Source organism: Protobothrops mucrosquamatus, unplaced genomic scaffold (assembly GCF_001527695.2).
Source record: "Protobothrops mucrosquamatus isolate PMUCROS unplaced genomic scaffold, P.Mucros_1.0 scaffold735, whole genome shotgun sequence".
Classification (NCBI taxonomy): Eukaryota; Metazoa; Chordata; class Lepidosauria; order Squamata; family Viperidae; genus Protobothrops; species Protobothrops mucrosquamatus.
Genome location: NW_015387009.1, coordinates 177,259 through 241,259, shown reverse-complemented (window position 1 = coordinate 241,259; position 64,001 = coordinate 177,259). Strand labels below are relative to the sequence as shown.

Genomic DNA, 64,001 nt, shown 5'->3' with positions numbered 1-64,001 from the left:
CCCTCGCTGTACGTGAAAAACAAACCGGGCCTCTGTTGAAGCCAGTCATTTCTGCTGAGCTAAGGCCGCGTTTACTCCATCTTATTGCCTTTGGTGCGGGTAACAGGCTGCTCTCCCCAAAGCTGCGGGAGGAACACTTTTATTCTTCCTTGTTTCCTACTCACCCCTAGCTAAATTCATAGCATAATCCGGCAGGGCAGAACCACACATGCCATATACTCCCAAATCCCAATGTGGGTTTTTGTTTACCAGTTGCTTTCTACAGTGGTCAAATCATGGTATACAGTGGCATCCTGTTAAGACAGGCCTTGGCAGATTTTTGCTTTCAGACTATGGTCTCCACTTATGATGAGAGATACCGAGAGGTGAATACACAATATACTCATTGACTTTGTGCCTGTGGTGCTCCAAAGGCTGAAAATCATTGATGGGTGCCTTATCTATAAACTGTATTCTAGCCTAGAATTCTAGAAATCTGGTAACAGGATTTCTTCACCCTTTAAGGAACAAAGTTGTTATCAGGTAGCACTGTACTGCCTATGTACTGTACTGTACCATTACTCATCTTGGTTGGTTAGAAATCGCGGAGGGAAAAAAACCTTGTATTTAATCTGTAACTCATTCTGTAGATTGGATTCTTGTATTTTCTGTTTCATATAAAAAAAGTTAGGGTTACATACAAATAAAATCTGATGGATTGGATAAGCAGTTATTTCTAGAAAGGTGAATTATTCTTGCTGTATAATGTTAGCAGTACATTCGGCAACACGTAACTCTCTACCTTAGGTTATAATGTAATGATTTGCTTATCTTTCTGTAATTCCCAAAATCAGATACAATATAATGGGTGCTGAGACTTTTTTTTTTTTGAGACATATCCCTTGTGTTTACTTGTGCAAACTACAGGTCCCTTTTGATAAAGGCCAATGTAGCTCAGGGTTGAAATGAAGGGGTCCTTGGTGTTCTCTGAGCTTTGGTTGTTTTGGTTGCAGAGGTTTCATTTCCCAAACTAGGTAACATTATCAGTGCAAGTAGGGAATGGGGTTTGCTCTCAATTTATAGAGGTCCCTTTCAACAAACTAGTAGCTCCCTCTCATTTTTCAGTTGTCCAGTTTGATTGTTTTTGTTAACACAGATGCATTCTGTAGATTGAAGGATTAGAGAACACAAACACATTACATTAAACATGTACATTCTGTTACATAGCCATAAGTTTAGGATCAGACATTATTTTCAAGCCATGCCATGACTTTTCTTTCCCAAATACATCCTCCACAGCAGCATAAGCAGGCAGGCCTGAAGAGGTCTCTTTGTTCCTGTCATATATACATTTGTAAAAAGTTTGAAAAACCAAAAATATTCTGGAGCACATTACAAACAAAACCCGTAGAATACTTATTTTAGCACAAAGGTAGTTAACAGCTTGTCAAGGAAGTCCTAGAGGTTGTAACCAAAATTGTAAAAGATGTTTTCATAAACAAATGTGTAACAAATCATGCAAGGCATTACTCCCCCACCCAAGTTATAAAATGGACATGTTACATTTCTACTGCACAAGACATTTTGAGACAGTAAAAGAAGATCCTTCAATTGCATATGTTGACACTTTATTAAAACCGATCACTTTTTATTCTTACATCTGGAATAAAAATTCAATAGGCTGCGCATTTATCCATTTCGTAAAGCTTCCTGAAAAATACGACATTGTAGTAGGTAAAATGGATTACTGTTAATAAGCTCAATATAAATGACTTAGTCTGGAAAAACTAATCTGTTTTAAACTGGAGATTGTGAACTTGACCTTAAGTCTTTGTGATTTACTACTGAAGTAGTTTCCTCTTAATTCAGAAGTAGGGAATCTCAGATGTTGCCAATTCATCTGGCCTGAAACATTTGGAAGTTGTAGTTCAACATCTAAAGGTTTCAAATTTCATCTGCCATATCACACAATTATTAGATTAGGCCTTAATATAATTCTTTCCTTGTTTTTTCTTGTTTGTGGTTTTAAGATTAGTCATAATACCAGTTAGTTTAGACTTTAGAGAAAGATGAAAATAACCTAGGCTGGAATCACTGGCCTAGTCAGTCCTCAGTTTACAAGGAAACTTGTAAACTGAGGACTGACTAGATCAGTGTTTCTCAGCCTTAGGAGCTTTAAGATGTGGACTTCAACTCCCAGAATTCCCCAACCAATACATTTTGAAGTTGCTGAGATTAAAAAACAAATACTGGACTAGACTATTAGAAACTGAATATGAACAATGTAGCAGGAGGAATCAATTAGAGGAGAAAGGAATTTTGGTTCACCTCTCATAAGCATGAACAATTGACTATATTTATGTACTTATATATGAGGTTTTATACAGAATCTGATACAGATAGTCCATGACTTACAGTATAACAATTCATTTAGTGACTGTTCAAAGTTACAATGGCACTGAAAAAAGTGACCATTTTTCACCATTGCGATTGTTGCAACATCCCCATGGTCACGTGATCAAAATGCAGATGCTTGACAACTGGTTCATATTTATGACGGTTGCAGTGTCCCAAGGTCATGTGATCACTTTTTGCAACCTGAAAAGCAAAGTCAATGGGAAGGACAGATTCACTTAGCAAGCATTTTACTAACTTAACTACAGTGATTCACTTAACTGTGGCAAAAAAGTAGTAAAATGGGACAAAATTCACTTAACAAATGTCTTGCTTAGCAACAGAAATTTTGGGCTCAATTGTGGTTGTAAGTTGAGGACAACCTGTACTTGATCCTTTTTGTTTAGTATTGTCTCGTAATGGTTCTGCATGTCTCCAGCTCTGGTAATGATGGGGACTGGCTCTTGGTGATACTGTGTGCAAAACTTGTATTTCACCTACCAAGAAACTAAAGTCTTTCCCAAATATTTAATATGTGAGTGCTATTTAGTTAAAAAAAGGGAAAAGCCTCTGGAATTGATCTGGATTCCTAGTAATTTCATAGATATGGCTATACCTCCCTTACCCAAGTACAAACCAGGTCTGACTCTGCTTTGCCTCATCTATCAGTCTAAACAAAGTCAGCATAGTGCTGGATATTTACAGTCCAATCGGGAAAAAGTTATTGCACACTGGTTTTAAATTCCCTGTATGCAACAGACTGAATTGCAGATGACAGACTCTTTCCTTCAATGGCTTTAGTTAAGCACACAGCAAGACATTAGCTGTAGGATAAGGCTGTTGCAACACAGCCATTGCCTTCTTCCTTCTTCCTGGGAGGTCCATGATTCTGTTCAAGGTTAGAAATAAGAAACTAAACACTATATCTTAGCCCAAATTGATCATGCCATACTGATTCTGAATAGCAGGTTTGTTTGTTTTTTTAATATGGAAAGTCCTAGTCTCACTGTAGTAGAGGTAAGAGTATTTGCTGTATTTAAACAGTAGCCGATTGTCACTTTCTCTTATCAAGTCAACAACATTACAAAGTTGTTCTAAATAACTTTTTTTGATTAGGAATAAAATGATATAGGGCCACAGAATAAAGCATTCATACCTGCATACATGTTCCATGCATGCTTACATGTCAATACATTTATGGTTTATTTTGATATTAATATAACAATTATAAATAGGTGAAACATGTGGGTCATTGGTTTATTACAAAAGGGGCAACATAAGAAAAGTTCATTTTAATAACATTCACAGTTAAATGCCTAATATAAGGGTCAGTGTGTACTTGCAAGCACTAACATGATAACACTTATTTCCATGTACCTCTTCCAATGTTGCATTAACTAGTCTGCCAAATGTTTAAAAAAGTATACTAATAAATAAATGTTATTTAGAAATACAAAGGATGATACACACTTATCTGTTCTATATACAAAATACGATCTCAATTTTTGTTACATTTCAGATTGGATCATAGTATTCAGCATCCCTCTTCAACTGCAGTTTTAACACAAGACATGTTGATTCAAAAAGAGTTTTGGGATATTTATTTTAGGGATTTGAATCTGATTTTAATTATATTAATGTTGGGTATGAAACTCGACAGATTGTTATAAATGCCACCTTACATTCTGAAATTTGTATATCTGTTGGGATCAAAATCAAAGACAGTATCTACAATTAAATTAAATAAAACTTGTCTGTTTTCCAGTGACGCTAAGACTTCAAGTTGAAATGAGAATTGAGATGCCTCAGAAAATCCTCCCTTGATGTAAGAGATGGTGGGAACACTTTCTGACAGAATTCACATATTCCTGACTGCCTGGGTTCCGAGTCTTCAGATGCAAGTGCCAGTAAGTCAATGTCTTGTGAGGAGTAAGACTTCCACGGAGGCTGAAAGAAGCAGGGGGGGAAAAGGAGTGAATGCTTTGTGCACAATCAGGGTTGTGTTCTAACTGACAATGGTTTAGTTTCCCTAAATATGTAGCATTTTACTAAAGAATAAGCTTTGATTTTCTCTAAAGCAATCCACATATTTTAAAAGATGCCACGGTTGAGAAATACTGGTCTAAAGCCTGAAGCATTGTAAAATATTTATTTCTTTTTAATTTTAGAACTGATTACCATTAACAAGCACATTTGGTCAGAAGATTCAGCATGATAAATATAGACATTACATTTTACTTCTGTAAAATAAGGCACTGGTATTCACATTATGTAAGAATTCTGATCATCAGCATTTCATACTTTTAAAACAACCAAATACATAAATATTAAAGTCTTAAATAAAAAGTTCATTGATTATGGCAGACAAGCCAGAATAATTTTGGTAAGCAAATATTCAGTGTTTCAAGACTTCTTTTTCAAGATAATATGTATTTTGAAAATGTGATTATGCAATAACAAGGGCACAGCAAGGGCACAAAGCCCAGGATATATTTCTAGAAGTACTTTGTGTTATTTTACTACATAAGAACATGTAATTTGAGTCAACATGTTTTCTTTGATATTCAAATACAATATACACAAATATGTATATATCTACTCCTATCCATGTCATTGAATTTTGAAATACAGTAGTTAATTTAAAAGGGATGGAGAACAGAGAAGCAGCTACTGTTTCTTAGGAGTTAATGCTTTGTCTAAACAATATTTAAGATTTGTCACAGGGCCTTTGCAGATTTCTCTTGTACATCTTGTACTGTGGTCAGTCATCAATCCTTCCAAGCTAATTAGGTATAATTACATCAAGTTCTAACAAACACTACTTTTTTGTTGGTGTAAATTGCTTTGGAAACCTGTCTAAGCATTGATGCGTGTTTTAAGTATCACTATGGAAGTGTGCTTTTAATTACTTATTTGCAACTCCACCTTCATTTAAACTGGCAGTTTTAATAACTGTAACAGGAAGCATTTCATGCTTTTTTTGTAATATTTGATCATGTACACATCAGCTCTTCTCTTGAGAATTTTTATTTACTGGCCTGGTTAACACCTGACACTAAGCCATAATGTGATTTGTTTGGTTTTTGGGTAAGTATGATGTGTGAATTCACCCATTATGTCTTAGTATTCTGTACAAAGTAGGTCACTGGAGCTTGTTTAACAAACCATAATGAAAAACAAGCTACGTGAATCCTTCAATTGAGTTTTGTGTTGCAACTTGATTCAATATGCAGTTTTATTTATTTAGGAGTAAGTTTCATTGAATACAGTCAATCTTACTTTTGACTAGACATCTAGAATTTTCTTAAAATCTCCCCTTAACATAACAACTTCACTTAACAGCTAATGAAATCAGCACTGCCCATGAAAGCATTTCTTTGGATTAACATTCCACTGTAGAAGAAACTAAGCTATCTGCGTAGGTTTTATTTTGGACCGTTGCCGATGGTGTAATTTTTATGTTACATTGTTATGAATATTTGCAATAATTTTAATACTGCAATTAATTAGTTGCCTTTTATGTGAGTAATGAAATACATTTTTTCATTTCCATAATTTCAACATGCATTCACGTTTGAAATATTAAAAAATACAATTAAAATTCAGTAACTACTACTACCACTTCACGTTAAAAGGAAAAAACTTTATTTAATGTGTTTATTTCAGTTGAAAATAAGAATCCAAAGAGAATTAACGATAAACAAATGGGATCTTAACTTGCAGCCCATTGGTTTAAAAAACACACACGAATGAGTGTTTTAATGGCTGTATCCTATTTTATGCATGCTCCTTGCTAACCTAGCTTTTAGTTAGAGAAACTGAGTGGCCTCTTGAGTGGCTCATATAGCTAAACACGATGTATTTGTGTAAGTATTGGGATATATATTTCTAAATGGTATACATCTAAGCGTATGCTAAAGTACTTTGTTTAATAGGTGCAGCATGTCCTTTATATTTATTTTCCTCCAAATGAGGGGCAATCCATTCTGAACCTAGAGCCCTAAATGAGCCACGGTACAGGGACCCACAACATTCCTAACTGTTCAATTCAGTCTACATTCTTGTTTTCATTATTACAGTTTTCAATCCAGGTGTTTAAGAAACTGCAATACACTAAGAAAGCAGACTCAAGTTTTTATATTTAGTCTGCAAGGAAGAGCTAAATTTATTACATCAACTGAGAGCCACAGTTCTAACGACTTATGGTTGCCAATTACGCTGCATTTAAGTTTCCCCTCCTCATCTTTACTTGTTAACACATGTACTAAATACATGACAGAAATTCTTGTCTGCTGAAGAAAAAAAAAAGGATGGGGGAATCAAGTGTGTAAATCAGCAATATTAGGATGTCAGCAAGGTTAATCCTGTATACAAGGATCCAAACATTTTAAATGCATTTTCATACTGTCTACGTTCACTCTGCAGGCAAGATAATGAGGTGCCCCCAAGCTATCTTCAGCTGATTCAGAGAGTGAATCTATCTACTTTTATCAGGAGAGGACAGTCTTACAGTCTCATTGAATACATCTCAAATCAGACTCTGAAATCAGGCCAACTTTATTTGTCAGTGGAGGACCCTGCCTTCACTTTAATGCCAGCTTGCCAGAGCCACGTTAACATGCTGAAGGAATTGGGGCCATTAGTATTTTTAGCAAAACTGAACTTTCACATTTTCTCCTGTTGCTAAAAAGGACCGTGCATTTAAGCTTCTTTTCCTGCCTATAATTTAGCGGGGATGTTGATCAGTTAAAAACAAATTAGGGTTTTTATATTTGAAAGGAATGCAAGAATTTAAGGATAAGAAAAGTAACAAAATATTTAAGCAAATATATGTGTCTGTATCTTTAATGAAGTCTAAAGTAGCATTGGCTTCTTATGCCTACGTTTCTGGATAAGATACATAATTTTAATCAAAGGCCTTATGTTCTACATTCCTTCCTGGATACAACTAACAAATATTGGAACTATTTTCTGTCGCCAGTTGTCTTTCCAAATGTAAACACTTAAGATATCAAGACATCCTGGCTATCACTGAATTATAGTACAGTACTGGCTATTCAGAATTTAAAAATGCATGTGCTTATTTTTCAAAAACAAAATTTTTTAGCCTAATATCTTTAACATTGTGACACTTTAACTTCTATTCGCCTGTCTGTTTTAAGCTGCATAATTCTCTATCAACTTAGAATCTCATACCAGCTATTTCACATGCTTTACTATACAATGCAGGGTGCCATCTATTGAGAAATGAATACACAGTCTAACTAGTTAAAAGAACAAGCAGGAGACATATTGGAGAAAAGGGAAAGTAAGAAGTAATAGACCGGATGCTTTGTAACGCCACAGGAATCTTCATAGTAATAGAAAAAATAGTTTAATTTGTTTTGTACCAACTCAGCTCAGGATTTGATGCAATGAAAAGCAAAAACTGGTTAGTCATCAAATAATGCGGGTGGAAAAAAAAACTTAGTGAAGGAAATAAACAGTTTGGTATGTGCATGTGTATGTATGTATGTATGTATGTATGTGTGTGTGTATAAATTATGTATAATAAAACACTTTGACAGTTTTTCACATGAATTTTGTTCTGGAAGACATGATTGTCTTTTAGATGTTTTCTTTTGATATCATTTGAAAACTAGTAAGAGGAAAGTAGACGTGGTTATTACCTGCTTTTATGATTGAAAAAAATAGATATTGCAAGACAGAGTGGACATCCATTCTCTGTCACACACCCAATTATACAAATGGAGTCATCTCAATATTAGAACAAACATTCCAGAACTTGAAGGACTCTTCAAAAATCTAGACTGCATGTATTTACATGACATTAATATGTTTTGTCTAGAACATAAATGATAAATGCTTTTATAAGCTTTTATTCTCCATAAAATAAACATGTATTGTAAAAGTTTCTTCTTATTGTATGAAAAATTTAAATACTTTAAGGATGTTATGTTGTAAAATTGTCTAATAGGTAAAGGTGTACATATCTAATCTTTAACAATTTAAAGATGAGAAGCTACTGTTCATAAAGGTGGAGATTTTATTTAAATTGCATCTAAATCCCTGCATGGTACAATCTGGTATGAATTTACTGATGGCCGCTGCATTTCTTTATGAGCATGTTTAGGTTTGCAGCCTAATAGAAGCCCAATCTGCTACCAGTATAGGAACAGGGCAGCAACAATATGGCACAGCAGTACACTAAGACAGTGTAGAGACAGAAAAGAAGTGGAGCAGCATGGGAAAAACAATCAGGGCTGAGCCAGTGGATGGAGAATCATAAGACTCATTGTGATGTTATCTGAAAGGTTTAAATATCTTGAGTCACTTTAGAAGTACAGTTGTAAATCTTCCATGCATTATAAAGAAATTACTGTATTTTTCCGTGTATAAGACACTATTTTTTCCTGCAAACACCCTATTCAAAAATCAGGTGCGTCTTATACAAGTGCAGCGTCTTATACACGGAAAAATAATGGTAACCTCCGCAGCCCAGGGCATGCCTGTGTGCGTTGCCATGGTGCAAGTGTCAAGCCCCTGTGGGCTTGCCACTAACGGGAGGGGGGAGGGGACAAGATCGTCGGCTGACCGAACTTCTGGATTTGCCGGCTCAGCTGTTCGGCGCTCCGCAGAACAGCTGATCGGCGCAGAGAAACTCACATGCCAGAGTGTCTTACACAAGGGTGCATCTTATAGATAGAAAAATACGTACTTTCCAGCATCTACCTTTAGGGTTTCCAAGGACTGAAACTGGGCTATCTGTAAGCAATATTGTGCTCTACTACTGGGCTATAGAAGGATAAAAATAGGGAGAAAGAGGGAAACCAAGATTATGTCCTGTAATCCAGATGTATTGAGCTTCACAGCCATCTTGGAAGTCCTCTACATCTGGAATACATAAAATAGAGGAAGGCTGTCCTAGGAGTGAAGAACAATAAAACATTAATAAAAATAAATGAGGTTTTCTTATTACTGACTATTTTAAGGTAAATCCATGCATATATCATGACTATATCCATAGAGAGTTGCTGAAACAGGTCAGGAGAAAGACATCTGAATTATCTGAATGCGTGCAACATGAGGCCCTTGAGTAAACTTAAGAACAACCTATAAAGGAATCACTTATTTGCAGTCATTCACACATCATGGGTAAACTTGCCTAAAATTAACTTCCATTTTAATTTAAAAACATGCATCATCATCATCATCATATGTTTTTAATGATTTTACTGTTTTAAAATAGTTTTAGTATTATTAACTGTAATAGACGTTTTGAATTGTAAGCCACCGAGAGTTATAAGACTGAGATGGTGGCTATAGAAATTGAATAAATTAGTTAAATAAATAAATACCAGAGTGGAGAACACGAGCTTCTATTCCATAGCAAAATTTTAAATACCATTACAATACTAATATATATTAGCGTGATATATATATGTATAGGTGTATAAAAATAGAAGCGTAGGCAAATTTTTGGAGATTGTGAGCACACTGTGAGCATGTGATTCTGAAAAGGCTACTATGGGAGACTTGGCTTTTCAGTAAATTGGCCAGGTCCAGGCACAAAACATGCATTATCACAAAGCAAATCAGCTCCTGGCAATGTCTTACTACTTCATTGGGATCTTTGTTCACCCAAAAGAACTTGCATAAATAAAAATTACGGTAAGGGGTGGTATTGGAGACATGCCAATTTCTGGTTTCATTTTTTTTAAAATGTAAAAATAAATCAGGTGGATAGAGTACCTGACATATACCAAGGAAGACGTTTCAGAGCTCATTGGTATCTGCAGACCCTATGTTGCTTAGCCCTGGACCAATGCAGATATTTTTGATTAGGACAGCAAGCAGTAAGTTTTGCCTTGGAAATATATATCAGAAAGAAACTGAAGCCCATACTCAATCTTACAGCTTACAAGTCAATCATAAATAAAAATAAAGGATATATTTTAAAAGATTGATACCAGCTGAGGTGCCCCAACATTTTTCTCATTAGCTTCTGAAGAGGAAAATTCTATTTATTATAGTTTCTAGTTGCAGAGTTATAAAGAAATGTGTTTTTATATAACATGGAGCATTGTTCAAAAGAGTCTGGATGAGCAGATTTGGGCGAGTTGAAGGTTGGGTAAACTTACCTTTGACCTGCTTTACATCACTGAAGTGGTACAGTCATTGCTCATACTCTGCAGTTAAAATTCATCTTATTGAAACTCACCTCCTGGTCCCCAAGATCCATGTTAAATGGCTGATTTGGGAGCACATTTTCAGTCATCAGAGTGTTTAGAATTGGAGTCGTCTCTGGAGAGCTCTCCAAGAATTCAGCATCACCATCTGTAGGTGGGAACTTAACATTAAGCTTAGAAAGGGATTCCACGGAGTTTTCTTCCTCGTCCGGTCCCATTCCTCTTGACGCAATAGATGGGAAGTGAGATACATCTCTGTTTGCCTCCTTTTTAACCCAAGGATTACAAAGGTCATCTGTTTGTTCATCAGTGCACTGGACAGGCTTGGAGAAAGGGATTTCTGATAAAAAAGACGCAGAGGAAAAGATTAAAAGATATCCCAAATACCAGATTAAAAAATATCATACAGTTATACAAATTCATGACCAATTCCAACATCCAGAGTTGCTCTGTGAGAGAAATAGGCAGCCTCCAAATTTAACATCCTTGTCAAATCATTAATTTCTTTCTTCAGAGATAACACGTTAGAATTCTTGCTTGGAACTGAAGTAAAATATTACATAATTGCTTTTATGTCTCAAAGTGTTAAAGTTTTCTTGATTAGTAGTCTAGCAATTAAACAGTCTATCAGGTCTTTTTTCCAAGAGCTCATTGCTTACATATAAATATCTCTATTTTCTATATTAAATTAAATTACCTTTCTATCTATAACTACATCTGTTCTTTCAATTCAGCTTGGCTTCATTCAAACCAGTCTCATTTTTTTTAGTGTTTTAATACAGATTTCAACTGTTTCACTCCATAGAGAAGGGGCATTCCTTCCTCCTTTCCCTCATGATTTTCCTCTTTCATTCAAGAGACCCTTTGGGGGGAGTCCTTGGGGGGAAGAATGGATTGAAAAGGGTCACTAACTATACTTTCTTCTGTGGTTTTAAATCCTAGCTCAGAGAGATACTATTGGATGAGAAATTATAAGACATCCTTTTAGCCCATATCATTGAAGCCATGTTGTAGAATTTGCTAAAACAATCACATATCTGCACTTATTAGAGACTAAGTTAAGCCCATATTTGTCTCTGGTAAAATACAGAGAATTCTGGCAGGTTAAAAGCCATTATTCAAGGAAATGACTGGCTCTGTCCAGACTTAACTTCTTCCAGTACATGTTATACTGTGAAGCACTTACATCAGCTATTCCTAAGCTGCCCAAGCTTTGGAAGTTGGCTATAAATCAGCCAAGCCTAGTAATCAGATGCAGCTATTATTAGAGAACAAAGAATGTCGAAAATTGGGTTCTAAGCACATATACTTTGCAGGAGCATCTGATAGGCCCCTGTTGGCTGTCATAGATTAGACAGATTTTGGTTTGATCTAGCAAAGATGTTTTTTACAACTGAGGTGAGGAAAGGGCTTTCAGTAGGGGGTGTGCAAATGTTTCAAATTTCAACTGTTTTAAATTCAAAACCTGAAACAAGTTTGCATTTAAAAAAGGCTCTTTCAATCACTCGGAAGTGGTCTGAGCTTGAAACTGTGTGTTTTGAACTCGAAATGGAGTTATCAGAGTGCAAAATACTTCCAAAATGATCAAAATTAGTCCATTTCGAATGCAAAACAGCTTTAAACTTGAAATAGAGTATTTATTTGCTCAAACCTGAGATGCTTTGCATGTCAGTAGCTTTTAGACATCCACATCACATTAAACGACTTATCTCTAAAAGAAAATTAAGTCATAGTTTACTGCTTTTTCAGTCTGCTCAAAATGTTATCAGCAGCCCAATCCCTAGAAATACATCCTGTTGTGCCACTCATTTTTATAAAAAAGAAATCAGGTATCTTAGATTGTGGATTAAATCCATCACATTATATTTCTGGATATACAAAAAACATACATTAAAGCAAACCTGGGCAGTATGCATCCTTTCCGTATACCATGCCACAAGCTGCAAATGCATATCTGCTTAAATAACTCAAGAGCAGCCTCACATTAGCCTCACATGAGGTTGCGCTGAGATTATCTCACCACAGTGGATATTAAAACAAACAAACCCTGATACAGTACTGCATCAAGGGGGAATAAGGACCTCACTTTCTAGCCCAACCATCTTAATTTAGAGTTCCCTCAGTCAGTGAACATGTCTGCTGCAAAAATGTAAATATATTCATTAGAATGTGGTTGCAAACCTAATTGACCAAGATTCTGAAATCTAAGTGGCGTTATACCAAATGAGGTCATAGTAGGCTTTTGCTAGCAATATATGGTGGTTAAGAAGGAGTGAGGTAACCCAGACACTGTTGCCTTTCTCCTTCTAAATAGTTTATTTTTAGAGTGACCAAAAAGTCTTTATTTTGCCAGTAAAACCATCAAGACAATCACTGCAAAATGGAATTCGTGCATTCACAGCAAACTGAGCTGTCAAATCACATGCCATAAATGAAGATGCACTGGTATTTTCCCTAAAACCTGAGGGTTATTGCCATATCAAATAAATACACTCTATTATGTGGCATTTTGCATAACAAAAAGGTATGGATAATCTTAAACTGAATCTCTACGCAGTCAATGCAAAGAGTTAGAAGGCAGTAAAGCATAGTTTTCAAAAGAAGTACTGCAATAAATTGATACCAGTTGTAGGTTCTCTCCGTAGGTTAAATTTATTCAGCTGGTCTGCCTGTGCCCTTGCCAGTGCACGTATTCGACTGAATTCTTCTTTCATGCCCCAGAAAACACTTTCCAGTTCATCCCTAAAGATTAATGATTTCAGATGTAAAGTATCATCCCATGCTTTTTCTGTTCCTTTAGCCCAACAAACATATCGTTAAAAACACCGGACCATCTGTGTTTGCAACCCAGACTTGAGGCCAGAAATTATGGGAGGGGATCCATGATCCCATCTTCAAGAAATTTTGATAAAACAGTAACTTCGTAAGGTAGCTGATGGGAAGGACAGATTCTCAAATTGAATGAAACAATACCACACAGAAATGTGATTAAACCTTTCCTCTTCTCCCTGCAAACTGATTCTTACTTATTATAGCCCCCATTAGAGAATACAAAAATATAGGCATACTACAGGGATTTTGTATCTGTCCTTCTGGCCTCCAACAAAATTAATATTGGAGCATGGGGGGGTTATACGGGGGGGGGGAAAGTGTGAGAAGTTAAAACAACTGAAGTAACTTCTGGCATAAAGATATCAGTTTTTCTTTGCTACATATGTTATTTTTTTTTTTTAAAGTAGAAAGATCCAGCATGAACCGATATAATACCTTTATTTTGGTATTCAGGATGAAAGCAAAATAAATTTGAGCATATTCCTATCATTTATCCTTGAATGGTATGTAGAAAAACAACCCTTATTGATACCACCCCATGGATAAAATGTCTCCCCTTTTGCAGTGTTTTAAGCATATTCGGATGATGGGGGTTCTCCTGGAGGAGCTTGAAATCAGAAGAGGTAGACTGAGGACCCAGAGCTATTTGGAGAGAGGAATATGCCCTAAAAGATGCAAAATAGTGAGAGTACAGTGAAAGGTGAAATAATCATTTTTTTTTCTTTTCTCTTCTTGGAGGTCATAATTCTGACTTTGGAGACAGTCTGTTCCAGCCTAATCTTTTTCCAATTCAGATTCGGAATTTTTGAAAAATGATCCAGGTTTCAGGTATCATTGAAAGACAGATTTTTTTTTCCCAGAATTTTTGAAAAATGATCCAGGCTTCAAGTATCATTATATTGATCCACTTGAAATCCAGCAAGTGAAGGTTTTACTGCCTAGGCATACCCATTTGCTGTTCTGCTTGGACCAAGCCTTTCCTTTCTGTTAATTAAGGCACCAGGTGTCCACTGGCAGCTTTTATGTTATTAATTGTTCAGTTTAGAGCACTGGATTCACACATCATCACATAAGCCTGGCTTATTTGAAGTTGCCTCTGTCCCTATATTGCCTAAGCCCTAAATCGTAAATTACAAAGCAAAAGCCAAAACCAAGCAAAATCACATTAGTTGGGATGGGTCAACCTAGCCTAAAAGTGATTCCAGACATCCATCTTAGAAGTGGGAAGGGAGAAGGCAAGAAGTAAGGGGAAAATATCCCCCATCTTTTAAAATCAGCAAGCAAGGACAAATATTGCATTATTATAGAAGGGGAGGGGGGAAAAAAAAGCCCAATTCCATACCTTTCACAGACAGATGCAGAAGAGACCCCTGATGACAATTCCTGTCTAGACGAAGGATGTTTTTCACTCCTTGCCTTTTGAAGGTGATCAGAAGTAGAAAAAAAAAAAGTTGAATTATAACGTTGTTACAAGAATCACCCCTATAAATTAACAGAACCATAAAGTACTAATATAATATCCACTTGTTAATGGCATCTTGCCTTACTTTTTATGCAAAAAAAAATAAAATTCATAAATCATTGTTTAGAAATACGTATGCTGGAGATCTATTATGGATCATATCCTCATTATTTTTAGCTGCTAGAATATGCCCGAAGTATTTTGGATAGCTGAGTTAACCAAGAAGTGCACACTGGTTCCATACTTATACCTAAGAAATAATTAATTTAGCTAAATAAGAGGGACACATTGAATGCTGACTTGCATTTCATTCTTTTTTATTAGGCTTTCCCATAATTCAGTCATTTTCATACAAAAAGAAATCATACAAATATTCTTCCACGTAGAATTCTCTCCACATAATGAAACTGGGCAGGGATTACCAAGTCCATACATATTTATGCATCAGCCTTTGTACATTAACATGCATCATAAAACTCAGGAAGAACACTTTACTCTTTATTAAAGCTGATCCAGGGCTAATATAACATGTTTTCTCAAGTAAGGAGAGAAGTTATTATATTCTACTACCATCTTGTGGATTATCCCTGTATTACATGGGCGTTTTATTTCAAAGCCTATTAGCTAAGATAGAGTCTTCTTCAAGGCCAGTTCGAACTATGGGAACTCATGGACTTATCCTTGAAGCTTTCTTGACAGTTGTAAGAAAATGTTATTCCATATTTTTTTTGAAAAAAAAAATCAGTTTACCCTACACCCCAATTTTTTTCAGAGCATTCCCATCCATGCCCTAACTGGACCCACCTTTCTTATCTTCAGAGCCCCAATAAGGTTGGTCAGGGGTTGCCACGTGCTGTTAATCCATCTTTTACATAGCTTTCAGAGTTTAGAAAAAGTCTGCCTGGGTAAATGAATCCAGTATGGTCTTTAAAGTAAAATATTAGGTATACAAAGGAATGACAGATTGAATATCTGCTTTTCATTCCAAAAGGCAGAGGAAATTAATCTGAGTATTTTTTTTAAATAGATAGACCAGTACTCAGAGTACTTTATTTACAAAAGCGTACACTGCATTTAAGTTTTGGCTTATGAAATTAGTTTCAGTCCTACAGTATCTGAATGTCTTGAGATCTCTACAATATCTCTGAATTTTCTTACCTCTTTTTCATATCTTGATACCTGTATGCAGTTTTGTGCTTCATTTATTTCTTTCAGCTGCTTTTTTAGATTCCTTATTTCATCTTCTTTGGCAGTGATAATAGATTCAAATTTCTTTTCCTTTAAATTACTATCTTCTTCAGTTTTTTTTAATTTTACACTCTCACTTTCCAATTGTTCCTTTAAAAAAAAATCACATACACACAGAGAGAGAAAGAGAGAGCACAGTTGGTTAATTTTCAAGCTCTGAGGAATGTCATTATAGAATAGATTGTTATAGGCTAAATTAAGTCTTAGCAATCTGTGAAAAAGCTGTGAAAAGGCGAATTCCATGTTAGAGATCATTAGGAAAAAGATTGAAAAATAAAACTGACAATATCATCATGCCTTTATACAAATCTATGGTGTGACCACACTTGGAATATGGCACACAGTTTTAGTAGCTGTATTTAAATATATATATAATCTGATGGAGCTGGAAAGAGGCAGAAAAGGAGCAATTAAATAACGGAAATGGTGTAGTTTTTCTATGAAGAAAATAGAAACTGTAAGTTAAGAGAGGCACAGCATTAACAGTATATGATATGCCACCATGTAAGTGGGTAATGTATAGATAAGTTTTTTTTCTTCATTCATTGGAATCATCCAGTGGAACTGAAAGATGGGATTTATATGACATTCATCATTGAACAATGGCTCCCAATATCAGAAAATCCATCAAGAATGTTGGTAGTGATAAGTGATTATTAAGATAGCTAAATATGGCCTCAGGGTCCAAGATAGTGTGGCTCTTCTCAATGGCACCTGCTCAGCAACTGAGTCCTATTGTCCTCAAAACCAGTTGTGGGCTTCTCAAAAGTCATGTGATTAAGGGACCAAATGGGCCTTTGATCTGATCAAGACTCCTTTTGTGCTCCTATATGAAATCAGACTTGAGTAAGTACCATTAGGTTAAGATGAAATAATTATAATTCATTTACTTACAACATGCAGTTAATTTTCTTGTGGACAATTATTCAAAACAATTGTGCTTTATTTTGAGTACATACATAAAAGGAGTCACACCACTTCTATGCATATTAGTGCTTAGAAATGCAAGAAATGTTGTCTTATTCCATTTATATAGTCTGTTCACTAATATTTAATTAGTTTCAGCATGTGCTAGGATGAAGATAAAATATATTTAAAGAAAGTGACAATAGTCTTCAAGGCTCTTAATTTCTGGAACAGTTAAAATGTAGCTATTTAGCACTTAGGATTTTGCAAGACTCAAGATATTAAGCTTCAAAAATAAGATATTAAGGCTTTTAAATAGTCTACTTTTCCCCTGCATCATTAGGATATAATCTATTAATTCTCTGCATATAATGACAGTCTATACAGAAAAGGGGAAACCACCAAGAAAAAAACACGAAGCTATTACCACCAGCAGCAGCAGCTTTAACAACATTGTGTTTTCCTGAAGATCAAAATCTCCAGCTCTGATGGATGCATGGCGTTTGTCAATTTACTATGAAGAACAGTAATTCAATGTAATCATATTACATGTTGCATGTGTGTGTTTTGCCTATAAAAAATGGCAGTCCAGAGTCAAAACTGGGAAACAGAATATCAGAAGTAGGAACATTGTGAAAATGATGAGTAGCTAAAGCCTAGTTGGTTCCATCTGGTCAATCTGTTTAACTAATGACAAGCAAAACGACTGAAATACATTTGCTTTTGTTCACATTTTGAATGGGGAAAGAAGAAAAGTACAGTCCTATTATCTTCTTAGCTCATCCATAGGATTTACTTCCGAATGGACAATGTGTTGCAAAATGCTATTATGAAGATAGGTATTTCCTCAAACTGAAAAGGGGGGGAAACTGCTGCAGTGATGAAAGCTCACCTATGTGCAATACATTTTTCATTCCCCAGTTGAAATTTCAAATATTTTATTTATGTGTATAAATGTATAAATATTTATATATTTATGGTTTTATTTTGATATAGTAAGCTGCTCAGAGTTGCCTTGCAGCGAGATAGGCACCAAACAAATTTAATTAATAAATAAAATAAAAAATTAAGGTGGATACCACCAGTACTTTAACCACTATTAAAAATACTGCTCAGTCATTCTCTGGGTTCTGTATTTCATTCTTTTCTTTTTTGTAAGCCACCCAGAGAACATTTGGTGTTATTTGCTGCCTATGTAAATGTAAATAATAAAATAAATTTGTGGATGTGTTTGATAGAAAGGTTTTAGAAGGATGAAATCTATTTTTCTATTTCTGGATGGGTGGGAAAAGCTATTAGCACCACATTTTGCTCAGAGTGGAGCCAAGGAAGATGGTAATAAATAATAGGAGAGAAACAACAGAAGAAGAAACAAATGAAAGATGTGAAAAGTACTGAGACAGTGACAGGTTTCTAAAAACAGCAAGAAGCAGGCTGACCTTTCTAAGAAATTTGATTTTTTTTAAAAAAGAAAAAAAATGTTTAAAATGTAATAGAAAGCAGTACAATGGGATGAGGACTTTGTAATCCCAAACTTCACACGATAAACTGAAGGAAGTTAGAACGAGCCTAGAGAAGGTGCATATCTATATCTATTTATGAGACTGAGAATATTTGAACCCGCTTTTTAGTGCTAAAAATAAATCCTAAAGCACAAAACAACACATTAGAAATGCTTAAAGCAAAGATGGGAAGTCTGTAACTCCCAATATTATTTTGTCTCTAGTCTTGTTCCTGAGGCTCATTTATGAACTTCTGGAGGGTCGTAAATCTTTGATTTTCAAAGTGAAAAGAATGCTGGAAGAATAAAAAAAATATAAAAGTCACAAAACAAGGTTAACATTTATTCAGTTAACTTGTTCTTTGCCACCTGGAACTTCATCAGTCTAGATCTGCAGTAGTCTTCCTTCTTTTCTTGCTATTTCTTAAGCTTGGAACTGCTTTGTAGAATATCTGTGCTTGTTACCTGCCTATCTCCTTCAAACCTTTGGACATAGCCCAGGAAGTGAAGTGAATCCTTGGAAGTAAAAGTAACCCCAGGTAATTTTTTTCTCACCCCTTGAAGCCTCCAATGACAAACTATTTTCTGTAGTGTTGCTTAGACAGCTATACCTCCCTGGAGTTACCATGAGAAGAGCTTGATTTGAAGGAGATTTAATGTTTTATATGAACAAACAAATCACATTTATTCAAGAGAACACGGGAGAATCAAGCATAAAGGTAACAATGGAGAAAAAAAGTAAAATTAGGAACAATTATTTTCCTATTATTGGCTTGCAGCCTTAAATTTCACATATATGAAGAGCCCAATTCAAATTACATAGCCACACCAACAAAAACATGTGCACGCTCAATAGGAATCCTCACTATTACCATCTGATGAGTGGGACTAAGATCTTGGCCGTTGCTTTCAGAGTTTACGGTTAGGTGTACTGTATAGTAGGGAAAAAGCTTATTTTTTCCGACTTCCACCCTGCTTTTACTCTATGTTTCCCAATAGACCTATTCCTTTTCTGAACTGGAGGCGATCAGAACACTCCAAGGAGTGTCCTCCTGGCACAATTTTTTTAATAAGCATGTTGCTACCTGTTTTACTGAGGAATTCTTTTTTTTTCTCCCTTGTGTTTAGATAAAACAGGGAATATACCTCTTCCCTCCTGACTTTCAAGTATGACAAACCCCCTCTCCTTTTGATATATATTGAAAATAATGGTACATCCTTTTAAAAAACAATAATATTTGGATTTCATATAACATTTGCGTTTCAAAATGCTTGCCATCTTTTATTTTTGCAATTTGTGTGACCCTCTCCTAAAGTAGGTTAGTGTTACCACAGGTAGAGAACTGAAGCAGAGGAAAGGAGGCTTGGTTAAGGTTACTTTGTGAAAACAATATTAGTTGGACATCTGCATGTTGTCACAATGCAAATGTAGCTTAAAAGTAAGAAATATACTGGGGATATTTTTGTAGGGGCCATGAGGATTGCTATATCCCTATTTGCAGTCTGTAAACATAGGTACTATGTTGTTACCAGAGGAAGGTTAATTTTTCTTTTTGTTTCCAATTCCAAATTTCTGAGGCAGAAATTGCAAAGCTTGCTTAAAGAGAAAAGGGAAAAGAGAGAATGAGAGAGATTCTGAAATTAGATTTCTCCAACGTAATTATCAAGTGTCACTAATTTGACAAAATAGGTATTCTTTATTAACAAATTAACACATAAGATTAAAATATGCTTAGTTGACAGAAATACAAGTCCCTAGCTCATTATCTGCAAGCTAAAAAAATAAGCTTTCGTAAAAGAGTTTGATATTAGGAATTGAGAAAAGCTGCCTTAATCCACGTCAGATTCATTTAGCCAAGTACTAATCTTTTTGAGCTCTCCAAGATTCCGGATTGAGTTTTTCCCATTACCTACTAATTCTCTGTGTCAGCTAGGGATGGTAAAAACTGACCAAAATCCCAAGCTAGCACTATATGTAAATCACATACTACTTCACTGAGGCAAGATCCCATCTATTGCTTAACGCAAACAGACTTAGGGAACCTTCTATGCTTCATGATCATGCATAACGTCTAGTAAGACAAAAAGCAAAAGAAGTGTAAATATTACTGGAGGCAACCTAACAGGCCTCCAACTATCTGCTCGACTACAATTCTTAGCATCCTTCACTATTTGACATGCTGGTTAAGGCTGCTGAGAATAATAATTCAGGATACCAGAAAAATCCTTGTCACTAGTTTACTGTGACCAAAGGAGAGAATCAAAGCTTTTCTTTTTAATTGGACCCTAAGTTGTGGTGACTCTTAATTGTGGCTAGTTGAAGAGCGTCAAATGATTCCAAGCAGGCTTGTCTATGTAGCATATCTACATTTTGACAAGCTTATACGAAATAACATGCTGCAGTGGATCAAAAACATAGGTGAAATATCTCTGCTGAGGGACAGCAGCAGTGATGTCTTCAAGTTCATTCTCATTACATGGGTTTCTCCTAACAGTAATATACTCTTATAACTTATCTTTTTCTCTTTCTAACTTTTAGAGCCACTATATATCTTAAAGTGTCCTACCTTCAAAAGCTTTTCCCTTTGCATTGCCAATTTCAGCTTTTCTTGGAGCTGATCAAAATCTGAGTTCAACAAGGTACCATTTCTTCTCATTTCATTGTCTTCATGGACTGGAACTTGACTATGAGTGTTGACTATAAAAGAAAGTATTGTTTCAAATTAAAATATTTAGGTGCATGTGAAAAAACGTAGAATACATTACGGTTTTGTTTCACAGATAAATCCCAATTTGAATTAAAAAATACAATACATAAAATTTCCTATTCCACCATCAAATGGATGCAACAATATACACGTTCTAAATAAAACCCCTTTTCATAGATATCATGCAAAAGAAAATCATAAAAAAATGTATAAATCACATTTTATTGCTATTTAATGATACTGCAAAACAATGCAAAATCTGTTAATTAAATCAGATTGTTTAAAACTGATATGCCACTAAACAATAAGGAACACAATGCAACTTAAACAGTTATTCATTTCTGGCTAAAAGGCAGGGTGAATCAAAGCTTATTTCTTTATGAGCATACTTAATCCAACTTGGAGTTCACAAAGAGTGATAATTTCAGTGATTAAACTTAAGGGTTTTTTCTGAGTAAATAGAGAGCTTGCTAACTTTCCCCCAGAACCTTGCCTTAATCATTTGCTGCTTCACAAATGCTGGAGGTATAAGACAAGAGTTCTTACTTTAAATACTGGCTTATCTAGATTTTAGTTGCTCTTTCGAGTGAACCTTTTGGGAAAGAGCATCCCTTGAAGTCAAGTTTCTAATATCCAGTTTACAACCTACTGGAATGCTTGTATTTAATTTATATCTATATACCATAAAAGACCACATGTAGATTTTTTTAACTGTCATATAATATTTTTAAGTCTATCTCAGTGTGCATATCAAGATATGCAAACGAAATGCATGTGTGCATTCACCTGCTCCCTCCAAATAGGCCATTTGAGTTTTGCATAAAATGAGATAATTAAATAAGATACTCTAGAACAATGACTTGAGCATTGCACTGGAAGGGCCTTTCTCAAATATCTAGTTCAACCCACTGTTCATACAGGAAGCCATTAAACTATTCCTGCTCTATTTGAAAACCTCCAGTGTGGGAATCTACTACTGTCCTAGATTCTTCTGTGGCTTACTATCAGGAAATTCCTTATAATGTTCTTTTTAAAAAAAAATTCAGGCCACTGATCCTTGACTTGCCTTCCCTTTTAACAGAGAATGAGTCTGCACCTTCTTGTAGATAATATTAATATCCTACTATCACATTTCCTCTGAGTCTTCTTTTGCAAGAGAAATCACTTTTCTGTTTCCCTATTAAAATACCCAAAGCTTTTAATTTTCCTCTTTATTTTCTCATTAAAACGTATGATTTCCTTATTTTTTCTATGCTTTATTTTTTAGGCTTTTTCACTTCCCTTTTCACTCCGTGTCCAATTCTGTCTCCCAACCCCTTTGTAGCACCTGCAAGCAGAACTAAACAACAGGATTTTTCAGAACGTGTTCCCAAACATAATACTATAAAGTGACAGCATTTCAAGAAGAAAACCTGTCAATTTATCATCACCAGAAGAGCTGTGGTGGCACAATGCTTACAATGCAGTATTACAGGCTAATTCTGTCCACAGCCAGGAGTTCGATCCTGGCTGACTCAAGGTTGACTCAGCCTTCCATCCTCCCAAAGTCAGTCAAATGAGGATCCAGATTGTTGGGGGCAATATGCTGACATTTGTAAACCACTCAGTGTGTGCTGTAAAGCAGGGCTTTTCAACCGGTGGTACACGTATCACCCGTAGTACTTTGCCACGTGGCAGGTGGTACACGACTGTAGCCAAATGTAGTGGGGGAGGGGAATGAGCCGAAGCGACCCAAGCCTGAGGGAGAGGCAGCTGCAACTGCAGGACTGTCTGGGCTCGGCAGAAGCCCCAGGAGCTGGCAGGGCTCCAGCTGATTGGCGCTTTCGGAAGCAGCGTGGAGCTGGACGTGAACTGAAGAAAAAGGGTTGGGGGAGGAGACACTATAAAAGGAGGTGGTTTGGGCCGGAAAAGGAAAAAAAAGACAACAGGGAAAGAGAAAGAGAGGTCAGCAGGCAGGTAGGAAACAAGGACAGAGAAGAAGCAGCAGCTGTTGCTGGAAGAAAAGGTCCCCTAGTTCGTTTTCTCCAGCCAGGAGAATGCAATCAGCACTGATGAAATGAAAAGCTGGCATGTCGGAAAGGAAGTGGGTTTATTTAGTTCTGGATCAGCTGGCAGCTCGATTGGATTACCATAAGGATTTTTGTACAGTTTTTACAGCATTTTGTAATTCAGAGGCTCGGTTTGTGTGCTTTGGTTATTGGAATATTTTAGTCTGTATTTTAGGCTAGCAATGAGTCCAAATTGTTGACTTCCATAGGTTTAATCCCTTTAAACAAATGTAATTAGTTTTACCCCCTTATCTTGAGTCCCTTTATGGCTTTTAGAAAGTTTTCTTTGAAGGTAAACAGGCTTAATTTAAGGCTAAAGCTTTTTGCAATTGCCGGAGCCTTTCAGTTTTGGGTTGCAACATTGTGACATGTGATACACCTGAGGCAGCTTTAAAAAAAACCCCAGAGTTTATGTGTTTCTTTATTTTGGGAGCCTTTCTTGCTTTGCACTTGATTCCTGTGTCTTTAAGGGTACAGGGAAGGGATTGGGGGTGGTGGTGCATTCTTACTACTCTGTGGAAAGAGCTCAGAAGGGAGAGAGGAAGAAGGGCCGACCAGCTAGCTCAGGGGTCTACAAACTTAGCAACTTTAAGACCTGTGGATTTCAACTCCCAGAATTCCTCAACCAGCCATGATGACTGAGGAATTCTGGGAGTTGAAGTCCATAAGTCTTAAAAGTGCCAAGTTTGAAGACCCCTGAGCTAGCTGGCAGTGGTGTATATTAATAAACATGGATAAATTCATCATATATTTGTCAGTGCAAAGGGAAAGTGATTCAGCAAAGGAACAGCCACTAAAGAAATTAAAACTGGTACTTTTTTTCCTTTTTTTCTATAGTTTGTAATATTTTATTAGATTATAGAATAAAATACAAACATACAAAAGCAAATAGTGGGACACAGTGGGGAGGAAAAAGAGGGGAAAGTGACGGGGAGAAGGGAAAAAGAACAGACTTCCTCTGTTGCAGTAGAAAGAAGCATTAACATTGAACCTCAACTTTTTACTTTTCCATAATATTATAAACTAGCCATTCCTATAACAACAAATGAATCTAATCAGTAAAACCCCAAATCCCCCCCCCCCAAGGACTAGTGATACTCAAATATTGTCTTGTCCTAAAAGTGGTACAATCTGTGAAAAGCACTGTGGAGCGGTATATAAGTCTAAGTGCTATTGCTAGAATACAGGAGTCTAGGACCTTTAGGCTCCCACCATTGGCTGCGTCCACTTCATCCCCAGCCACGAGCCTCAGCCCATTTGCAGCTAGCTTTCCTCCTCTGCTGGCTCTCCCCCAGTAATTCTCCATGGCCAATGGCCCCCTGGCCCTCTGCCTGGCCCTTTCCCCTAGGCACTGTTTGTCCTGGGCATTTTGCTCCACGGGACAAGAAGCTGCCAGCCAATTGGGTGGTGGGCGGCAGTGATGGCACTGGGGGGGGTGACCGAGGGGGCTCAGAGGGGTTGTGTGTGATGGGATTGGTGGCAGGCTGGGGCAGAGAACAAGATCTGTGTTGGCATGGGGCTGTTGATGCTATGGAGGGGCAGCAGGCCAATGGTGATGGCAAACGGATGCTGGTGCTACGGGGGGAATGGCAGGCCAATGGCAGTGGCGCGCAGCTGCTGGTGCTTCAGGAGGGTGGCAGGCAAATTGCTTGCTCGGCGTTCAGGCCAGACCCCAGGCACAGAAGCAACAGCAGCGGCGAGGGGCGTCAAAATGGGAGGGCCATGCCCAGTGCCACCACTGCTTTGCCCACCTGCTTGCTCACTTCCAATCCGGTGCGGCCCAAGGTGCGGAGGCAATGGCAGGAGGAGTATGTGTCAAAATAGGAAGGATTCAAGCTCCACCACCGTCTGTACATAAATACTGGTCATTCACGGAGCCCTCCAATCGATTCAGACACCCGTTGGTCGCACATGGGGTGCATGCTCTTGCCCTCCCCGCAGCACCAGCAGCTGTGCACCACTGCAGATCTTGCTCTCTCTCCCAGCGTGACACTGCTCCCCCCACAGCGCCCTTGGTCCCCTCCCAGAGCCATCACTGCCCCCCCCCCCAATTGGCTGGCAGCTTCTTGTGCTGTGGAGCAAAATGCCTGCAACAAACCGTGCCTAGGTGAAAGGACCAGGTCGAAGGGCTGGGGGCAGAGGGCCAGGGGGCCATTTGCCATGGAGAATCACTGGGGGAGGGCCAGCAGAGGAGGAAAACTAGCTGTGAATGGGCAGGTGGCTAGGGGTGAAGTGGGCACAGTCAATGTTGGGTGCCTAAAGGTCCCATTCCAGAAAGTGGTTCAAGAAGGCCAGCTACTTGAGACAGGAGGTGCTGCTTCCTGTATTGCATAATAAAATGAGCATTTCAGACATGTTGAAATGTCTGAAATACACAAGCCTTATTGTCCATGGTCTCAGTTTGCTACTTGGAGTTGTTGCTCCTCTTCAGTTAAAGGTAGAGCTAGCCCAGACAAGCAACAGTCATTTATTGCCAGTATGTCAACAGCTCTATCCCAGGTAGCACAGCTGCCTTTATAGTAGAGAAAGTGGTCAAAAGACATTGGAGGAGGATATTCAGATGTCAATTCTGTTTCATATTTCACAAACACCATTCAGATTATCTCAAGTGAAAAATATACTAGTTTAAAAAAACATATTAAGCCATAGCCAACCAGAATTGGCTCCATGTCCACATTATACAAAAACACAAGGATAACCTCATACAAAATTTAGTGTCAAAATCAAACAAACCACATAAGGACTTAGTGAATGTGGGACAGATACTTCCTATACATTACTTAAATATGAATCCTATTGCTTTAGCTGTTGACCCTGGCGTCTAAAGTTGAAGTTTTACATTTTTTAAATGCTTTTCATTAGTTACGATATAGCACAGAGAAAGTAAATTCAATGTATGGTAGCACAGTATTAGCAGTTTTAAAGGGCAAGATCCAAAAAGTAGTCAAGTGATCAGGCTGAAAAGTGGAATACTTTCAAGACTGGATGGAAGGTGCCAACTGGAGGAAGTGGAAATAAAGTCCAGAATGGATTGCCAAAAATATCGTTGATCCACTCACATAGTTTTCCTTCACTTTTTCCCCTTTTAGGATTTCACTAGATAACCCATGACACCTTGGGTTATCCTTTCAAATATATTTCCTTACCAGATTCTTCAATGCCTTCAACAATTTACTGACTTTACTGGAAGATTTGGGATATATTCAGAGATGTATCTGCTTTGAAAATAGCCCACACTGAACTGTATAGCACAATTAAACACCAGCATAGGAAATGTTCTATGACATTTTGTATTATGTCATAAACTGTTTAATAATATTGTTTATGTCATGTTTTATAAAAAATTTGCCAAATTTTAATTCCATGGGAGTTATGGGTCTTGGAGTTTGGACATATTTTGTAAGTGATATTTGAAGTATCTTGGTTGGAAAAGGCCGCCATTTTGACCAGTTAAAATCAGTGTCTTAATTTTTACTCATCCCGATTTCTTGTTCAATATTCATACATCAACCTCTTATGCTATAAAATGGTGAGCAGATTTTGTTTCTGTAATTCAATTCTGAATGGAGGCAGATCAGCTTATAAGAGACTGCCTGTTCTTTTTAAAAAGTTTTTAATGTAGATATTACCAGTATTAGGAGGATCCCGTGGAAAAAAAACTAGAGTCCTGTGACATTATATACACAAGACAGACAGACAAACATAGAGACACTTACGGATGGCAAGAGACACAAACAGAAAGATAGTCGGTAAAAGGCAGGATGGAAATTACCTACCTCTGTTGGCAGTCATAGAAGGCAACTGTGATTTGAGTTTTGCAACAATACTCATTAGAAATTCGATTTTTTCCTGCTGGTCATGTATCTGCTTCTCATAGCTGTCTGTCTGTAACGATAATGTAATTGGAAGCAATTATTTTATGTTGATGAATAGGTTTTACCTCAGATAGGCACAAAGAACGCCTATGCCATGGCATTAGCGCTTAAATTTACTGCCTCAAACTCTAGCTTGATTTTATACTCAAGGAGCTAGAAATGCCCATGTATCTTGTTTCCCTTCTGTTCATTTATTGTATTCTCATTTCATGGTTCTTTTGAGGAACCAGGGTGGAATATAAGAGTTTGTTTACCCTCCTCCCCCATTTACTTCACAATAATCTGATAAAGGAAGGTATGGCTGCAAAACAGTGACTTGTCAAAAATACCAGTATCATATGCATGGCTGTACTCAGTTTATCTAGTGTCCTCTACTATACAGCCATTTTAAAAGAAGTTCTGGATTTTTCCCACTTTTGACAAGACAATTATGGACAAGAAAACAATTAGCTTTCTGGCATAGACAGATGAATTATTTGGTGGAACAATAGCAATGCCACAATTTCATTTTTTTTAAATCTTCCACTTCTAAAAACCATAGCCTTGAGCAAGCAACGGAAAGGGTGCAACTATCTCAAAACACAATAAAAGCTCAGCATATAGCAATAACTGCACCATAAGCCCATTAAAAGGCAAAGAGGTCAGTATATTTGAGCAGCCTGGATGACCTCAGGAAGCAGAAGGAAGAGAAAAAGTCATTAAGACCCAAATTGAAAATGTACAACAGCAATGTCTTGTCAACACTTCTGTACAGAGCACACTCATGACAGCTAAAACAGACAGAAGAAAAGATGCTTTTGACAGCCAGCGTGCACAAGTGATTCTTTTAGAGTCAGATGGCAGCAACAAGTTAGTAACTACAAGATATACTTGACAACCAAATATCCATCTGTATTGAGTACCATCTGGCCGTGATGACTCCGGCTTCTATGCATTTGACACAGCTTCGATCTGCAGAGTCTAGCAAAACAAGTGGCCAACCAGAATCCATCATCAGCCATAAACTGACAGATGCTCCAACCAGTCCGTGAGACCATAGAGTAAAAGGGAGGAGGGGTCACCGGAGCAAAAGCCTCTTCTTTAAGTCACCCCAAGTTAAATGGGAGACAGTATTAGGTTGACAAAACTTTAAGCAACTGCCTTGTACTTTGCCCTTGGGAATTTAAGTAGAGAAAATTGTAAAGCGATGAACTAATTAAGGAAAGGGAGAATCCAAATGGCATTTGACACCCACACACAATCCACTTATTTTGTTAATGTATTACACGGTAATCAGGATATCACAGAGGCGCAAAAGCATATAGCATAGGGACAGATTTTGTCCTCTGCATTGGTGGGACCACTGAACTGAGATTTGCTAAATTGTCTATTGTACCATTTAGAGGCCTTTCATTCAGACTAAGAAAAAGAACCACTTGACTGTTCAATAAACAAACTTCTCTAGGCAAAAACTTTCACTGGGAAACCTTTAAAATAAAATAACCAGCAATATATTTAAAAATTATCAGATGACATTAATAAGCTGCAGCTAGACAACTGCTTGAATACTTCTTAGATCTCCTCAAATAGAAGGGAGACCAACCCTTTGGTGTTTCATTTGAAATGAAAAGTGAAACTCCAAAAGGGTGTGAGCAACAGCCCAAAGGCTTCCTGCATGGCTGCAGAACTATGGATGAGGCTCATCTATAGCGAACCCAGTAAAGGTAGTCCTTGTTTAGTGACTACATTTGCGACTGACAACTCGGTCGTTAAGTGAAGTGATCGCTAGTGAAATTATGTCTGTGTTTATGATCTTACTTCAGCTTCCCTAGAACTTATTATCAGATTTTGTTTGATGGTTTTTATATAAAGATGCCGATTGAATAAGGAGGCTTCTGTATGCAAAACCACTCAGCTATAGTATATTCCTCTCATCTCCCTATAATGTCCCTAGACCAGTGGGTCTCAGTAGTGTGCTGCAGCATACAGGTGTTTTTAGTGTGACACAAGATTTTTGTCTTATTTGTGTGTGTGTATATCTATGTCTATGTCTCTCTATATATAGACTATATATGTATATATGTATGTATATAAATAGATGTATAATCTGTATATTTAACACAGTGCAGATATTTTTAAAAAATTATATAAATTTCCTTCAAACCTTGTGTTACATATTTAAAAATAGGCTCACTATATATGATTAATCATTTTCTTGTGTGCCATAGAACTACTGTTCTATTAAATATTGTGCCATAGGATGAAATATTGCACTGAACTATTTTCCCCCCACAAGGAAAGTTAAAGAATCCACGGATGGAAAGTTACTACCTGAACTCTGAAAGCTAAATCGGGAGCCAAATTTCACGTGTCTTCAGGGCTGAGACCAAAAGAAACTGGGGCATGGTCAGACCCTGAAGGGGCGTGGCTACTTTGATTGTTTTGGTCTGATTGGGCTAGAGGACTTCTAACACCCATCCGTGGATTCTACATTCCTCCAATTGCTGGAGAACAGGGTGAGAAATACTGCACTAGACTATGTTTTTAAGTTTAACACTACTTTAACACTAAGACTAAGTTTAACACTACTTCCATAATACGAAGCACCAACAAAAAAAACATTTCACATGCCTGTTTCCTTACTGTTTCCTCTTGCAAATGTGGGAGACTGTTCTTCCCCTACTATCAACTTCCTGACTATCTCTGTCTCCTTGCAAGCCGAGCATTCTTTGACAAAGGCAATCCAAGAGGCAACTGGTAGATACACATCAAAGCTGCCTAAGAGTTAAAAGAGAAATGCAAACTATCCTTGATAGACACAAAATTCAGTTTCATACACAGAAAATAATATCTTTAGCACGGCACAGCCATTTTATTGTGATTGCATGATTTTGGCAGATAATCAACATAGCATTATTGAACTACACTGAATATTTCTGTAATGTAGGAAATCTGAGTTGACCTTTTTTCTCAGAAGCGATCTTAAAGGAAATCTTAACTTGCAGGATTAGTTATTAAAACATACGTACCTTTTGCTTTAGTTCTTTCCTAGCAAAGTCTCTCTCCATACACGCCTGTCGAAACGCTTCATATGCCTTATTAAGCTGCTCTGCAATATTTTTATCCATACTTCCCAGCAATATTTCATCACTGAAGAGATTTTGAATGCAGCAGATCTGGTTAAATTTCTTTTAAAAAAAAGAAAGAAAGATATTGGTTATCACAGATTAGTTTTGCTGCTTCACATTTGTCCAGAGAAAAGAACAACTAATGGAGCAATGGTGATATCCCATTCAACACTATTTGGATTCCCCCCCCCCCAGAACAAGGCTTGCCCTCCCTCCCTTTGATTTGAGGATCTCTTTTTAACATTGATACCTTGATACTCCAGATACAAGTATTCCTTGATTTATGACCACAATTCAGCCCTAAAATTATTTTGCCAAGTGAAACAGTTTTAAGTGAATTTTGCCCCATTTTACAACCTTTCTTGCCACAGTAGTAAAGTGGATAACTGCAGTTGTTAAGTTAGCAACAGGGTTGTTAAGTGAATCTGGCTTCCCCATTGACTTTGCTTGTCAGAAGGTCGCAAAAGGTGATGACATGACCGTAGGACACTGCAACGGTAATAAATATGAATTAGTTGCCAAGTGTCTCAATTTTGATCATGTGACTGTGGGGACACTGCAACAGTTATGTGCAAAAGGGTCATAAGTCACTTTTTTCAGTGTCATTGTAACTTTGAATGTTTACTAAATGAACTGTTGTAAGTCAAGGTCTACCTGTAATGCACGAAATGAAACAAACAGCTACTATGAATTCAGTAACCACAGATAATGCTTTTAAATGAATCTAGATTTTATAAATTATATATGCATGTTCCATGTAGATGCAACTATTTATTCAGGCTAGGGAAGGTTAATTACTATTATGTTCTATAAAGCAAGCTTTCTGGCAACCCACTAAAACAGTCTAAAAGGTACTAACATTTCCCCCTGTCCATTTATACCTGCTCCCCTCCAGAAAGAAGTAAAAGAGCTATAAACAAACATTTTTTAAATATGATTCCACCTGCCCATATGTATTTCCTTATTTGAGTGAGGATGCTCTTTGTGCATGCTTACAGAAGCAATAGCACTCTCCCTGATTTGTTACTAGGAGTTAGCAGGATGTGATGGATGTGTGTATACAGGTGAGACTGGCCACTCAGGTGAACATCAGCTTGCATGCATCATGGGAGTTTCCAGATGGGTGAAGGGTTTCCACTGGTAGTGTGGGATCAGGTGGGTGGAGTTGTGGCTACTTTTGCCATATGGCTTTGGCTTCTCATCTCCCAATGAGAAAAGGGGCTAAAAGAAGCTGCTAGTACATTGCTGAGAGCTCAGACATCCAATGGTGATGGGAGAAAGAAAAAGTAAGTGGAGGTTGGAATGGAAGGGATGTGTGGCAAGTCCTGGTAGAGTAGCTAAATACAGCAAAATAACTGGAGACCCCATGGTGGTCATGGGGTCATGTAATGGAATGGGTGAAAGCCTTAGGCAGGTTGGTGGGTGAGGGAATTAAAGGCTATAATAGAAGAGATTCTTGAGTCCAGTGAAGGGGACAGCATGAGAAAGAAGGTGACTGCACCTTAATTATGCTTTGGCAGGCTTTTAGGGTTTTGTTACATTATCCTATGACCAATAAGATATTTCCAGAAAATGGTTCTTTTTCCCGAGCTTGCCATCCTCACAGGACTGGGAGCATTCATGGGCAGCTTACAGGCATCACAGCCAGAAATAATGCCAGGAATGTTACCATGGTAGGTAGCCATGCATACACTGGGTATCCTGGGTAGGGTTGCCAGGTCTGCTTCCAAAAAATAGCGGACAAGCGGGGGGGGTGAGTAGTAAAAAAAGTAGACTGTACAGCTTTAGATTACATACCATTTCATCATAAAGCTTTTGAATAAAAAAAATGTCCACTATTTTGTGAAAAGAAATAGTGAACATAATGTGAAAAAAGTGGACTGTCCGCTCAAATAGTGGACACCTGGCAACCCTAATCCTGGGAGGGACAGAAACACTGCCACTGGCCAGGAGGAAGGAAGGAAGGATCAGGCTAAACAGATTAGCGCTGTTCCTCTCAGTCTCCCTCTTAATCCAGTCAGTATTTCTGTCTCATCTCACCCCAAGCAGTATTTACAGAAGATCTATGTAAATGGTGTTTGTTTTGTTTTGCATGTTTGGTGTATAAATGAATGCCCTCTAAAAACTCCACAGCCTCCAAGGAATCCATGGCCCACAGTTTGGGAACCACCACGAGGATTTAAGGCTGAAACCATCATCCATTTTCCTGGAAGATAAGCAGGAATTATTTATGGCTTAAGCCAGCAGTCCCCAACTTTTCTGGCACCAGGGACTGGTTTTGTGGAATTCCACCCCCCCTAAGAGGTGTGTGTGTGTGTGTGCGCGCGCGCATGTGTAGATGAAGTTCTGCTTGCTCACCCACCATGGAGTGGTATTGGTCTGCTGCCCAGGATATTGGGAACCCTGGTTTAAGCCATAAAGGTGACTGTACAGTTTGGGCACAGCAGCTTGTGTGAATACAGCCATTTGTGGTTTATTCAAGAAATCATAATTAAACAAACCCTGGCTTATGAACCAGGTTAGAGAGATGCAAAACAAAAATGATAAAGCTTGATAACATTCTAATCCTATAGACACCACTGTACCTTCCTTTTAAAAAACTGAAGTGATAAGAAAAAAAAACATTAGTTCCTGCTAGAAGGCTTACTGGAAGAGGGCAAGAAAAAGAAAAACACAAGAGAATTTATCCCACAGAAAACAGGAAAATTATTTTCTTTAAATCAAAAGGTCCATCTAGCCCAGTAATTTATTTTCTAATGGTGATTAGTAAGAGTTGACATTTGAAAAGTTATAAACAAAGGAAAAACCTAACATCAAATTGTCATAGGTACACCACCCTTAGCCACAGTCTTTAATGTTTAGACCTAGCAATCTATATATAGATTACTGCTTAATTATTAAAAAGTTATATTATTTTTCTCAGTGACTAATGTAATTATACAGTTTAATTAAATTATAAGATTATTAAAAATCAATAAAAAAGAGAATGACCTGGTTAAAGTTCTCTTCAACAATCCAATAAAAACTTAAATTAATAGAAACATCTATTAACAGAGAAAGAAGTAGACCAATCTTGGAAACACACTTCAAGACTTGGGAGAAACCATTCAAAAGATTTTAATTCTCCCACTAAGTGTGACTTTAAAAAGTCATGGAGGAAAAAAATGTTTTTCCAAAAAACCTTAACACCTAAATAAATTAATGAGATGAAAAAGCAGGGTTTTAAGTTAATTTAATCCAAGTCACATATGTCTTAAAAGTTACAATGAGGGTACCTTATAAACAGACTGATAAATATTGAAACTGGGCTACCCAAGAAGCCATCTTCAAAATCCTTTGCTATTACAATGGGCTGTCTTTTGAAATACTGAATTTTGAGACAATTTAACCTGCTAACTAAAAGCAGTGAAATATAATTTCTCATTTAATATTACCCTATAACAATAAAACTATAATGGAATAAAAATAGGTAAAAATTGAAGAGTTATTTTAAACGTAAAATGATCAGTGGACCAAGCATTTAGGAGATTTATCTATTAGCTAAACCTGTTTGCAGTACACTACTATGTGACAACACAAATACAAGATGTAGTGTGAATATGTAAGGAAAATACTCAAGTTGTCACTATAATTTCTTTAAAATATGAGACCATCTAATGCAATACCAGTAATGAAGGTTACTACGGACTGGAACAGTCCTTGTTCCCTATGTGGACCAAAATATTGCACAGTTCTCTTTAACCACAGATTTAATGCTAGTTGAAAAACCAAAACCAATTATCTTTCCTCAGATTTCATACCAAACAAACAAGAACAGCTTCCAGAACATAATTAATTAAATGTGACAAATTTCTAATTTAAACAGAGTCAACTTTGGCACCAGCATTCTTTTGCTTCCCTATTTATCGAGGGAAAACTATTTTTTTAAGGAGCCCTTACTCACTCCTGCTCAGATTCTTTGCATTCATTTTAACTGAAACGTAATGGTTTATAAAGATTTCTAATAGTGCATTCTCAAGCCAGTTAACTCATAAGTGTCACCAAATGCAAGGAATTTACTGCAATTTGTAGGCTCAAGGTGGTTGCATAAGAGATTTAAATTTCCAACTTTTAATGGCTTATTTGGATGGATGCTAGATAGAACTCAAAGAGGTCAAAGAGTAATTCCAGGCGATTCCATCCATTGGGCAACCATCCTGAAGGAGTGGGATCTGAATGAAAGGTCAAAAATTACTCAGTATTTTCCCAGAGGGCTAGTCAAATGCTTCACTGGGTTGGGCTAAAATGAACTCTTCCCCCTTGTAAGACTGAGAAGGCATATTTGATTTGGCCTTATTGCCGACGTCTCCTCTTTCCATGCTCTTTCATGGTCCAGCAATGCTCATGTTAACTAAAAAATGAGCCCCATTGAATCCTGTGAGAAAAAGGTACAGGATTAGAGCCCCAGGGAACTATTAATTCTATATTTATGACAACTGTTGCCATGGTGTTATGTTTCTACAATTGCTGAGCTTTCCAACCCAACAGTAGCCAAATGTGTCAGAGTTTGATAAATGTCACAAATTGGCATCCACACCATAGTGGGGGGGGGACTATAAAGACATTTGCGTTGTTTTGCCAAATGTTGTGTCTTTCTTCAAAATGGGAATGAGAGCATCTTCTTGATAATTAATGCATCAGGTCAATTAGCCAGGCAGGACTAGGACTAGAGAGAGAAACGGATACTTGGCCTTGATTACGGCAATTGCTTCGTAGGGCTTCCATGACAGGTACTTCTTTTTTAATTTTGTTTTTTTTTTTAAATAAACAAGGAAGCATAAAATATACTCTTTGGGAGAAAAAGAGAATTTTTTAAAAAAAGAATGGGCAAATGCAGACTTACAACAGATCATTTAGTGACGTTTGAAGTTACAACAGCATTGAAAAAAGGGATTTATGACCATTTTGCACACTAACAACCGTTGCAGTGTCCCCATGGTCATGTGATCAAAATTCAGATGCTTGGCAACTGACTCATATTTATGATGGTTTCTGTGTCCCGGGGTCATGTGATCCCCTTTTGGGACCTTCTGACAAGCAAAGTCAATGGGAAAGCCAGATTCACTGAACAACCGTGTTATTAACTTAACAACTGCAGTGATTCGCTCAACAACTGTGGCCAGAAAGGTCATAAAATGGGGCATAATTCATTTAACAACTGTTTCGCTTAGCAACAAAAATTTTGGGCTCAATTGTGGTCATAAGTCGAGGACCACCTGTACACAATCTGTGGGCATTGTTTCTCCTTGAAAGCATCGGAACTCATACTCTGTTACAGGACTTAACATTGGAGGGAAAGGACGGGGAGGTTTTAGGGGGTCTGAAGATCACAACGGGAGGCCATAGCTCCAGCTTGCCATCCCATCCTTTTGAAACAACTGATCCCAACACAGAGATAAAAGGACCTAGAACTGTTGGTAAGACAGGCAGCCCCCAAATATAAATTCTATACGCAGAGGAAGTAAACTACACACCTGTCTAGAAATAGAAATCTCAAAGCAATATGCACGTGATGGGTTAAATTTACACTACATGAAAGAAAGCTGAAGATGCAGGCTTTGATCTGCCCATCCGCTAGCCCCTTGAAAATGTCTGAACCCTGCTCACAGAACGCCCAAGTGGGTTTGGAAACTTTTCCACGGAACCTTAAGGTTCTGCAAGAACTTGATGAGATTCTGTGAGAGTTTAAAGACAAACCAAAAGCCCAAACACAACCAGGGACATCAGTACAATTTTTCTCAAGAATAGAAATCATATCCCAGTCACTGAACTTTGATTTGTTTGGTTGAAACATCAGCCTCCTATTGTGTAACTAGAATTGTGTAATTCTAGTTTTAACTTTGGTATGCCGAAATCTTTAATTTTTTATTTAAAGTAACAGGGTTTCTCAACTTTGGCAACTTTTAAGATGTGTGGCCTTTAAGTCCCAGAATTCCCTAGCCAGCGTGCTTAAGTCACTCATCTTAAAGTTGCCAAGGTTGAGAAACATTGACTTAGAATAATGGACAGATTTTCTGGGAAAGTAATTAGTACATCCAAGTTTGTGAAATTCATAAATTTGCATAAATAAGCTATAGTGAACACAATTTAATTTTATTCCCCATTTTCTACTATTAGAGCTTTGTCTCTTACTCAGGGATTCTGGGATTCAGGTTCCATAGCCTGTAAAAGTTTGAAAATCCCTGTTGTAATGTCCCAAAGGTACTTTTTGAAGAGGCAACTGCACTTTATGTTTCCTTGAAGACGTTTCGCTTCTTATCCAATAGATGTTGTTAATAGACTTAAAACTTTGCTGGAAGTGAAAGAAAATTGGGCTTAAGTGCCAAATCAGTTGCAATTCAATACAAATGAATCAGATGGGGGAAAAGGTTATCTGGGACTTATCCCCAATGACCTCAGACATTAGTAAGCAAATATGAGATGGCAGTCAAAGCCTTTAAAACAATTTTTCCAAACAGGATATTTTCTGGTTGTGCTGAAGTTCAATAATTCTCAGCTGACATTGGCAAAAGATTATGTTTCGGTTATAAATGGCAAAAGTCAAAGTCCCATCCCTCTGGAGGGTACCCAGTTGAGAAATGTTGCTTTGAAAACCATCTAAAATTAAGTCAATGAAGATTCTCAGTCATCTTCTAGGTAGAGTTGTCTGGAAGTTGGGTCATGGCAACTGGCTGTATTTTTGGTTTGAAACAATTCACTGCTTATTCAAGTCTTATCTAATCCAAGACTGAAGAAGCTACTTGGATAAGCAGCAAAGCACAGAAATCCAGTTCCCATGACTCAACTTCCATCTAAAGTTAAATCATTATGCAGGAAAATCAGAAGCAGAGCCAAAACAGTTATCCAATACAATTAAAAGAAAAGTTGAAAAGGAGATGCTGGGAAGCCTTCTTATGTATCAGATCCAGAAACCAGTTTCTCTTAATCACTAATTGCTTGAAAAATTATTGCTATACAGTATTCAGATAATGGGAGCAATAGAAATATTACAGCTGCGCTGCATTAACTTGAATGATCAGGAAACTTTCTTGAAGAATAACTGAAAGAAATGGCATCAACAAGACTGGATTCTTTTCTAAATTTATTGTTTCACTGGAGTTTCCATTAAAGGAAATGCTAGACAACTGTGCCAATGCAGCTTTTTAAATAGGTAAGACCATCAGAAATAGAACTGGAAGACAGTTCTTCAAAACAATAATCCAAATTAGATTTAGTGAAACCTTTCTAGTGAAACATTTCTCATTTTTAAACCTCATTTTTCCACTCTTCTTTCAAAGGTATGAACATTAATTTAAACAGAAACAAAAGTAGCTGATTTTTATGTTTCACGCCATGAGTCAAATGTTATTTGGGTTACATCTGTCCACTTAAAGTATGGTATTAAATGGAAATCTGATAAACAAGGTTTATTCTTTGCATTGATGCATGTAATGCTGTTTTGAAGGTGCCTCACAATTATCTTGAAAATACCTATGCACTGCTTAGCAAATTATTGCAAGTTGTCTTGAAGAAATAAAAAGAAGCAATTCTTACAACAAGCTACTGAAAACCTAGGACATGCCCCTCCACTCTCAGTTATAAGAGACAGATAAGACACATATATAAAAGTAGTGGGTGCATTGCAAAATAATGCTTTTCATTTACATTTTTAGCACATTGTCTAATATCATAGGACAGTTTTATGAGTATCCTTACGGACACCCTTTTTATTTAAAGCTCATCATTTTTGAGATACACTATATTGCAAGAAAGGTACATTGTTTGCAACAAAAATCAAATTCAACATAAACTAGAGATTCAAGCATCTGGAAAAGAAATATGGAGAAAGGATTTTTCCACACTTTCAGAGCTTTCTAACATATTTGGACCGTAAGTATCAACCTGTCATCTCATTCCTAGAAAATTGCCCCAAATGTTGCAAGTTCACTAAATCCTGCATGATTTTATTAAGCAAGACTCCTAAAACAAGAGAAATTGAATGAAAGTTCAGCATTCTAACTTGAGAGTTTGGCAGTGTTTAAAAATTGTTTTAACTAAATTGTTAGGGTTTGCGTAAGGTTTTTTTTTTGTGAGAAATGAATATTCTGGAATATGCTGAGGTCAGCCTTTTTTCCCTTGAAATATGAGCATTCTTTTAAAGAAAAGAAGCTCCACAACTTTAACTTGCCCCATTGGCCATCAAAGAAAAATGTATCTCCTTCTTTAAAAGAAATGGAAGATTTGTCCAGTCTATTCCTGAGCTGCTTAGGAGTAGCTTTTTTTTTGTTCAAATCAATAACAGATAAAAATACAAATATTTTTATTTATAATAAAGAACACTAAGATATGCACCACACAAAAAACTCACCAAAGCAAAGCAGACAAAATAGGGAGAACTATTTCATGGGATTTACCAGCTCATTGAACCAAATGGAAAGATAATATCTGAGAATCAAAGTAGCTCATTGAGATGCAAAACCTGGCAGAAGAAAAAAACAGACCAATTCAAAGATATATGGAGAGAAGAATGCCAGGTTTAGAAAAAGCAAACTAAATATCACTATTAAGAATAGTCTAGTCCAGGGGTAGGCAACCTTGGCTCTTTCATGACTCGTGGACTTCAACTCCCAGAATTCCTGAGCCAGCATGGCTCAGCTTGGAAACCTCTCCCCTCAGCATGGCTGGCTCAGGAATTCTGGGAGTTGAAGTTCACGAGTCATAAAAGAGCCAAGGTTGCCTACCCCTGGTCTAGTCAATCTAAACAGGACATGGAGCTTGATTCTGATCTCTATTTAGTCATGAAATTCACAGTTGATTCTAAGCAAATCACTCTCTTGGCTCAGAGATGCACAGCTCAAACCCCAGAGTTGTGTTACTCTTCTAAAACCTAACCTGTAACTGCTACATAACCTCAACAATTATCAAATTAAACGACTGTAGGGTGAAATTGTTAATTGAGAGATTGGAGAATAATAATGACATTGAAATACATGAAAATGAATTCAGAGTTAGTCTTCATTTTATCCATCATTTTTCACAATGTGACTGCCAAGTATGTCATTTTAAAGCCAGGCTCACAAGAAGATGTTCATAAGATAGTTGTGGGAATACGAGGGAAGAATCTTAAAGGCTACCCAGGACCCCATGGAAAATGGAACAATTGTATTAATTAGTTTAAAGCTTAGTCTACATACATATAATATATTCCATCTTTTTTCCCCAGAAATTATGAAATAGAAACCTTATTTAAAAATATGTTATTTTCTAGCATGCCTATAGTGTGTGATAATTTTTTAAAAATATTTGAGATGATTATACTTAACTGAAATTCTTTAATTTTGCATAAAACTAATGATTATAATTAGGAGAGAAAGCTACAGCCCTTCTCTTTTGTTCATTGCTGAAAGTAATTCTGACATGTTTTGATAGAATTTAATCCTAGCATCAGAATACAAGCAGGTTTTTACACTGATACATGCCTTACTCATCAGTGTAGTTGAAGTGATAGAATAAAAATCTCACAGAAATTTTTAACTCCTCCTCTATGGAGTTTTCAACATCCACATTATTATGACAAATGCCTAAGTGGTTTAACTGTTTAAACAGATACTTTCAATGACCATTTTTCGGAGGAGAGAAATTGTATTGGGCTGGGTTCAACAATCACCTAAAGCTTAGTTTCCTTAAAAATGGGGCTGAACTAGCACATAAGATGCTGAGCTGAAACTAAGCAACCTTGATTATGGCTGAGAATGATATGTGAGTTCTGTCAGTACATTTCAGCTCTTTTTTTTTCTAATTCCAGATCTGGAGAGGGAAATGGACTTTTTTCAAGTAACACAATTTAGGTTTTGTCAGTATGTACATCATTATTGTTGATAAGATGGTGTGGTCTGCATATCATCTGATGCAAACGATCTGTTGCAATCTTTCCTCTGCCCATGCCACCTGTGGCCTTTGTATGGATAGACTCAACTATCCCAGACCTAGCTTCTCAAGTTGCCAGGCTAAAGTTGCAGCCTTGGCTTTACAGGTAGTCCTTGATTTACGACCATAATTGAACCTAGAATTATGGTCATAGGTGTAGGTCATAATACTCATTAAGTGGGTCACTGCATGAGTGCACTTGATTTCATTACCTTTTTTGCAGTGGTTAAGTAAATGTGGTGATTATTAAGCAAATCCATTGTTTGCTGTGAGGTTTTTTGTTGGAAACCAGAAATAAATGCCAGCTTCTGGCTAAAAAGTCATAAATCATGATCACAATGCCAAGGGATGCTGTAAAAGGGCATAAAAGCGGGCCTGTTACCAAGTGCCCAAAATGTGATCAGCCTGATTGCAAGGGCAAACCACTTTTGAAATCTTGCCATGAAAACTGCAGGGAATTACCCAGGCAGTCGCCAGAAATCAATGCTGACATAAAAAAAAAAAGTCGATTGTAGAAGGCATAGTATTTGCATCTTGAGGAACGGACTAATGCTCTTGAATCCAAAGAGAGGGGGAAAAGCTACTCTTTATATCATATTCAGAAAGTGATCAGAACATATCTTACCCTACTCTTCACATGAATCTAACTAAAATTGATTCCCATCATTTTAAAGGTGCATTCTTTTAAATTAATGTACATAAGACTACAGATATTTGAGCCTAGCTGTTTAAACCTTGCATATGATTAAAAAATAATTCCACTGATTTCAACAGAAGCATATTTGTTTAGTTATGGCTTCTCAAAAGCACCCACAATTGACTGCATCATATAACATACTAAATAGTATACAAAATGTATTCCTGGATTCGCACACCCCACTAACTCTAAACAAGCACTCTGACTTAATTAGATGTATTCGTTACTTTCAGGAAATAGTGTCCATTGGATGATTGTCAAAAGGCTTCAGTAGGGCAATTCCCATCTCTCTTGTTAGTACAAAGATGGAAACTTTTCATTCAGGGAAACTGGAGGAAGAACTTCACAGCCTTCAGGGATTTCTATTCCAGTCGCAATCCTCCTAGGAAGAAAGAGCAGACTGGTTTTCCAAATACTCGCCCATTGAAATTTCTCGGGGGTGTAATTTCGCAATAAAAAACTTCCACGGTCTGGGTTCAAGGATTCCGGAACAGGAAGTTTTCTCCGATCCTAGGCCCTTCCGCAATTGGTTCGTAAACATTCAGAGGATACGAGACACTCAAATGTTTGTGTGCTACTTATAAGAGGAAATGAACAAGCGATCTCTTTGCTCCAGGTATAACTGGTTTTAGACAAAGCAGCCACCCAGCCGCCTCTCCCCTTGAGCCACCGAGTGGTTTTTCCTCCTTAGGCGCTTCCGCCTTTGTAATAAAATCTATGAATGACAAGACGCGCTGAAATTAACAACCCTTGTGGCGTTTTTCTAACTGACCCCAAAGGCCCTGGCAAACAATGGCAAAACGGACCAGGAAAATAAAAGACACAGGTTAAGCTGCATCTCTTCGCCCACACCTCAAATCGAGAGCATTCGCCCCTGGATTAGGGGAGACGGACCAGAAAGAAAGCTTGTTTACAACTGCACGGTTAGAGGGACAAGGCAGCTTTCAAAATGTAGCTAGGTAAAGTTTGTGCTGTGTGAAGAGACTACCCAAGCTAAGAAGAAGGCAGGGCTTAAAATGGAAAGAAAAACGGAAGCAGAATTGCTAGCTAAACTACAATGGTGGGGGGTGGGTGGGTAGAAAGAGAGAAAGAAACTTTGGGGGAACCGAGAGGAAAGAACTTCGTGTTAATGTGGCTTGGAGAAAAGGCAAAGCATTACAGCTAAAAACGTCGGCGGAAAGTTGCGGGCTCGGCCGCTTAGCGGGTGACTTAGAAAGGCAAGAAGAAACTTACGCAGCCCCCACCGTGATCGGCTACGCGCTCCGACCGCTTCGGAGCAAGCCCGAAACTCCGACGCGCCACCCAGGAACAGAGCGAACTTCCTGCTGAGCCGCCGCCGCCGCCGCCATGTGATCCGCTGCGTCAAGCCCTGCCAGCTCTCGGCAGCTGGGCTAACTAGGCGGGGGTGGCTGGGACGCGGATCTCGGCCTTGCCGCCCTCTCCGGGCTTTCTTGGTTCCCCGACGGGCTTTTTCTGCCCGTCCTAGTCGGAGAAAGAGGGCAAATGGGCTGTTCTCGCAGCTTTCCCTCACCCGGCTTCTTGCCTCTGGCTGGGCAGCGTGGTGCAGGGGAGCTTCTCCCGCACGTCGCCCCGCCGGGAAAGGAAGGGCCACGAGGGTTGCTGGTTGTCCAGGCTTGGGTGAGCGGGGAGCGAGGGAAAAAAAGTGGCAGGCAGAGCCTCTGCCCGTGGTTTGCCCGCTTGCCCACCTGCAGCTAACGCCACCGGAAGAATTGGGCTGCTGCGCCCAGTCCCGGTCGCTGCACCGCCTAGCGAGAGGTTGAAGACGACAACAGGAAGATCGTCGGCCTGCGCTCCTCCTCGCGGCTACCTTCTCTGCTTCCCCTATGAGAGAAATTGGTATTCTCCCTTTGGCCTCTCAGAATACAAGGTCGGGGGACCACCCGGAAATCCTCCAATCTTTCCCTAGGGCTTAGGCTATACCAAGAAAACGAAAAACACACTGGAAGAAAGCACAGCATTACGGCGTTATTGTATACAATACAATACGGTTGTTGCAATCAGGAAGAGCCCAGCATTTTAGTTGAACCGAGGCCACTTTATCATATGATGATTGGGAAGAGCACAGCTTAATCCTGTTCGATATCCAAAGGGCAGCGGAAGGAAGGGATCAAGTCTGGAAATCAGGCAGTAGCCTAGTTACTAATTTCTAAAGTAAGCTACAGTGAAGTGCTCACCATAATGGACATATAGAACCTTGCAGATGTAGAAGTTGTTGCTTACCCTGACAGTTATTTGCTCTGCCTATCCTATCTAGACTACAAAAATCTGGATGGCCACCGGATAGTAGAATATAGCAGAAAATGGGTAAATGTTTCTGTTATCTTTACTACCCTGGAACAGTTGTTGGAATATTTGCAGCCTGCACATCTATCCTTGTCTCAGTTTTCTGGGTTTGGATCTCCTATTGAACTATAAATTGATATCAAACATATACTGAAACATATGGGTGAGGTATTGTACATCATACTAGACTTAAGATGTGGCTGACTATGATTATGGGGTTTTGCAGATGCAGTTTTACAGATGAATACATATGAGACAAAACAGTCATTGACATTTTCAGTATTTTCCATTAACTAGTTTGGTGGCTGATAGTGGTTTATTATACTTTAATTGCAAGATAAAGATTAAACATTTGGACAGTGCCTTGTATAAAGCTTTATTTTATTATACTAGTGGCTAAATATTTGGCTTCTGCAACAGATATGTAAAAAATAAGTGAATCTGATCACCAGTAAAGCTAGTAATATTGTATTTGCAGGAAGGAAGAAAACTGATGGATCACAGACAGATTCAGTTGGAAAAAAGGGGAACTATGGTCAACTCCCATATATGTTTGCAGTCTACTTTGTTTGCTGCAACAGAATCCTGAGAAAATCAAGCCCATCTTGATTGGCAGAGCTCACGTGGCCTAAAGTGGAACAATTCTGCTCTTCTGTGATCTAAAACCATTACACCTATTTTACTGAAGAAAACAGGAGGTTATAATTGATGCCATTAGAACAAAAAAGATCATATATAGATTTTGGAAAGATTCTTAACAAGGAAGAGAATCTTACCCCAGAAAAAAATCTATCCTCTATCAACGTGTGTAGATGTGTATTTTGCAAAAAAGGAAAACAATTTGGTGTGTTGTCACAACTGTGATGCCTGGTATAATTATGCATTGATATAATGATTATGTATATTATTGCAAGGTATTGTATAAATGTTAAATGCACTAAAGTATACCCTGGAAAATTGAAAAGGATTGTAGAATGTATGAACTAACTCTATTTATGTAACAGGTCCATTTTGGAAAAAAGTGATCAGCAGATTATGTGAACAGCATATCTGCTTTTAATTTAGACACTTTTAGACATAGAAAAGAGAGAGAACTTTCAAAGCCAGAATTTATTCTTATCCCTTACCAACACAGGATACTTCTAGATGAGCAGGTACCCTACCTTAAACACAAAATTGTATTAGTGAATCTTGTGATATTGTCCAAACTAATGGGTGGGAGACCTCATTCTGTAGAGATGGGAAAAAATAATTAAAAGCCAGCCTAGTTGTTTCACATGGTTTAGACATTCACTTATATCAGCATGAAAGAACTTTTCTATTGTATCATTCTTTCTTTGAAACATTCTCTGCTTTAGAAATTGAGCAGGTGCCAACTTTGCTATGGTTGAATAGCAATTGCTGTGAAATGAAAATCTGTTTATTTACCCCTAGCATTTGAGAGCTCATGATGGCATAGTTGAACTAGTTAACAGCCATTGTTTTATTATTCTTGCATTATTTTGATGTGCTTAATCATGTTTCTTAAGATTTTCTTCAATATCAGAAAATTCATTGCACAAAAGGTAACAATATTTAAAATGTATTTTTAAAAAACTGTTTGCCTGTTTTGACAGAACTTCCCTGATTGTGGATGGCACTCCTGTCACCATAGTTTTTTTTAGGGCTACTCAGAAGTACATTCTTCTGTAGGGAAGCATAATTCCCAAGTTAAGATTAAGGGTGAATGCGGGTTAATTTTTTTTTTCCTGTTCCTGCCCATGTCCATCTTGTTATTCATGTAGCAAAATAAAAAGACAATTTTCCTTGGGTGATAACTAGGGTAAATCTTTACTTGGGAATAATTTAGTATCAGGCAGAATTTAATACTGGGAGGTTTTCTAAGGAAACAAATTTGATAGCACAAGAAATGTTCTACTTCTAATGGGCTGAGGCCTATTGCATTTATACTGATGTTGTCCACATAGAAATATAGTTTCCTTACAGATATAACTAAGTCAGCATTACAAAATATTTACACACTGTTGTGCCCAGCATGATAATAGAATCATCATCATTATCATCATATCATCATCATCATCATGCAGCTTTACTGGGAACAGTTTAAAGTTGAGATGATGAAACACATCAAACATCCACATCTGCCTGTCCCAGATAGAAAATAGATAGGTAGATAGAAAGATAGGTAGATAGATAGATTGATTGATAGATAGATAGGAGACGGAATTGGTATCCTCATGAACAGAAGTACAGTTAAAAAAACTATTAATTTCAGGATTCTGATTTGTTTTAACAAGTCATGCTGTTTTATTTGGGGGGATTTTGATGAAGAATAGTCCCAGGTTTTTATCAGTAATTCCAATTGCAGATTTAATATTTTTATTGCTTATAAAATTGTAAAAGAACAGAAGAATCTCAGATAGCCAACTGTAATTATTTACACCAAAGCACATACAGGAGGTAGGCCCTAATTATAAAATGAATTATAAAATCTACACCCTTTTTTAATACATAGATTTGATGCAGAGTACATACCTTCTATCTTAGCAAAGTAGTCTTTGCTTTCCAGAATATTCAAATCATTTGGAAACACACCTATTTTTAGTCTGCTTCCATGCCTATTTTGCTATCAGAAAGTTTTCTCAACAGGAGCTTAGAAGTACAGTTCTATCTTGTTTAGCTAATGACTGATGTTAGCTGGGAACTTCCACTGAAAAATCCCCCACATGAGACTTCCTTGTATGTAGCCACAGAAAACTGATCACTATAATTTGTACTCTCACTAAATTGGAATTTAAAGTGAAAACAAAAATGTAAACTAGTAGTAGAACTTTAATATCCTATCAATAATGCCATGTACTACAGTAAAACTTCTGCTATATGGATGTGAATTGAAGGATGAAAGTTTTTGAATGATTTTTAATCAGCAGGGACTCAGGAGTACTTTGTAAGGCTTATTTTGACCAAATGTATAGATTATGAAAAAATGAAAAATAATAACAAAATATTTTCTGGGGGAAGATACACAGTTTGTTCAGATTTGAGAGGATACATATAGGTTATGTGTATTTTTCTTTATAAAAGTTTTACACTGAAAAGGAGTTGCCATTTTCACATTTTGAAAAGTGGTGTTGCAATCTCTGAACCATCTTTTTGTGGTGGGATTTGAGCCACTGTGTGGCTGAAAATCAGATGGCAAAATTGAATGGTGCATGTTCTGGATAATTAGAAGTTTCTGTACCAAAGTTTTGTATGAACATTTAAATTGGTTATATGGTAGTAAATGAATAGTTACTAGTGCTTAGCTAAAAGCCTTTGCAATTTTCCAGAATAAAAGCACTGATAATATTAAGGTGCACCTTTTTGCAGAACATTAGAATGTAAAATACAAATCCAGTTACAAATTTAAAATATCAGTTAAGCAAATTATAAACAGACAATCCAGTAGATTACCCTAAAACAAAATCTCAGACCAGTGAATCAACAACTATTTTAGCAATAGCTTTTGCGTGAATTTGACCAGCTGCAATTAAAACAATGGAGCTACTGTCTGTATTTTTATTATGTTGGCCAATAAGAAAACAATTTTTTTTCTGGAAAAGACTTCTCTTGTGTATGAGTTAGAATGACTTAAAAAAACTTAGTACAAGTTTACAGAACAAAGGACAGAATTGAAGATTACAGGGAAAGTTTCTTAACGGCAGGGATCCACAAATACACAGCCTGCACCAACTATATCAGTTGTATCATCCATCATCATGGTAGACATAATTCATAAACAGATGGCTGTAAAAGTTTGTCTACCCTTAGCCAAATGTGGAATGATGATACAGTCTATTTTATATAAGTTGAACCATTCAGAGAAAGTAAATTTAAAGTCATCAGCAGATCTGATAGTGTTTGGTCAAACAGTCTTGAAGATGAGTGCCAGACAAAAATATAGGAGATACAGAAATAGAATTACAGTTTTAAAGCCGTTGAGAGTGAAAAAAAATTGATCTTTGGTATTTAGTAGCGTAAGATGGGAGTAGAGCCTTCTTTTTATTTTCCCAATTAACTGATGATTTGGAGTACTTAAGCAACAATACAGTGTGTGGAGGATAATACAAATCCTATTGCGTGAGCAGAAATCCTTTTGCACAATGTTAAATAGGCAGCTATATTTGTAATATTATTATCATATTTTTATACCAAACAGGAAACATAAGGTTTTAAGTTCATATAGGGAATAGGTGCAAACGTGTAGGGATTAGATTTCCCTCCACAGCAGATTTGAGGGAATTGGGAGGAGGGGCAGGCCTCTGTACCATAGTCTAGAAAACTTTTGAAGACATCTGGTGGAATTAATGGAACAATGAATTGGATCAGATCACCTTATACAGTAATCCTATGAGTCCTAACTTTGGGGGTATGCCTCTCTGAACCTACTAATGAACCTGGGATTGTTGGTTCTTTTTGCATAATTTCTGGATTGTTATTAGCAGAATATTGCATAGAAAGCATAATACTAAATACTTAAATGCAGTGAATAACTTCCTGTAAATAATTTGTGGAGAAATTAAATCTGAATTAGAGCTGATCTCAATGGATGAACACTGCAAGAGTTCACTGCATTTCAAGCCCAAATCCTACCTCCCTAGTTCCTTCCAGGCATTGCAGCAAAGTAGTATCTTCTGCTATGGCTTTGGGCATTTTGACAACAGAGAGAATATAATGAAATGGATAATTTATGTTAATTATTTTATAATCAAAAGCTACCTTGCAAGAAAGATTGAATCAAAACAAGTCCCACTCCATTATTTCTTGGTTTGCATGTTTGTTTATGCTTTATTGTACTTCATGGATGCACGCACATCCTTTGATTTCTTAGTATTTGAGGCCCGTTCATAATTTATTGATTTATATTTACTTATATGACAGATTTGTTTCCCACCTTTTATTCAGGAACTCAAGCAACATAGAAGAGAATTTTCCTTTATTTTAGCTCACAACATTAAGTAGGGCTAAAGTATCACCTAGATACTTTCTATGGCTGTGGTCTTTCTAACCTTAGCTCAGCCAACTAGCCATTAGACCAACTTATCTCTGGAACATCTTAAATAGTGGGATTTAAACAGTTTTTGAATTATCGTACCTCAAATTGCTAACTTACACAATGCCTTCAAAATTTGAAACCTCTGGAACTGAAATTTGGCTAAGTTGTGGCTGCTTCAGCGTAATCAGCAGCGGTCATGTGGTTTTCATTTCCAGTGCTCCCTACGATCTTCCTACAAGAAAAGTCAATAGAGAAGCCAGCAAGAAGTCAGTTTTTTTCCTTCTCCACTGCCAGTGGAGTTTTTTTGTCTGCCAGTGGTCATTCTGTTTCTCTGTTTAGGTAAGGAAATATCTCTGAATTACCCCAGTGGGTAATGGGTTGTGTAGTTAGATTTATACGGATTCTTTCACAGCTATATCTTGAGTTCTGGCATAAAAGGGAAGAATATGAATATAACATCATACCACACTGAAAGAGGTATCTCCTTCAATGTGCATGGGTGGGGATGACAAATTTTAAATTAAACCTTTAGAATGGCCGTCTTCCTCTTTCTCCCCGTCCCTCTGTTGATAAAAGTAAAACCCAAAGAGGATGGGAAGAAATCAGCATTGTTCCATAAAAGCACCAGAAAGCAACTCCTATCAGATAACAGTTCTTGGATTTATTTAACATTGTTGGTGATGTTTCAAAGTAATACATTATTCCTGCTCCTTATATTGATGGGTGTAGAACAAGCCCTCTTTTGAAATTGTTTAAACATGAAAAATCTGTTTCTTCAAGATTTTTGAGTGGTTACTGCTTTTTTCTGTCTATTTGATTGCAACCGGATCATCGGGCTTACTGGCAATTGTTTAAGTTGGCAGGCAGCCCAATGTTGCAGTTCTTGTGAGGATTTAGGGTCTAGAAAATAGCAATATTTGGCTCTTTAGTGATAGGTCTCCAGAATAAAGACATTTTCTTCCCTGCGTCTGGTAATTTGCTTCTGCAAGAATGTAAATTTTCAAAGGAGCACTGAAGATGCAAAACTGTTTAGGCCACAGAGAGACCTTGATTTCTGATCTAGAAAGTCAGATGTAGCAATGATACTTTCTAAGATCAGACCTGTACAGTGACATTAGAAATGGACTCTCTATCTTCTCCATCCCATGGTTCCATCTCTGAAAAAGCTCACAGTAACACCTTCAAAAGGCAACAGTAGGCTGACCCAAAGTATTTCTGTACTTCTTTAAGAGCTTTTTTAAGGGAGATTATTATTTTCATTTCTTTGAGCTGGAATTCAAGATAACATCTGCATTGTCTAGAATATCTACTAAATGTCAATATGGCCTTCTTCCACAGTCTATCTGGCACAATAGACAAGTGCACAAGATGCCTTTAATATCACAATCGTGGAAGAAAACATTTTAGTCTATGTGGAAGAGATGGCAACGTGAAGGAATGATATAAAATGAAAGAAGAACCCAATTATGTTTATTATTATTTATTAAAACATCTGCTTTACTGCTCTACCAAACATTTACAAGATGGTTAACAACCCACAAACATAAAATCTGTAGTAAAACATAACTTACTGACTTAAACCCTTTAGAAAGGCTTCTGGCTTTCTTAGTTATATTGTGATCTCAGGAAAAAAACAACTTCACATTGTCATGAATGATTGCTTTGAGCATATTTGCATAAGAGCTGCAATGGAAGCAACTTACTGAATAAGCCTCAACTTGTATTTCTCGAGCAAATTTCTCTTTTGATTTGGAGCGTGTCTTTGCAGGGGATGTAGTCAGGCTAAACCACAGAATAACTTTAAAAGAATTTCTTTGCAAATGAAATGTCACTAGTGCATGGTTTTTCCAATTGGTGTTACAACTGTTGGAAAGAAAAAAATAATATATGAATCATTTCAGACAAATTTTCTGAAATAAACATCATGCAATTTGCACATTTAATTCTTAGATAAACTAAAAAGTGATTGGGGTTTTTCTAGAATTAGGTGATTCTGGACAGCAGGCATTGGGAATGTCCACCTTATGTTCACTGCACAGCAGGGCCATTGCTGCTTTGAAATCCCCCATCGTACCAGCTGCAATTTTACAGAGCCAAGACTAGAAAAACAGTTATGATTTGTGTCACTGCAACTGTGAGAAGGCTATGCAAAGGTGGCTTATTGGGATGGTGATGTGCCGTCTTTACCATTCCTGAAATATGCCAAATCAAAACAAAACTGACAAACTCCATCTCCATTTAGCTGCTTGGCTGTTCACTGGCGCCACTCATCAGAGTCATAATTATGCCATGGCAACCTGGACGGTAGAGTCAGATCATTGGAGATCTGTGGACAGACAGATAAGGGGAAGATCAATGAGTTCTATTTGGTATTTAAAGAGGCATTCTGTTGCTGCCGGTTTTCTGAACCCAGTTCAAAGTGTGGATGTTGAGCTTTAAACCTCTCATGTCAGGGCAACCAAGGAACTCATGGGGTGGCTTTGCCCCTCCCCCCTTAGCCCAATCTATTGCATAGAGGTATTGTAAGAATAAAGGGAAGGCTAATTAATTTCAGGTTGTTTAGTATAGATCAGGATGGGCAGCTATGGCAGCTTTATAGCCTATGGACTTCAACTCCCAGAATTCCTGAGCTAGCAATGCTGGTTCAGGAATTCTGGGAGTTGGAGTCCACAGGTTGTAAAATTGCCATAGTTGTCCACCTTTGGTATAGGTGATGATGATAGTAGTCAGGGAATAGGTCTTTTCCTGGGTGGCATTTAACTTGTAGAACAGGGGAAGTTAAGGGAAGTTTTACTGCAGTGTTGTCTCTGACTGCAAGAATCCAAAATAAAGCTAACATAGGACATATATGAGAGTCTGTGGGATGCAGAGATTGAGGAGTGTTGGACTAAGAGCAAGGAGAGTCAGTTTTCAGTCTGCTCTCAATGTCAGTCACTGTGTGACTTTGGGCAAGATTAAAATTACTTTCCTGCCCTGACTCAATTCGTACTTATTGGACTAACGGTCAAATTGAAATATATGATCTTTTGGATTTCATACTTTTATGAATTTTACAAAAATATCCTTTTCTCAAAACATGCACTAAAACCCATAATTTACTCAAAAATGCATTTAGAAATGTGTAGATTTTGATGACGTATGTTTAGAAATTAATTCTGTATGTGAAAATATACTTTATATAAAGGTGTATTCAAAATAAACCTGTAAATACATTTGTATATACATTTAAAATGTAATACATTCCTATGTACAGGTAAAGGTATCCATTCCTATATAAAAGAATTACTGTTTTGTTACATAATTCCCAATGACCCAATAATTTTGTATTGTTAGTATTTATAATTAAAATTTGATGATGTGTGATTGACTTTTGCATTAATTATCCTTTCATTTCTTGGTGATGAATAAGTCCGCCGTTGCACCTGTTCCTTGTAAAGTATGTTGTCCGTATCTCTGCTAGTCCAAATAATAGATGAGATTAAAGTTTGGTACAGATGAAAAAAAAATCCCAAAGAGTAAATGAGGTCCAAATCAAGAGGCTAATTGCTACGGATTAATTGCAATACTTTTTCCACTACTATTTCCGGTTTAAACCAGCCATAGGGGAAGATGCCATCTGGACAAGCCCTTAGTAAATGAAAAACGTGTGTGCACGCTCTCTCTCTCTCTTTCTCACACACACACCAGTTTGCTTGGCACAAGTTCAATTTCTTTTATTCACCAGCTGCTAAGTCATTTTCATATATCTTGCGGCTTCTTTCAAATGAAAACACACCTGTTCTTCTAACACTGTACCCATTTTCTGTTGGCTGCCTGCTCATAAGAAATCCAAGATCATTTTTATAAGTGGATTGTCTGACAATTTCTGAATTTGTTATCATTTAAAAGAGCTTTGTGTTTAAATTTTGTGAGTGGTATGCGGGGGGGGGGGAAGCAAGAATGGTATAACTTTAGCCTGGAAGTAAATAAGAATTCTCGAGAATACCTCTTTGAAGGTGCAACGTAAATTAAGGAATTGAAAAACTGTCCCCTCCCACCCCAATTGGTAGTTGTTTTGCTGATGGTGTAATCTTAAGCATATACCTGAAGGTTAGTACTTTCCCTACTCATAAGACATACTTCCAAGTAAAAACTGGGAGAATCAGATGGCTCTTTTCTATATGAAAATAAACAGCATTATTCATACTGACTTACATAAACAAATTCTGTTGGCATTTGAAATTATAGCCATATTCTGAAAGAAAATCTTTTAGAGCATAAGCAGGGCAACTAGTATTAGAACGGTCACTGATAGAGCACATGTAAAAGTACCACTTACATACCTCTGTGTACACACACACACACACACACAGAGAGAGAGAGAGAGAGAGAGAGAGAGAGAGAGAGAGAGAGAGAGAGAGAGTGTTAGATGACATAGAACACTGAACAATGAGAAAAGAGAAGATACAATTGTGTAGAGAGTGTACATGTTCCGGATGTGTGATTCTAAAAAATAATGATTTGAATGGAAACAGAAGGAAATTTCAGTTTCCCTTCCAAAACTTCTTAGTAAATACAGCACACCTTACAATTCTTTGCATCATTTTCCAGTCATCCAAATCATGGCCCTTGGCCTCAGGGTAGTTTATGGGATTAAAAAACAACAACCTTAAATCTCTCATATTAACAGCCCAATAGCGGGTGACCCAGCAGTAATAACTAATTTATTCAAATAATTAAATAAATAATTCCAGCCAATATTCATTGGCCATTTGCTCAGACAGGACCCAAGAATAATTCCCCTTCCTCAGGGTAAAGCTATTATGTTGACCGTTGGGCCTGACATCATTGGGCTGGGGGTGATGGCTTGTATTGCTCCTGGCTGGCTGTTCAGGAGGCAAAGGGGGCAAGAGAATACCATCTTTCCTTTTTTTCTTTCGCATGATTTTCAGCAGGATGACAAAACCTGCTGACCCGCCCACCCCGTCTTTGTATACGTTTTAGGTGCATTTGGCAACACTACTTCTTAAGGGTGATACAAACACCTGATTGTATATGTCAGGGGTCCTCAATCTTGGCAACTTTAAGACTTGTGGACTTCAACTCCGAGAATTCTTCAGCTGGCAAAGCTGACTGAGGAATTCTGGGAGTTGAAGTCCACAAGTCTTAAAGTTGCCAAGGTTGAGGACCCCTGGCATATGTGTTAGAAGGGAGAAGCTGCTCTCTGCCAGCCACAATATTTATCCCCAATTCCCTCAGCGTTCAGTTTCCTAGAATTTTGCCACTGAAATTGGGGAAAGGAGCACCCTCCCCAAAATGTGAGATAACACAATGCTGTGAAGTCAGGGTCTCCTGCATACAAGAAGAAAAGTATTATGTGGGAGGGTAGAGATATGGGACTGTAATTCTTTGTCTCAATTAAAAGAGATGTTCCTTGTAATGCTTGAGAAAGGGAAGAGTATCAACTTTAAGGAGAGGGACTTTATCTACAATAATGACATTGGTTAGGAAGATTTGGACTGAGTCATTTCCTTAATATGTGTCAGGTCTTGGGACCGAACAAACCTGGATTATATTTTGTGGCATGTGGCTTGATGGAGGGAGGGATAAAAGGCTTTACCTGTGCAAAGCTTCTGCAGGTAACATCTTATCCTATAAGTGGCTCTGGGACCTAATACTTGCATTTTTCTGCAAATCAGTGATTCAGTTAGGTTGCAAATTCTTCTCTTCTTACTTGCCTCCTAATTCTGTGTCTTCTCTGTCTAGCTCTTAGGAGAGCTTTTAATTATGCTTGCGGTGTATTGACCATCATCCAATATCCCGAGTGCCTACAAAATCATTGTTCTGATATTTTCATTTTATGTATTTATTTGTTTTTCCTTTCCATCTTTTTTTTAAAGTTCCAATCTGCATTTCTCCCATCTGGTTAGTCCAGCACTCTTCTTAATTAGTAAAATGCCATCCTGTCAGATTCTCTTCTGCCAGGAAAGTCATTCAGTTACCAGATCACTTCTTCACCTCCATCATATATCAGTACATTTTAAAACTGAAACACATCATATTCTCTCTCTGTCTGTCTCCCTCTCTGTCTGTCTGTCTGTCTGTCTGTCTCTCTCTCTCTCTCTCTCTCTCTCTCTCTCTCTCTCTGTGTGTGTGTGTGTGAGAGAGAGAGAGAGAGAGAGAGAGAAAGAATAAGGGACAGCAATACTAATTAAGAAGAATTTCACAGTAGCCTCAGCTATCACAGTCCTTGGAGTACAGTATTTAAAAGTATACTAAAATGCTTACCTGAACTCCATTTCAATTAACCTTTATTTACAAATTACAACAAATGCAGTAAACAAAAATAACTTCCTTCTCATTCCCTGCCCCCATCACACCATTATTTGTCTTTATTCTTCTGTAGACATAACCATGTAAATTCCAAAGAAATAGTCTTAAATACTAGGTCAGATAGATGACAAAGGAAAGATGTCACTATGGTTCATTATCATTATAATTATTGTTGCTACTGTTATTGTTTTATTCATTTCTTCCCTTAAGGAACCACTTAAAGAGAACATGTTGGCTATTAAATCATAAGCCTTATGTTGAATGTATCAGTTATATTACAAAAACATAATTATTTTGCTTCCATCTACCAATTACACCAAATAGAATGCCAACCATTTTCAAATTACTGGATGAGAGAAGTTTATTTATTCATAAACTGAAGAAATAAAACTTCAGCCAGTCAAACAGCCCAGCATATTGGAAAAACAAAACAATCATTCTAAAAAAAAAGCCTATTAATGTTATAATAAAATGATAAGAACCATTGCAAACATATGGGGGCCATTCAATTGCTCTGTAAACAATTGCAAAAAAAATGGCTTAAGAAGTGAATTGGGTCTTCTTCTACTACCTACCATAGCCTGTATTAACAAGAGGGGATGATTAACTTTTTTTTAACCTTTCCATAAAAGTTAAATAGCCACCAGCTGACCTTACTGATCTCAAAAAATGAAGCAGAGCCAGCTTTAGTTCAATGGGAGAAATCCTACTGCTGGAAGCTTGACTCAGAAATAAAAAAAGAAATAAAAAAGAAAGGAGTGACAACCTTCTATTGCTGCCAAAAAAATAAAAATGTCCATGAATTTAATTTATCAGCAGTGAAGCTTAACTTGAAGGAGACTTATTTATGGATCGTATGAAAATCATTAGTGAAAAGAAAATGCCATTTCCAGTCACTAGGGAATAAACTTTACTAGGTCTTAACTCAGAGGGTTAATTCATGCTTTACAATTAAAATCTGAAAGTAAACTCATCCATAAAGGGGGGGGGGGGTCAAAACTACCTCTATTGGGATTAAACTGTGAATGAGCTTTTATCATTTCCATTTTTTTTCTTCAGGCAAGATAATACACAAATGGGATTTGCTAGGGTTTCCAATGTTTTTGCATTTTTGGGGAGCTTTAATGGTTAGAGTCCCCAAATGGCTGCTATGAGTAATTGTGTCCATTTCTCCAATTGCTAGTGGGGTGGGCAACATTCAGAATGTACTCATTGCATTAAAAAGCAAATCGGAGAAGCTAAAAGACAAATGATTTGTAATTGAGCTGTAATGCAGGCTGGCAGGATATGAGCTGTACTCTATTTCAGGGCTTTTCAACCTTTTCACCCATTGTATCACTTTTAGGATATGGCAACATCCGAGTACCACCAGTCGCCTAGCAAAGTGTCAAAAACTTGATGACCCCTCCCCCAAAAAGGAAAAAAAGTGATAAAGTACAGATAGTCCTCAACTTACAACAGTTCGCTTAGTGACTGTTCGAAGTTACAATGGCACTGAAAAAAGTGCCCCCCAAGCCACAGCCGAGCAAGACACCTGTCTGCCCACCCAGCGGTGCTCTTCCTCCTGTCCAAGGTTTTCATTGTTGTGAGCATTTCTGTTGAGGATTGGCAGCGGGGATGGGGTGGGGGGGTGTTTGGTTTTTATTCCCCCCGTCTGCTGGGTGGTTGCAGCAGGTTTTGGTCACTTCACATGACCCTGGGACACTGACCGTCATAAATATGAATCAGTTGCCAAGCATCTGAATGTAAATCACAAGACCCTGGAGATGCTACAACATTCCAGCTGATCGGCGCTTCTTCTGGGCTCAGCAGAAGCACCAGGATCAGTGCTGCTTTCCAGCTGATTGGTGCTTCTTCAGAGCTCAGCAGAAGCACCAGGATCACCTCCGCTGAGCCCTGACAGCCCTGCAGCTCCAGCCGTCTCTCGTTCAGGCTTGTGCGGTGCTGCCACCGGTTCAGCTCATTCCCCTCCGCCGCTACCACTTTTCTAGGATGGTCGCGTACCACCTGCCAGGTGCCAATGTACCACAGGTGGTACCCATTCCACTGGTTGAAAAGCCCTGCTCTATTTGTTACAAATGTTTCTAGGCCCACCCAGGATCTAGAATAGGGGTCTTCAAACTTGGCCCTTTTATGACTCATGGACTTCAACTCCCAGAATTCCTCAGCCAGCCTGCCTGGCTGAGGAATTCTGGGAGTTGAAGTCCATGAGTCATAAAAGGGCCAAGTTTGAAAACCCCTGATATAGAGGTATTCAGCACAGTAGTGATGGCAGCACTGGGAGTCCAGCTTTTTACAGGATGCCCTAAGTGAGAATCTATTCACCAAAGAGATTCCTTTCTTCTTTCTAGGTCCTTTTGCACTGCTGCACATACAATACATGTTATTGTTTTTGCAAAGTTGTGGTCTTTGTTTACAATTGGAAAGGCCTATAGAAACTGCATATTAATAGACCAATGCAGACTAGGTTAACACATTGCACTACAACATGATTTGCTTAAGTGGCAGGATTTCTACATCACATTAAACCATTCACTTGCTTCACAAACTGCATTAAGGCATATTATGTGAGTCCGGCCATTGGTTTCATTTAGGACGGATCTAGAATTGGCCAGTGTTTTTGGCAAGGGAATGGCAACTCATCCTTCCAATAGGTCAATGCATGTCTAGAGATGTTAGGTAGCCTCTGTAATGTCCATTCATTCCCATCCAAAACTTCTTTCTTTAATTTTGATTTCTTGAATAAATCACAGATGACCAGTTTACACTTCATGCTAAGCGACAAACCATAGCTCACAGACCACAATAGTTGGATTCATATGTTGCACTAAGCCCAAACTAAAGAGGTCACTTAGGTTCTAAAGAAATAGTAATTGTTTCAGGTTATTTCTCAAACTTTGATGGCCTACATTGCATTTATATATACTGTAGCTGCATTTAATGGATTCCAGAACTATGTCAAACTAGGATTCCCAGCACAATAGTCAGTTGCATCCAGAATAAAAAATGTTCCTGAAAAATAAGCCTGTTTGTTCTAAAACACAAAAGAGTGTGACCATATATGGTGGTACTATAAAGAATCAGACTGGTGCGGCCTTGTCCTATGTGTAGCTCTGTGGAGTTTCCAGATAAACTAGTCACCCAGATACAGATTTTTTTTTTTTACCCTTTAGCCTTTAGTATGATTTGCTGTTTTTAGTCAAAATGGGACTGGACACAAAGCAAAACTGAGCTTACTTTAAGAAATGAGGGTGTATGGCAGTGGTGGCGAACCTATGGCACGTGTGCCAGAGGCGGCACTCAGAGCCCTCTGTGGGCACACACACCATGCCCCGGAGATGGCAACCGTCCCTCATCAACCAGCCCCCAGCCAACTTGCCGAGGTCCCACATGGCCAGATGCATCCCAGTACCCATGTGCTCGCTGGCCTCTGTGTGCAGGGGCCAATGGTGTCAGGCAGCAGCCGCCCCGGCCCCTGCCTCAACTTGCCTCGCCTCACCCCACAGGATGAGCCTCCTGCCCACTGCCCCATCTGCCAGAGAACCCCTGGATCTCCCCCAACCCTGCCTGGCCCCCGCAGGTGTCCCTCCCCACGAGCAACATTGAGGTGATCACACCCAACTTGGCCACACCCACCCAATCTGCCATGACCACCCCAGCCATGCCCACCCAGTGGGCCACACCCACCTGGCACCCGGCGATAAATAAGTGGGTTTGGGGTTGCAGTTTGGGCACTCGGTCTCTAAAAGGTTCGCCATCACTGGTGTATGGCTTGAAATCTAGCATCTGAAGCTATTGCTATGAAAATACATTGGTATATCTTTTTATCATTTCTGCTAGACAGCACATTTTCCTTCTCAAATGCTTCTAATTTGGTAAGGTGCGCATGAGGTCTGAAACAGAAAATGTGGGGCAGAACACTTTAAATGCAATGTTTCTCTGTAAAAAGAAGAAGGGGGGAAAGCTCTGCATCCTCCTGCTTTTGCACAGGATATGTGGAAGATGGAGGAAACATATTTCTTTGCAAGATATGTGGTAAGTTGAGACAGCAGAGGATTTTTGATTAGGCCTCAGCCTGCTGGGAGTAGTGTAGTTACAGAAGTCAGCTTAGCTCGTGTTTCTCTCTAAACCAGTGGTTCTCAACCTTTTTAATGCCGCGACCCCAACCGGTCGTAAGTCGAGGACTAAACCGGTCGTAAGTCGAGGACTACCCAACCGGTCGTAAGTCAAGGACTTTCCCTGCCCGGGAGCACCGCGCATGCATGGTTCCGCCCCCTGCGCTGGCCGAGGCATAGCTGGCAAGCGGCAGAGACGGAGCAGGCCAACCACCAGCTGGCCCAGCCCAAGGGAAGTAAGGCACCCGCCGGAAAAGGGGAAAAAATGGCGGACAAAAAAAAATGGCGGACAAGCCTTGCTTGGCGACCCCCATGAAATGGTCGATCGACCCCAAATGGGGTCCCGACCCACAGGTTGAGAACCACTGCTCTAAACTGAGATGGAATTTAAAGCTAAAAAATCCACATAGGAAAAGATAGGGTAGCTTTTCTTTACATAATTGTTAAAATTGGAACCTTCTAATATTTTTTTTTATCCTTCTTCTACTTGGACTTTATTCACAATTCTATAATTATAAATTACTGCTGTGATTTCTTCCCTCATCCCCGGCCAGGCATTGTCTCAAAGGGGAAATTGTCCCACCCTTTAGTTTATCCCTTAAATTTGCTCTCTACCAGTGCTGGAATTTTCACTCTGGATGATGGTGGGTTTTACAATAGGAAAGGCAACACAATGAAATGGGCAGGACATACAGGCAAGTTAGGTTCGTGGGGATTTGTGCTTTTCTGGGAGTAGGGTTTCCCTAGATTTCTCCTTTATAAAGCGTAAGTCTATTTTAGCATTTCTGCCACAGTATTTTAATCTTTCTTGCCTGGTGTGAAATCGAATTACCATTTTTCAGGAATTATGGTTTGTGCAAGCGTTGGGGATTAAACAAAAGGGCTCTAAATGCTGCATATTAGGACAGTAGAAGCTGATTTTGATCAGTCACCTTCAAGCCTCTCCTTAGCATCCTCCACCTTGTAATAGACAGAAAGGTTTTCAGCACAAAAAACACATAGAATCTCTTTTGGCTACTTTGAGCAGGCTGCAGGATAAGAAAGAATCTTCTAAACTGCTTCCATTCCCAAACTGTATCTCCCTTGTGTGAAGGATGTCTGAAACTCATGCCACTGATTTTTAGTATCCCAAAAGTTGAATTTCGACAGCAAGGTTTTGGTTGTTTCTTACTGTTTCTAGGAGTCTTCTGCTGAAAGTTGGCCATTCTGCCACCAATTTCCAGTTGGTTTTGGGGTGCTGGTGACTATAAATGATCCATGGTCTACAGGCTCCTATTACCAGAGGCAACTGTGAAAGGGACCTTGGAGTCCTAGTGGACGATCACATGACTATGAGCCAGCAGTGTGCAGCAGCAACCAAAAAAGCTAACACAATCCTGGGTTGTATAAACAGAGGCATAGAATCAAGATCATGAGAAGTACTATTACCGCTTTATAAAGCCCTAATAAGACCACACCAAGAATACTGCAGCCAATTTTGATCACCATACCACAAAAAGATGTTGAGAGTTTGGAAAAAATTCAAAGAAGAGCAACTAAGATGATCAGCGGCCTGGAGACTAAAACATACAAAGAATGGCTACGGGATTTGGGTCTGGCTAGTCTAAGGAAAAGAAGAAATAGGGGAGACATGATAGCAGTGTTCCAGTATCTAAGGGGCTGCCACAAGACAGAGGGGGGCAGGTTGTTCACCAAAGCACCAGATGAAAGGACGAGAAACTGACCAAAGAGAGAAGCAACCTGGAACTAAGGAGAACTTTCCTAACAGTGAGGACAATCAACCAGTGGAACAGCTTACCCCCAGAAATCGTGGGCGCTCCATCATTGGAGATTTTTAAGAAAAGACTAGACATTCACCTGTCTGAGACGATATAGGTTCTTCTGCTTGAGCAGGGGGCTGGACTAGAAGACCTCCACGGTCCCTTCCAGATTCTATTCTATTCTATTCTATTCTATTCTATTCTATTCTATTCTATTGTTAGACCATGAGTCGGGAAACCCAGGTTCAAGTTTGCCTTCAGTCATGGAAACTAAGTGACTGAAGGGGCTACGATTGTTGTACGGATAAAACAAAAAAAGAGGTCCCTATGTAGATTATCTTGAGGTTTTAGAGAAAAACTGAGTTCTGAATCTAAGCAATAATAATAATAACATTGACAACAACAAGAAAACTGTAGGTTGCACCCTAAATCTTGCATTTGGTAAGCTCATCAAGTAATTTTAAAAAATACTGCTGTATGCGAAACTACAGTGTTTTACTGCTTCTCTTGCTATCTAGGCCCTCTCATTATGTTCCTGTTATATACAATAGAAAGACTACTTAGATCTGTCTCAAGATCTAATCTTGCCTACAATTTTCCTTTCATTCCTTTCATCTCTCCTCCTTGTGGAGTCATTTATACCATCCTGCCTCGTCAGAACTTTATCGATAATAGCAGAGTAAATTAGGTGTGGGAATCCTGTGATCCTCTATATCTTGCTAAACCACAACTCAAAGTATCCCTTATCAGTGGTATCTGGCCATTTCAATTGCATCAAGTGAAATAGTTTAATCTCAGAAATGGCTCTCAGACTAGAGAAGGTCAGAAAGTCTATTTAGCCAAAGTTGGGTTTGGCTTGATTGGGACAGTGCACTATTGCCCTCTATTCCTGCCTTCAATTATTTTCTTCTTTATGTCTGCACTCAGACTGAGGACCAGCTCTTAAAAGTACCATACTGCCAAAATTCATCAAATCACACAGTGATCAAATTGGTCCTGTGCAACGCAGACATGCCTATTTTAAGAAAAGTATTATTAGTACCAACAGGCCTTCCAGATAAATATAAAGCTTTGGGGACACAGATACATCCATCTCTAGCTCTTCTCCCCCGTACACCAGCTTGGTAGTGGGTGATCCTGGTATAATTATTTGCAAAGAACTGTTCCTCCACCCCACCCCCTGGCTGTTGTTAACAGATGTAACAGTAAAACAAGAAAAAAAACACCCCAAACCACAGTGCTAACATTAGACAATAGAAACTCTTTGCAAACAATGAGTCAACTACTCTTGAACAGGGTGGGATACTGAAGATAAAGGCAAACAGGGGCATTCAGAAATGTTTCAGAAAACAATTGGAACATTTCAGATGAACCCTTTTCTGTTGCGTCTGAAGCGTTCCTTGGCAGTTTACTGGATACCTTTACAATATTGTGTGCTGTTGTTGCAGAACAATTGTGTACTTCAGTGTTTCTCAATTCTGGCAACTTCAACTCCCAGAATTTGCTACTGATATTTTCTCCAACAGAATGTCTAGCTTAGTGATGGCGAACCTTTCAGAGACCGAGTGCCCCAAAACTGGCCCCGCCCCTGCTCCGCCTCCTGCCCCACCCCGCCCCTGCCCTGCCCCCACCCCATCCCCCACCCTGGCTGCCCGCAAGGCCACTCACCGCCTCCACAGCCCGTCATAGATCGCCCAGGCAGCCCAGCAGCACTATGGCAGCCACACCCTCTGCCCGCGCCCCGCAGTATCAACTGTGCACGATGGGGCGTGAGGGCAGAGTCTTGTCCACGCTGCCTGGCTGCCATGTCCTTGGCTGCACTGCTCCTTGTGGGCCACGCTCGGGGGTGACTCTCCTCCAGGGGGGCTGCTGGTGAGGGGATCGCGGGGGGAGGCAAAGCTGGAGCAACGGCATATGTGCCCACAGAGGGCTCTGAGTGCCGCCTCTGGCACACGTGCCATAGGTTCGCCACCACTGGTCTAGCTTATGCCAAAGATCTCACATTATTATCTTCAGCCGAAGGTGAGAATACACTCCAGTGTTTTTATCTAAATTGGTAGGTCAGTCTTTCTGTTTCTTGGCTAATATCATAGGTCATATCTCCATTGCCATGCTTCCTCTCCTTCAGCCAACCTAGATCTGTGCAGTTTTGTGTATTTCCTTTTGTAGCTGGGCAGTCAACCATATGTATCTGTGGTTTCCCTTGAAGCCTTTCCCCATTGCTGAGTTGCTGTTCTCCATCAATCAATGGATTAGCAGAAAATCATACTGGCATAAAGTTTGCTGCCCTATTACTGGTCTCTAGCCTATTTCTGTTGTCTCACACAATTTTCTTGAGGATAATGAAAGAGAAAATCTGACCAGTGTCATACACCTTGAAGCTGTCTTTTGATAGAGTTGGAATAATGGGAGAAAACACAGTTTTAATACCGACTATATAACCCGTGATCCATTATCATTTCAGAGATATTTCCTTACCATATTTCTCAACATCTTCAACAATGAAATTTATAAAGCACTGACTTTACTGGAAAGTTGGAATACATTCAGAGATGTATCTGCCTTGAAAATAGCCTATACTGAACTGTATAAACACAGTCAAACATCAGCATAGGAAACATTTTATGACAATTTGACAATTTATGTCAAAACTTTGACAGTTTATGTCATAAACTGTTTCATAAAAATTGCTAAATTTCAATTCCATGTGAATCATGGATTCCAGATTTTGGACACATTTCGTAAGTTAGCCCATTTGAGGTGCCTTGGTTCCAAAGTTGTTGCCTTAAGATACACCATTTCGCCCAATTAAAGGTTACAGGAACAACAGTCTTAGTAATATATAGAAGATACAAACTCAGGGTGACTTAATTGAAGACAGTCATGGAGATCCAATGTAAAGATACTAGGGCATGAATAAATGCACAGAAGAAAAAGACCAAACTGTACAATCAGCAATCAGCCATTTGCAAGAATTTTCAACTAAACCAACTACAAAAATAACGAACCTTTGGTAAAATAATTCCTGAGCCAGTGCATAAGAGAGTTTTTAAAAAAGGATGGTGGGGCAAGGATACTTGCTGCAAATTACTTAGGTGAAGAACCAGTCTATTTATATTGTGGCATGACCCCAACTGGATATATGATAAAACTGTACTTTGTATTTCCATTATGAGAAAGGAGCCACCCACCTGAAATTGCTATAGGATTCAGTATTTGGAATAACTCTAACCCTTGTACAGTGTTTGCTGGGTACTATGTGAAGTGCTGATATTGATCTAAAAAGCTTTGTTTGACTCAGAAGCAAGGAATGCACTGGGCCATCAATTAATAGAAAAAAATCACATGCTTCTTAAGATCTTTACCAATCCTCTTCAAAAGGTTTCTTGATAGGCATTTTTGCTAATGACTTCCCAATGAAGGAATGTTTTCCCCAAAGTTACCTGTTGAAATATATTGTTTTTTACTTGGCTATATCCTATAGTAAATACAGTACTGCTCATTTGTTTTAGATATCGTAGCGTATGTATTAGCCTGCTTCTGTGCCCAGCCTCTACTTGCAAGAGATGAATTTAGCAAACCCA

The 64,001-nt window shown here is 38.2% G+C and overlaps 1 protein-coding gene across 1 annotated transcript; it reads right to left on the bottom strand.

Annotated features, from left to right (window-relative positions):
• Positions 1-3,559: 3,559 nt before the first annotated feature.
• Positions 3,560-42,233, bottom strand: TANK (TRAF family member associated NFKB activator). The gene is made up of 9 exons (XM_015818405.1): positions 42,125-42,233; positions 30,151-30,309; positions 27,044-27,152; positions 21,079-21,209; positions 16,015-16,194; positions 14,737-14,810; positions 13,186-13,304; positions 10,595-10,902; positions 3,560-4,320 (listed from the first exon to the last, which is right to left on the bottom strand). Exons 2-9 carry the CDS (start codon positions 30,247-30,249, stop codon positions 4,144-4,146), a joined length of 1,197 nt encoding a protein of 398 aa, XP_015673891.1. The 5' UTR covers positions 30,250-30,309; positions 42,125-42,233; the 3' UTR covers positions 3,560-4,143.
• Positions 42,234-64,001: the final 21,768 nt, after the last annotated feature.

Bases quoted from the DNA above. Each gene is read 5' to 3' on its own strand.
- TANK (XM_015818405.1), bottom strand. From the start codon at position 30,249: ATGGATAAAAATATTGCAGAGCAGCTTAATAAGGCATATGAAGCGTTT. The intron at 21,210-27,043 runs GTAGGTAATTTC...TTTCTTTTATAG, and splicing joins TTCTATGACTGCCAACAGAG to TCAACACTCATAGTCAAGTT. The intron at 13,305-14,736 runs GTATGGAATTGG...ATTAATCTTTAG, and splicing joins TCTGCATCTGTCTGTGAAAG to GGATGAACTGGAAAGTGTTT.